The following is a 72,089-nucleotide window of genomic DNA, read 5'->3' as shown; positions in this document are numbered from 1 at the left end:
GCTTTTCCTCTTCTTTTGATTTCTTGAGGATGCCACCAAAGCCCTGTCACAGTGACACAGTCCCAGCCTCGACTTAATAACAGCATTCTCACCTGGCCAATTCATAACTTACATTAAAACTTCTGAATCTAAACCCTGAGAGTGTGCATGCAAATTATTCAAGTTAAAAGAAACCCAGCAGGGAAACGCAGAGCCTCAAATCCCCTTACTAATTTTAACTTCGTATAGCTCACGATTTTGAAATAATAGAAAGATCTCAAGAGAAATCAGAATATACAGCAACCAGTGAATCTGGACTAATGGTGAGAGCCTCTTTGTTCTTTAGTTTAAATTAAAGTCATTTGCAAACAAATATGGGATCGCTGTTTTAACTTCCAGGGTTTCTCTTCTCTCTGGTGCTGCACTCTGATTTAACATGTGAGACTAATAATTTGTTGCTAGTCTATGTTGTCAAATTTATACCAGGTAGTCCTCCACCATCCACAATCTTTTTGGCCATAGGAACCTAAGGGAAGACACTGGTAGCTAGCCACCTTCGTGTCTTATGGTAAGGACATACAATGCAACCGGAGTACACTAAGTCAAATGTAAGCACCAGAACCAGACTCGGCGTCCAATGCAGTCATCTGGTTCATGCCTTCATTCAGCAAGGATTTACCAAGTGTTTGCAGTGAACCAGAAACAACTCGGGACACCGAGGAAAACACAGGGAACAAGCAAGTAAGACGGCCATCATCTTTGTCTTGTTTTGATTTGAATGTTCTAGCTGGAGGTCACAGTAGCAGAAAGAAAAAGGAGAAAGTAAATAACTATAACGTTCTCTCAGACACAGCCTGCTGTGAAGGAGAGAAGGCTTGCCAGTCTCCTGGGCTAATTCACTAGGTTTGTGACCCAGAGAAAATGGTCGGCTGTCTCCAAGACACGTTAAAGTTAGGTAGGTAGTATATTACCACTTTCTAGGGGAAAATGTCAAACACAAAGAAAGGACTCAAAGTCAAAGCCATTGCTCTCGCTGCTAATTAAATTTGTTAATTAACCTTGGTGTTCATTTTCTCTGTCTCTGACTACTTACATTCATCCCTCAGATTAAAGGGCTATTTATTACTTTCTAAACTAAAACACTGTTTCAATCCGGCTGCCTGTGTAACAGAAAACAAAGATTAAGCATAATCCTGCCCTCCAGGAGTTATGATACATCCATGAGAAACCATTTTTGACTTGTCAAAACGGTTAACTGAGGAAGCTACTCAAAGTCATTTCTCACACCTCTGAGGTGGAGGGGTGACCCCCAATTCTTCTTCATAGAGGACTGAACTTATTACAGAGAAAGAAGTGAGATGCTGAGCTACATAGCAGTGACTATTCTCTGGTCAGTAGCAATAGCTTACCATCGTGATCCATGATGTGTAGTTCAACAGAACTTAAATGGGATGTTCCTCTGGGCTGCCATGGACCTCTGTACCAGGATGGGTAGGAAAAGCCTCCCCAGAAAAGGTCACATGCAGACTTTGTTATCAAGTCAAGCAACCCGTCTGACACTCACTTTGCACATCTCTGAGATAGGGACCCTTAAGCTCTTAGTTGTATGTAAACATAGAGAGCTTGTCCTGGAACTGTTAATACGATGTTAAAATAGAAGATGAGCCTGTGTTTCTCTTACTCCAATGTATCTGTCGTTTTTCTGGAAGTGAGCACATGAAAATTGTAGTACATTTCTGAAATGATCAACATTCAACATCTGAGAGAGTTATTCTGCATTTACCATCAACTGTCCCTATCAGCATATTCGGAATCTAAGCAGGCACTAGAAATACATGGGAAAAGAATTGCCTATATACTGAAAACATTGTAATTCCACAAGCAATTCAGGATCCATTTCCATAATGTTTACTTTGCATTAAGACAAAGAAGTAATCTCAGTATGATTTAGAGTCCACTGGAGGGAATGTAAAATTACATGTGGATATTACACCATTTTATGTAAAAAGATTTGAGTGAACATGGATTTTAGAATCCATTGTGTCTTAGAACCAATCTCCTGTAGATATAATTACTATGTGGTCTTAGAGTATTTTTACTATGTAATAGAGAGTCCTAAGTGCTAATACTGTTCCAGTAGGCAGTATATGTCATTCATCAATATAGATTCTAATATCTTTAAGAAAGACTATATATTTGAGAAAATGTCAACTTTTTTAAAACAAAGTTAAGACTACTAGCAATACTAATAATTACAATAAAAGACTATAATACTAATAGCCAATATTTGCAGAGATCATTCTGTACTTCAATCCCGGTTCTGAGAAATTTATGTTATTTTACTTAAGTGTATTTGAGTTATGAGGCTAAGGTCACGGTGTGCCACTGTCTGGGTTAACAGCACAGTTGGACTGGCATTGGTCATTCTCAACAGAATGCTCGTAGTGAGCCCAGTGTTTGTCAGATTTCCTTTTGTAAAGTGAAGTCTTCCATTGTCCTTACACCTCAGTCATCTTGGTTCTATAAAGACCAGTATTCCATAATGTATATGTGCCACATTCTATATATCCATTCATCAGTTGAAGGACATTTAATTTATTTCTGTTTCAATTTGGAGTTTGTATCATTTAATCAAAGTAAATTATGTTTTGCTAATAAATTATGTAACTTCATCCTATACAAGCCCAATTTATATGTGTTTATTTATATTGAGGTACCTAATTGTATGATAGCCATTAACTTCCTTTATCTTTTTAAAAAAATTATTAAGATCAAGAGTTATATGTAATTGTACAGTCAGAACAAAGCCAATAAACTTATTAGAAACAGAAAATACTCTACATCCCCATAGGTAAAATCATTATGATGAATATTATTTATGGAACATTTTTTCTTTAACTAAAATAAATTTTCTTTAAAAATAAATCAATAAACATTAAAAGATTAACAAAATCAAGTCAGATTTGGGGATCATTGGAAGAACAAATGATCAGAACATGCGTCCTGGTTTTCAGATAGGTGATATAAGCAACAAAATACATGGGAAGTAGGAAAAGACAAGATCTGAGTCAATTGGAAGCATGGGGACCATGGGAGAGGGTTGAAGGGGAGGGGAGAGGAAGGAAGGGGAGCAGAGAAAAATGTACAGCTCAATAAAATTTAAAAAAAAATATTGAGATGATTTACTTATAAGTTGTTACTTCCTTACCGGCACTCACTTGGGTTTGAATTCTCCCTCTCCCGTCAGTCATATCTCTCCACACTGATGGGAAACAGACTCAGAGTCCCCAGTGCAGAGCTGATGACCACCCCTTGGGGGCCTTTCTTTGCCACAACTCTTTCTGAGCATCTAAAGATTTTAAAAAGAGGAGAAGGGGGAGGAGAAAATGGAGGAGAAAACAAAGGAGGAAGAGGGAAGGAAGGGAAGGGAAGAAGAGGGGAAGGAGGAAAGGAAAGAGAAGGAAGGGGAGGAGGAGAAGGAGAGGAAAGAGAAAGAAAGAAAAAAAAACATACATGACCAGGACCTGCAGAAAAAACAATCTAGAACTTTTATTTAGCAAGTTTAATTTCTGAGCTTTAAATGTGCTTCTCACTCCTGGTTTTGACTTCAATAATTTTACTAGACACTTATGGGAAAAGTTGTGATTTGTGGAGCAGTGATATTTGCTATAGGCCATGCTACCATGGAGTATAAAAATATGACAAGCTATATGAACTGGAAGCTATGGAAACACTTTTATTTTTATAAATCTATAGAGAAAGTCTGCTTGATTTACCAATATGCCTGTGTGGGGCTTAGTAAATAAATGGCAAAAGCAATTGAGAAGCTTTGGCTAACTCAGGTAAGTTTCAAGCACTTAGTTACAAGCAAGTCACCAGTCTGGGATGACACTAAGAGTTCCGATAAACAAGTAACAGAATGCGATTGTGTGCTTAAAGACAGTTCCATCATGCCCTTGCCAGTAGACAGAGGGCAACAAGGCTGTTAGTCTGGCAACTGTGGACATGTAAGTGAGCAGGACATTTGTAGTTCTTTTATTCAGGATCTAGAGAAGTCTCCAAATCTGTACTATAGCAATGACTGATACTTGCTTCAGCTGTCCCTGATTTGCAAATTAAATAATAAAATTTTAACACCAATTTTGTCATGCCTACATCCCCCCTGGTGACTGTAATCCCCAAATATTTCCATTGATATCCACAAATTGGCTCCATAGTGGTTGTTTTCCTCCTTGGGGGGGTGGGTGTTGTGAATGACTGTGCATATTTCTTACATATTTTGAGGCTCACAGCTCTGATATACTATTGGCAGAGATGAGCAGTTTTTAAAAACTGGTGGCCTTCACCCAACTTCCTACTTGTGTTTTTTCTGGGTAGATGACAACTGTTAGTTTACATCTTTGGATTTTCTGGTTGCTTATTTGGGTGACTGCAACTTGGAATGCCCATCTTCCTGTAAAATTCTTAGATCGTCTGCCAATCGTTCCTCAGCTAAGGTGGGACTTCGTGCCTACCTCCCTTCTCCAAGCTGGCTTGTGGTTTCACAGGTCTTAACCTATGCTGCTATATCTTCTGTGCGCACCTCTGCACAACTTCCCTGTTGTGTGTACAAAACGCTGGTCTCTGCAGTCATCCGCCAATAGTGACAGATGAGGATGTATGATATAGATATGCCATTTAGAGTTGAATACTCACTAGCCACTTATGTCCTAAGGTCTGTTCATCTACTGCAAAGGGAAGCTTCTCAGGAAAGGGTTAAGAGCTGCATTAATCTATGAGTGCAAGTCATTAGGCGTCAGTTTAATACTCGCTCGTTCTCTCATTAGAAGAGTAATAGTAATAACTTCTCCCCTAGGACCTAGGACCTGTCTGGCCACAGGATCTTGATCCCAATAACTGTTCTAGATTTGGCTTCTATCTTGTGGATTGGGCCTAAGAACCCATTCGAAAAGTGGCTGGCTACTCTCATGACATTTTTTGCTACTATTGAATCATGGGGTATCTGATAAGATAAGTTGATGCTTGCTAGGTTCATAGCTACATAAGATGGGTAGTTTCTTTTCTCCTATGGTACCATGCTGCACGGTGAAACCTAAACAGTATAGGTGAAACTTCCAGAACAATCCCAACTTGATTTCTCCATGTATGTCACATTATGTGATGTCTTCAGCAGCAGGATCTTACTGTCAAGCTCAAGAGGGTAACCAAGAGCAAGAGCCTGTGTTTTGGGAGGGGAAAACTCTGGGGCTTCACTGGCCAACAGAGGTAACCCAATTCTGTTCCAAAAGAGGGAACCAAATTCTGCCATTGGACTTTTTGCTAGCCTGTAGTATCTAGATTATGGAGCCCTACATTATAGGCTAACTTCATTTAACACACACACACACACACACACACACATTCTTCAGTTGTTCCTCATAGGATGTTTTCAGAAGGTCTTTAGTGTTAGTTATTTACCTGGATATTCTCTCCTCCACCTGCCCCACACAGCCCTATCCCATTTAACCCTTCCTCTTCTGTTATTCACTTTATATCCCTGCATTGCATCTTCCCTTCCTGGACACCACCCCTTCCCTGTGACTCCTTACTACCTTCCTGACCGCCATAGATATTCTAAACAAGACATGTTTATCTAAAGATTCAAAGCTAACTTCCACAAATGAAAGAAAATACAGTACATTTGTCTTTTTTGACTTGAGGTTCCCTCATTCACAATGGTTGTTTCTACTCCAACCATTGACAGGAGAATTTCACAATTTCATTTTTTAACTGCTGGATAATATCCTATTGTGCAAGCATATAAGATTTTTATTACCCATTAATTCATTCATGGATATCTAGGTTGTTTTCATTTCCTGGCTATTTTGAGAATAGATAGATCATGTGGCAAATAAATTTCTGGCTTTTTGAGGAAGCTCCTCTCTGACTTCTATAGCAACAGCGCTATTTTTCTCTCCAACTAGCAATGAATAGTTCTTTCCCCTATTGCAGGCTCTGTGCTTATCACAAGTTTGGAGAAGGCTATAAAGAACAACATCCCCTCTCACACAAAATCTAGCACAATATACTCATAAAATTGACACCTGAAATTATCTTGATGTGTTTTTGTATTTCCTTACTTCACATAATTAATAAAAAAGGACACAAAAATATGTTTGTTGACTCTCTTGGGCTTTATTATTAATATCATTATATGACTTTGGTAATCTATAACTTGATTCCCTGGCTTGAATTTATGTTTGTTTTGTTTGTTTGCTTACTTATTGTGTGTTCATGTGAAGGGCCACTCACATGCCATAGGACCCTGCAGTGGTCAGAAGACAAACTTGGGAATTAATTCTTGCCTTCCACCTTGTGAGAGGATTTCTCTTGCTGTCCCCTGCTGCACAGAGCAAGCTAGCTGGCCCAGGGCCTTTGGGGGACTCTCCTGACAGCCACCTCCATATAGGGGTTGCTGGAGTCACAGATACATGAGTTATTGCATGTGGAGATTATGTTAGGAATTTTGAACTTGAAGGCTCTAGGTACGGCTGCATGAAAGTTAATTTCTTTTTGATAAACAGGATATTTTTGTGCTAAATTAGGTCAATGGGTTCAGGGATATTTGATTGATATGAGCAACTCTTTTAATTTCTTACCTGGGATTTCTGTTTGTCTGAGTCATGACTTTAATAATAAATGGCAACTTTATCTCCTCATTACAAGGAAAAATCAAAATCTTACAAACTTTTATTGGTAGATGCTTACATTTCTTTGAAACCAAATGACTTAGAAAAAAAACATTGTTCTTGTTCAATTCAAAATCTACCAGTAAGTAGCTTCTAAAGCTACTTGTAAATCCCCAAATTATCAGCCCATGAATACTTGAGCTATATTTAGCCTAGTCTCCATAAGGGAACAGTGACAACATCATGGTATATTCAGTAGCATTAGTCTATTTATATTGTTGTAGAGTTCCAAGATTTTCTCAGGACCAAAAATGAATGCTTCACAACCATTACATTGTCACCCCCTTTCTTATTCTCCTGCCCCTATGAACCAATATCTTGCTCCCATTCTCAAGACTTTCCTAATATGGATGTTCCCTATAGAGTGTGTAACACACAGATATTCTATATAGCTTCATTCACTTAGCTTGCTTTTAAGATCCATCCACGTGACAGCAGGTATCAATATTTCATCCTTTTGGAATAATTTTCCATTGCATGTATATACTACAATTAATTTTTCCTTGGTTGACAGGCATTGAATTGCTCTCGCTACTTCACCTATGTTTAATAGTACTTTTTTTTTTTTTTTTTTTTTTTTTTTTTTTTTTTTTTTTTTTTTAAAGATTTATTTATTTATTATGTACACAGTGTTCTGTCTTCATGTATGCCTGCAGGCCAGAAGAGGGCGCCAGATATCATTACAGATGGCTATGAGCCACCATGTGGTTGCTGGGAATTGAACTCAGGACCTCTGGAAGAGCAGTCAGTGCTCTTAACCTCTGAGCCATCTCTCCAGCCCATAGTACTTTTATGGTACATCCACATAAAGCTTTTTATTTGAACATCTGTTTTTAATTATTTTAATACATATTCAGGAGTGCAATTTGGGGGTTTTAGATAATTCTAGGTTTAATTTATTGAGATACTGCCAAATGCTTGTCAACACATTCTTTTATGTGAAGTATATTTATTTTAAATATAGTCCTCAACATTCATATGTGAGGTAGACAAATTTGTTATGTCAATGACATGACTGGAGGTTTGAGGTGTTGATAACTTGTTCAAGGTCAGTATATATAGTTGTTCTCCTGAAGGTAGTCACCACCCAGAAGACTATGTCAAACAAACTAACAAAGACTTTGACAGTAAGCTACCCTTGATGGATTGATTTCTTACAATATAGAAGAATACTGCTACTATGGTGGCTTTTATTTTGCTGTTGACTGAATTAAACATTCCCAACCAACATTCTCATTTCCTCTTAGGATTAACTTGTAGTAGAAGACTGCTTGTTCACTTCCCTGCTGCTCAGACCAAAATAATCACACAGGAACTATATTAATAGCAACACTGCTTGGCCAATCACTCCGGAATATTCCTAGCTAACTCTTACACCTTAAATTAACCCATTTCTATAAATCTGTGTATTGTCACAAGGCTGTGATTTACAAGTAAAGATTCTGGCTGTGTTTGTCTCCTTTGGCAGTTACATGGAATCTCTCTGATTCTGCCTACTCTCTCTATCTCTGTTCTGATTTCCTGCCTGGCTTTACTCTGCTAATCCATTGACCCAAACAGCTTTATTCATCAACCAATAAAAACAGTACATATACAGAAAGACATCCCATATCATTATCTACTTCCTACAAACCAATCTTAACAACATGTAAAGTTGTTACATTATACAGCACCCACCCGTCCATACCGTAATCTCTGTTTAATCTAAAATGCCAAGAAGGAGAGTAGCTATCTATTATTTTGGTTTTGGGTTATTTTTTTTCTTTTTCTTTCCTTTTTTATTGCCTTGCTATAAAAGGGAATATAGCAGTTTTAGAAAGACAATATCATTAAAATTATGATTGCAGACATCAAGTGAATGGTGTCAATTCTGAACTCTCCAGGCATCAAAGTCATTTAAAGCTAAAAGTCACAGTATGCACTATTCCATAGGGATTTCTTTACAAATTTCTAGATGTCTCCGAGTATGACTTGTGGGCAATTCTTTTATCTGCACCCATTAAGCTGTAATTCCAAACATCCTTAGACACATTAATAAATTGCTTTATTTTTATTTTTATTTTGGGTATCACAGAGCTCACAAATAAAGAACAGAGAATCTCAGAGATCATTCCCCATTCTTGTAATGTAATCACACTCACAATAGCTGCTAGAGTGTAGAGCATCCTATTTTTTTCTTTTTGGATGGGAGATTTCAAGACAGGGTTTTTCTGTGTAACAGTCCTAGCTGTTCTGAAACTAGTTCTGTAGACCAGGCTGGCCTTAAGTTTACAGAGATCCACCTGCCTCTGCCTCCCATGTGCTGGGATCAAAAGAATGCACCACCACTGCACAGCATGTTGAGTAGTCTTAATAAGGAACAGTGACTGCAGAGAGTTTCTTAATGAATGATTTCAGTAACAGAAACAAGGAGTTTTGTATAGTATTATCACTGGAAGTATATAATTAATCTCTGAACATTATTTCTTGGTTTTTAGGGAAAGTTATAAGTAGGAACCTAAAAAATACAACCAGGCACTGTGCTCTACCCTAATGTGTGATTCCCCTCTGTATGCTGTGACTACCCTTGGTTAATAATGAAACTGGCTTCACCTGATAGGGTGGAGTAGAGCTAAGTGGGGAAAAACTAAACTGAATGCTGGGAGAAAGAAGGACGGAGTCAGGGAGAATCCATGTAGCCCTACCGGATTTGCTGGGACTTTACCAAGTAAACTACAGCCTCATAGCAATACACAGATTAATGGAGATGGGTTAAATTAAGATGTAAAAGTTAACCAATAAGAATCTAGAGCTAATGGGCCAAGCAGTGATTTAATTAATACCGTTTCTATGTGGTTATTTCAGATCTGAGATGCTGGGTGGTCGGGAAATGAACAAGCCCTCTTACCATACTACCCTGCCCCTACATTGTCACATTTCATATACACATACATGAGAGGCACCATCATAAAATACACATGAGTGTACATTTATATATGCATGCATCTACTCCATGGTGATATGCTGAATTTCTTAAATAAAACATAAAGAAATTTATAATGTAATGCTCTATTTTTTTGTGAAAGCAAACAAAATGAAATGCAGTCCCACTCTAGCTGAGGGTGAGGTTCACTTGGTGTGTAGTAGTCATGAATCAAAGATTTAAATGCAAGGCTTTAAGTTGGGACTTTGAAAAGTTGGCAACATAGTTTGTGGGTAGAATAACTAAAGTATTTGATGATGAACCAGGCTAAGAACACTTCTCTGAAAATATCACTGGGAGTCAATGAACACTCGACATACTGCAAAATATTTGGTAAAAAAAACAAAAGTCACTTTAACTTCCTTACAATACAGATTTAGTATGAGTTATGCCACCTGTATATGCAGTATCCTCATTAAATTCCACCTACAAACATCTTTTTAAACCTACTCTAGAGAATCACATCCATCGTTAGTGAGATTTAGGGAGAATGGCTGGAGAAAGGGCTCATAGGTTAAGAGCACCTGCTTCTTTTCACACGACACAAGCTCCATCCCCAGCACCCACAGGGCTCACAGTAGCTCAAAGACCAGAGGACAAGAGCTCACAGGACACAAGCTCCATCCCCAGCACCCACAGGGCTCACAGTAGCTCAAAGACCAGAGGACCTGATGCTTTCGTCTGCCTTATTAATCTGTGTATAGTATTGAAAATACAATCATGTAGTGCAAATAAATTTATGTAAGAGAACGTACATACAAATTGAACAAATGATTATTAAATGCAAGGGAAATTAATTTCACACTACAAGGGGATTACTTTATTCACTGTAGTTTGTTGTTGAAAGGCCATCAAGCATTTTCCCTTTTCTCTGTGTGTTTCACTAAGCTTTTTTATGATGTCATTTATTATGGAGAATGAAAAGGTTACTTGCTAAGTTGGATTTTGAAAAATCCAGGTGAGGACCAAAAAAAGGGAAGACTTAATTAACATTTCTAACCAATTCTTCTCCTGCTAGAATCACAGGAACAGGCAAACGGCACAAAACTCAAAATCTTGCAGACACCAGACACATCAGCCAAGCTTACAAACAGCCCACAAGCCTTAGCAGGATGTGCTGATTCCTCTTTAAGTGACACATTGAGGTTCGATGTAGATGAGCAGAGAGACTTTCATAGCACTGAGATGCTGAAAAGCCTAACACCTGGGCATCAATCAGTTATTTGAATTTCTTCAACATGGACATTCCAACCGCACCTTTGTTTTTATGTTAACTATACAAATTGTCATTTCATGTTGGAAATAAACAGAATGAAACGGAAATGATAAAGAAAGTGTTTGAAATACTTCTAGTGCCATCTATTGGTTGTGAAGCTTGTTATTGCAGCACTAAGCCATAATGAATTAAGTACTACTAGCTAGAAGTATTACCATGCACATTCCAGATAAACTCGCACCCAGTTGGATGCTGGAATGGATAATTACACTGTACCTGAGATTCTTACAACTGGCTAATACAACTGATATATGAAGAAACAGGCAGATGAAAACATTTTAATCTTAAATTCTAGGCTAACAAGAATTGAGTAGATTACATTGAATATCTACCATAGAATGTTTACTCATGTCACAAACAAAATAAAACTGACTCTTCTTTGTATAATGGAAAATTCTCTAAAAGCCTTGCTGATATGACAAATGCAGTATTAATCTTCCTTTGTCACCGAAAGCATAAGGGAAGCTATTTTGTATTGCAAAATTGGTTCAATTAATGGCACTTTTTCCTCATGCAAAGATCAGAAATGAACAGAGACAAGACTACGAAGAACATTTTTAAAGATGTCTTTTTCTAAAGCTTTTTTTCATGTGCATTACAATTGCCACCCAATTGGATAATTTGAGCATTCAAATTAAAGAACATGAAATTAATTAATTTTAGGTAAAATTATTTTCTTCCTCAATTTTACAAGTACAACTAATTGAATAATGAACAGTTCAGCCTAGAAAAAAAAGGAAGCAACCCTTTTAAATTTTGGCTCCCTCTGCTTCACATAATGATTGCTTTCATAGCTTTTATCATCTACAAATGATGCTCTCAATGACAGAGAGAGGGAGGAGGGAGGGAGAGGGAGAGAGAGTTCCACAGGCAGAGAGTAAGAAAACAATGATGGGACATGTTTGGTGGTCGTGATTGACTGGAAAATAATATCATTTCGCTGTTGTATAGTGATTTACTGAAATTTCTAATTATTTCCAATGCACTTCATTTTTGGTTTGTTGTTCTGTGTATAGTTTTTTACATTCTAATCTCAGTTCTTCATCCCTTCTCTCTTCCTGCTCCCCCAGCCCACCTTCCCCCCACCCCACCCCTCATCTGCTCCTCAGAGAGGGTAAGGCATCTCCTGGGAAGTCAAGTAAGTCTGTCCCATAACCTCATTGAGTATAGTTTTGAAAATTTTGTTTTTATGTACTTTATTGAGTATATTTTCTTTTATATTCCTGTCTCTTATTATATTGAAGAATACATGAATTTACAAGGAACAAAATTTTCATGGGGTTTTATAGTAAGAGACATTTATTTTTGAAATAAAATATAAGAGAGCAATTTGATGTCTGTTCTTCCAGAATATGAACTATTTTTAATTTTCGTAGTCCTTTTTGCTCGTGTGTTTCTCTGTGCAGATACTTAGTTTTATGAAAAAGATAAGGAAGTTGTTGTTTGACCCTAAATGATTGGATGGATGATATGAATTCTGTAGAGCTAAAATTAGTCAGAAATTGAGTCCCATTTTCCAATATTTCTTCTATTCAGATAGATTGTTTTCACATGTAGAAGGCATATAAGACAGAACATTCCATTGTCATTGCCACCAATTTCCTCGGGAGGGTCAGGAAGGCAATGAAACGTTCAAAATTGGCCGTAAAAGCACACAAGTAGCTGGCTCTTGTCTATCATTCAGAATGCTGCTTCTGACTCCCATTCTTTGTTTTCCTCCAGTTTCTCCATGTGAGATATTTTTGATTTCACACTGTATTCAATATTCAAAGAACATGCGAAGGAAACTGCTATTTTCTGCTTAGACGTTCAAAGAAATCAACAGCACTGCGAGCTCCCAGACAAACACACAGTTTTTCCGTAGATTGGAAATCGAAGAGACTTTTGCAATTTTAAAATATGCTTTCTTCCTCTTCATTCACTTTACTAGCCTCAGAAAGGTCATTCTTGAGAGCCTTCGGTTTACTGACTGTAAGATCACGACATCACTCACAGTGGACCTCAGACTCGGATACAGCAAATGCCTGCATTTAGATCATTAATAATTAATAAAGCTCAAAGGGCTCATCAGTACATGGCTACTTAAGTGTAAGCTGTTATTTGGAAGCCCATCTTGCCAAGAAAATATGTGTTCTAGGATCAATTTAGATTAAAAAAAAATGGAGAAAGAAAGTTCTGCAATGGAACAAAGTGAGTTGTTTTCATGGTGAATGATGTAGACCTAACTGTGTTTCATATTGACATCTGAATGCTGGTCTTTTATTACTTTTCCTGTTTTTGTGTTAAAATGCTCTTATTAAAGCAACTTAAGGTAGGAAGGTTTATTTTGGCACAAAGTTTGACTGGAGCCTGAAGCATCTTTTGATATTGAACCCGAAGTCAGAAAGAAGAAAATGATCAATTAGTGTCCTTCTTTTTATCTACTCTGGGATTCAAGACCAAGGAATGCAGCCCCCTCCTTGTGATCTCAACCTTAAATAATCTAATCAAGATAATCCCTCACAGGATGTCCAGTTGTCAACCTAATATAGATAATCCCTGGTTGGCATGTCTGATAGCTTGTTCTAGGGGCTTCCCTACCATATCAAGTGGACAACCAACACCATCCACTGAATTATGCAGTCTACTACTAATAGAGAACTATGTAGGTCCCATAAATGTTTATTCCTCTATCAATCTAAAATAATAAAGAACCTGAGCTGTGGAATAAATGTCGTGTCTCACTGACTACACTCATTTCCTTAAACTTGGGCAAGTTACATACATCTGTGGAGCCTCAGTTTCTTTATGTGCAAAAGAAAAATATGAAAATACCGCTGAACCATGGGCAAGGTAATATTTCTCATAATCCTGCTTAGAAAACCTGGCACATATTTAACAAGGTTTTATCATTATTATTTTGTAAGCTTCCAAGTTGTATTTTTCAATGATGTGTTTCATTTTGCAGAGAAAATAGTAGGATTAAGTGACTGCCTAAAAATTAAATGTAGTTTCAGTGACTTTCATTTGAAAAAGACACAGATTCCTTTATTCTGCAGCTGTCCATTGCATCTTGTTGAGGCCTATGGGACAAACCAGCTGGTATCAAATCTCTAACCCAGCGTAGAGAATAGATACTGGTTGAATGACAAAGTTTCTGTAGCAGAGAAGTCTACAGAATTTGCATTTTCTTCTTGGCATAGTCCTGGGGGCTGTTGCATATTTCTATACAGCATTAAAAAACACCCCACCCCAGAGTCTTCTAAAAGAAACCATTGTGATAATTAGCCTTTTAAAAATGTTTTATTAACTCCTAGAGAATTTCATTGAATGTATATTGGTCACAATCCTCCTTCAACTCCTCTCAGAACCACCCTTCTTCCATACCCATTCAATTTTCTGTCTCCTTTTCTGGTTTTTGTTTGTTTGTTAAATATAAAGCACAATTCATTTTGCCTATATATAGTCTTGGGTATGTGGTCTTCCATTGGAGCATGCTAAACCTAACAGAAGTAAAACCTTTAAAGAGAATGACTCTAACTCTCCCAACAGATATAATTGCAAATAGCTAAGGAGTAGACTTCATGGTCACTTCTTACCTCCATGATGGGATCTGGTCTACCTTGAGCTTACACAGGTCACAACCGTTGTGAGTTCATATGTGTAGATTTCTTGTTGTGTCCAGAAGACACAGGTAACTGTGTCATCCACCTCCTCTGGCTCTCACACTCTTTCTGTGCCCTCTGCCTCAATGATACCTGGGCCTTGGGAGCAGATGGTATACTATAAATATCCCATTTAGGAATCACAGTCTCTCATTCTCTGTACCTTGTTCAATATGGGGTTGCTGTGGCTCTGTTAATCATTTTCTACAGCAAATAGTAGCAACTTGACATTCTAATATCACCCCCCCAATATGTTTCACATATTGGGTTTCTTACAACCTGGATCATGAAGAATCAATTTTTTTCTAGAAAATCTTAAACCAAGATGGAAGTGTAAGAACTGTGTGATGAGTGTTAAGTACATGATGCAGGTCTCGGCAAGCAGAATGTCCCATCCATCATTGGACCACCAAGGAATAAGAGAAAGTGAAGCATAATCCAAGCAGAAGAGGGTGGGTTGATGAAGAAAAGCAACAAAGACAGAGAGCCCTCTGAAAAACACAGGGGGAGTTGCAGAGCCTACAGCATTATCTCCACTGAAGTCTTGCCTTTTCTCAGCCAGTTTATTCTTCCAGGCATATTTAGGTTAACGCTGTGACTCACACATTGCTGATAGTGACTGTATGAGATAAGTAATTCCTATCATCATCATGACCACTTTTCACAAAGAAGGAAACTCAGGTACATAAACACTCCCTAGCTTGAACAGCTACACACATGCTTCTCTTTGCCTTATAAGAAGTGATGTAACCACCCTTCACTCTCAGGGTATTTTATCTCATTGAAGAAGTCTCAGTTGCTTTCAGATTCTCCTTGATGATTCTATTCTAAGGGTCAAGATACTACAGGAAACTAAGTTTCTCAGTATTAGCATCCTGTATCATGACTATTGGTGATCAGGTATCACCTTGCATATTCTAAGGTAAACCATCTAAAATCCAAGTTTTCCCAATATAATGGTGGGTAAATATGGAATGTCTGAAAGGAGACGGGGCCATAAGGACTATGTTCTGGGGAATAGTAATTTGCAAATAGCCCAAACACAGCACAACTGTTTCTTTTGAAATAGTCCTTGCACATCCATGACTTTGGGATTCAGCAAGAAGCACAGTCAGAATGGTGGATGGATTTTAATCTTAGATCTCTCAGGCTCAAGAACTTCTAAATTAAATCTTATTATTTTTTTAAGAACGTGATTTGTGGTATGTTGTAAAAGGAAAAATCTAAAGAACTCTTACATATATAAAATAATGGGCTGGGGATGTAGCTTTGTTGGTAGAGCACTTGCCTAGCATGTACAGAGCCCTGACTCTCGGTCACAGTACTCCAAAGATGCAGGTGGAGTGATGCATGCCCGTCAACCCGTGGAAGCTACAGACAGGAGAATTGATGTGCAAAGCCATCTTTGTCCACATAGGAAGTTCAAGACCAGGTTGGGCCTAGTGTGAAATTCTGTCTCACAAGGTGAAGTAAGAGGGTGTGACCCACTGAATAGCTAAAATAAAATTAACTTGATTCTGTTCCAAGAAGATGATAGGAAGTGGTGTGCAAATGACGAGAAGCTTGTCAAAAAAAAAAAAAGAAAGAAAGAAAAAAAGAAAGAAAGAAAAGAGAAAAAAGGAAGAAAAGAAATGAAAAGAAAAAGCCTACTTTTTAAGGGATTTAAAAAAATGAGCCCTTTCCTCATTTTTGGTCTAATACTTTAATCCTTCTTTTATTTTTGAGGACTCACTCTCTGTGACTAAGTAAAATGTTATCCCTGCCATTAGCAACTTCTGCCAACAGGAAGCATAGGCCAAGTAAGTTCAGAAACACCAACAAGTTACCAAACTCTCAGGAAGAGAAATTCTTAGCCTTCCCATGCTTTCTTCCACCCATTACTAAAAGTGCTCATTGGGATCATCTTCATCTTCAATTATTTCACTGTGCTAGTTTTACACACACACACACACACCCAAACTGCCCCCCAATTTCAGGCATTTCTCCTGGTACTCTCTCTATCCTATCTTCCTCCTCCACCTGATCCTGCTCACTTCCATCTCTAACTACCCCCCAGTACACCCATAAAATCTATTCTATTTCCCCTTCTCAGAGATTTATGAATCCCCCCCATACCTCTTCTCATTATCTAACCTCTCTGGGTATATGAATTGTAGTCTATCATTTACTTAATGGCTAATATCTATTTGAAAGTGAATACATACTATATTTCTCTTTCTGGGTCTGGGTTATTTCATGCAGGATGATTTTTTTTCTAGTTCCAACTATTTGTCTGCAAATTTCATGATGCCAATTATTTAATAATAGAGTAATATATTTTCCTTATCCATTCATTTGTTGAAGAACATCTAGTTTTCTCCAGCTTCTGGCTTTTTATGAATAAAGCTGCAATGAACATAACTGAGCACATGCCCTTGGGGTAGAATGGAGCTTCCTTTGAGTATATGACCAGAGTGGTATTGTTGGGTCTTGTGGTAAACAGATTCTCAACTTTCTAAGTGCCATATTGATTTCCATTGATTGACTTCCACAGGGACTGTTAAAGTTTGCCCTCCTACCAGCAATGGAGGAGTGGTCCCCTTACTCCACTTTCTCACCAGCATGAGCGGTCACTTATGTTTTTGAATAGGTATAAGATGGAATCTCAAAATCCATCTTAGTGTTGATTTGCATTTCACTGATGAACATTTAAGTGTTTCTCAATCATTTGAGATTCCTTTATTGAGGAATTTCTATTTGGATTTGTACTCTATTTTTTGATGGGATTATTTGGTTTTTTAATATCTGGTTTCTTGAGTTCTTTTCCTATTTTGGATATTAGCCCTCTAACAGATGCGGGGTTGGTGAAGACTTTTTCCCATTCTGTGGCTGCTATTTTGTCCTATTGACAAGGTCCTTTGTCTTAAAAAAGCTTTTCAGTTTCATGAGGTCCCATTTATTAATTGTTGATTTTAGTGCCTGTGTTTTTAGTGTTCTGTTCGGAGAATTGTCTCCTGGGCCAACGCATTCAAGTGGCTCTGGTTTTAAGTTGAGGTCTTTGATTGGTTTTGTTCATGGTGACAGATATGGATCTATTCGCATTTTCTGTTTGCTGACATCCAGTTAGAACAAAAGCATTTGTTGAAAATACTGTCCTTTTTAGAGTATGTATTTTTGACTTCTTTATCAAATATTAGATCTATGGGTGTTTAGATTTCTGTCTAGGTCTTCAGTTCAATTTCACTGGTCAATGTGTCTATTTTATGCCAATCCCATATAATTTTTCTTACTATAGCTCTGTTGTACAACTTGAAATCAGGGATGGTGATACCATCAAAAGTTCTTTCATTGTTCAGATTGTTTTAGCTATTCTGGGTTTTTTTCCCATATGATGTTGGGGATTGTCTTTTAAAGGTCTGTAAAGATTGTGTTTAAATTTTTATGGAGATTGCACTGAATCCATAGAATGCTTTTAGTAAAAGAGCTATTTTTACTGTATTAATCCTACCAATTCTTGAGCATGGGGGAATCTTTCCATCTTTTGATGTCTTCTTCAAATTCTTTCTTTAAAGATTTGATGTCTTTAATCATGCAAATATTTCACGAGCTTGGTTAGAATTACCCCCAGGTATTTTATATTATTTAAGAATATTTGGAAAGATATTGTTTTCCTGATTTCTTTCTCAGCCCATTTGTCATTTGTATATAGGAGAGCTACTTTTTATTTGTTTGGTTGGTTTGGTTTTGTTTTTGGTTTTTGGTGAGTTTACTTTTTTTCATTAATCTTGTACCTGTCCCTTTGCTGAACATGTTTATCAGCTGTAGGAGTCCCCTGGTGAAAATTTTAGGGTCACATATGAATCATATAATCTGCAAATGATAATTTGACTCAATTGACTGCTGTAGAGAAAACAGGTTTGGAAGATCCTCTGATTATAATTAGATGGCAACTGAATGGTTATGCCATATCTTATAGTTTAAAATTGGCCATATCAAAAGACAAGGAAATAAGTAAATTAAATTCCATGCTTTAAGCTCTTGACTAGAGAGTATATTGTCAATTTGAAAATATGTTTTTTTAATGGAATGTAAGTTTTAGGAAAGTTTCTCAGGAGATGAGAATGGACTAAAATGGAATGAAAAACTTCACTGTATTAATTCCCTTGAATTTAGCTTTCAGTCTGTGAAGATGAAGCAAGATTACAAGCCATACTTAGAGGTACACATAATATATGCTTAACCTGATAAAGTTGTGATTAATAATAGAAAAGTAAAGCATGAGGTAGAAGATGACATAGAAAAAGTAGAGGAAGAAGAGGGAAAAAAGAACTGATTAATCAGAGGATGGGGAAGAAGAAGGAGGAAGAATTACTGGTAAGTTACTATCAGGCTATTGAAACAGTATACTCCAAAGGACTTGACTTTCTCCAGGATCCCATTCTGAGGAAAGCAAACGCTATCCCCCCACACACACCCACACACCCACATTGACACCAGCCTGGCTTTTAGGAATAGCCTTCTTAGAGGTCACATGAATTAAGATGTGCATAATCCTTGACATAATGAATTGACATGTGCAGAATTCCTCTTCTTCAACAAGGTTGCCCCACAAGCATAGAGAATCTGGGAGTCTGGGAGTCTTCCTTCAGTTTCTATAAGTAAATCTGCTTTCCTGTATTCAGTCTGTCTCTCAATTGCTTTTGAGCAGTGACAGGTTTATCGATGTCAAGTGTTTTCTGTAACATTACCTCACAAACATCGTGCCAGGGAAGATGGCTCAGTATTTGCCGTACAAGCATGACGACCTGAGTTCAGATCAGAGAAGTTCGTCTATGACCATAGGTGGTAGGTGCGGTCGAGGTAGAAACAGACAGATGCCAGGGGCCCAACCGCCAAAATAGCAAGTTCTAGGTTCAGTGAGAGACCCTCTCTGTAATAAAGAAATAAATAACACATCAACAAATAAATATATAGAAAAATAAAGGAAGTTACCAGTTCTTAGCCTGTAATATTGACCCTTGGCCTCCGAGTTCACACCTGATGGGTAGGAGGAACTGGGAAGGTTGGAGATTGACGGAAGTAGTGGTGGATGGGTATAATCAATACACATTATACAAAAGCATAAAACTTTCAAAAATATTTCTTCAAAAACTGAAACCCAATATTTATATTAGTGTCCCAAAGGATTATAAATATAATTTGAAGAATATGACATCAATATCAGAGCATAGCAGATCCCGAACATCTCTTTAAGATATTCCTTGTGCGTGCACATTCGCTAAATCAATTCTGCATCAATGAATAATCATTTTGCCATATGTTCCCCAAATTGAAATAAAAATAATGCCCATTCTAACAACTCATGCTTTATAACCGTTTTTGTAACATTTAGAAAGTTTAACTGGAAATCTTTCTCTTGGGCTGTATGCAAATGATTTATGCTAATGTCCTTAGGAAAAAGCCTCATCGTTATTGTGATGAATCTCTTCTGGTGACAGCATGATCGCACAACTAAATCATCATTCTAGAAAGAAACAAAATCAGAATCTCCATTTAGCGGATTTGGTGGGGATGCTTACTCAAGTATTGGAGAAATTCATATTAAGTTACATCCATATGACATTAAACACCGCTCCGCCTGCTGAAGACCTCAGCCTAACATTGGGAGTTGTTTTCTTTTTCCTGTTGCATCTGTTTGGATTAATCACTTGTTGAGATAAAACTGCCTTTTGAGGGTGAAGGCACACTTCATGAAAACATTCTTTCTCTGTGACTTTTAAGTGAGTAATTAATTTCTTATTGGGAAATTTATGTTTCAGTATACATGGTTTTATAATATTTTCCAGAACTCCTAACCTTTGTTCAAAGATGGATGGAATTGCTAAATTGAATGTTCTATTGCTAATACTAATATATTGCATACTTGAAAGCTTGGTTATAGAGCATGATTCCTGTTACTTTGATGTACAAACCAAGTTGGAGTCTGATAAAGTACTGAATTCTTAAGTTTAAAGAGGATCCCCAAATGGCTTTATTCCAAATAAAAATGTGGTGCATTTCCCCATCTTCATATGTTTTCTGTCCTATGAATATTAGTCCTCCCTCCCAATAGCACTGACATTTATTTCTCCTATCCTTTTAATGTGACACAAAGCTATGTATGTTCACTGTCCTTATTGGAAGAAAAGCTCACTGAAGACAGACCTAGCTACCACCTACATCATAACTGGGAAATGAATAACAGTCAAGAATGGTTTAGAAGGACTAATGACTACAATGAATAATAAATACAGTGATTATTACTCTACTCCTTTCATTAATCTGTAAAAATAACAAAAATGAGTCTCTAATTTTCTTTAAAAATGTGAATATTCAAACTAAAATGATTCAACCACAACTCACTACACCTTAGGACCTGGTAAGTCAGAATTCTCTACTGAGTAGACTCAGCACCAGCAGGCATGATCCCACAATTCTGTCTTACTAGAGAGGGCTTTGAAATCAAAGAATAAATGCCTTTAATTACCAAGACCTTTAGGCTTTTATCAGTTACATCTGATATGAGGTCAGGCTTCTACCTAATCTTTTATTTATCATGGCTGTGTGTTTGTTTCTTTTCTGTTAATGAGAGCCTAAACGACAGTAACCCAGAAGGCTTTGATATCTGTGTTGTGTGACCTTCTGGAGAGACGTGAACAAAAAGTCTTTATCCAAGATTCAATACTGATGCAACATTAGAGGAACAATACCTTCCAACTCTAGCTAGATGAACCAGAGAGTGCACTGCGGTTACTACAGGACATGGGTGACATAAGGTGACTGTGTCACCTCAAAGCTCACCCTGGCATGGGTGATGACCACAGAGGCTGCATTCATGGAGTTGCCCGCCCAACTTACAGGTTTAATGGAGTCTTCTCCTCCCCAGCAATTGCATACTGCTTACATAACCTTGTGGAGAGGCCTCATGAACCTTGCCAGTTTTCTGTGCTTCTGGATCTTTCAAGTGCTATGGGCTTGTTCTGCTAGCTTCCTGCAACTAATCAGCCTCCCTTCTCCTTTTAGGGGGCCACATCTCAACCTAAAGGAAGCAGCTGTCACAAACGCATGGCATCTATGTTCCTCTCTTCCGTCAGTTGAAGTGGTATCTGCATGCCAGTGTCCATAGTGCACTATCAACAGTAGCTAAGGTGTGAAATCAACTTAACTTCCTATCAAACAATGAGCGGACAACAAAAATAATGTATTCAACCTTTGCAAAAGATTTTGGTCCTGTCTTCTGAAACGACAGAGATGAACAGGGAGAACGTTATCGAAATGAAACAAGCCAACATAGAAAAACAAGCATCTCATTGTCTCACCTGTTTGGAGAATCTGCACTAGTCAAACTCAAAACGGGACATTGCAGTGGTAGAAACCAGTGGGTGCAGCAGGATGGAAAGATGCTAGTCAAAGAACACAGTTTCAGTTAGAAGGGTAGGAAAGTTCTATTGTACATCACTGTGACAATAGCAATAAAATATGAAATTATTGAAAGAGAGCATTTACTTAAGAGTTTTGATAAAATAACACACTGAAGTATGGTATATCTTAATTTTAGAATGTACCCGCTATAAAAGCATAAATATTTGAAAACACCATGTTGTAATTTATACATACATATGATTTTATTGGTCCAAGTGAGTAATAGAAATAATGAACATTTTTAGACTTGTTTTCTCTTCTCTAGGTTAAGGCTTGTTTTCATGCAACCAGGCTCTCCTGAATGTGAGACTTCAGAAAACGTGAGTTTCTGACTTACTGCTGGTATTGGTATTGGATCATAGTTCTCTAAAAACAATTCAATGTGACTAGTTCAGAGGAGAAATGTTCACAATAGTGACAACTGCAGACAGTCCGTCAATCTGTGGGGACTGGTGAATGATCTCTGAAAGTCTTGAATTGAGAACTCTTTTTATGTTCAGTCCCAAACAGATTTTAAATAATTGCATTGGTACTTTGCCTAAGCAACACCCATGTTCTCTTAAAAATGGAGGCTAAAGAATGAAAAGCAGAAAATCAAAAAGGATCTGAAGTTTAATCTGGTCTTTTTGAAGGACTCAAAGATTACCATGCAAAAGTATAGGTAGCCACATGTTTTAATGATTATCATATTAACTAATCTGGATCTTCAAAATCAGTAAGATAATTATTATCTGGTTGACATGCATTTACCTCAGTTACTGACTGAAGTGAGGTTTATTCGCAGAAGCATTATTTTCATTTGATCCCAAGGCTCTCTTCTCTACTGCAAAATGCCTACTGATGTGAGAGCAATATATCACAATAAAACTAGGGGAAAATAGGCATTAAATTCTTGACAAGACATAAAATACAATGTTTTGGAATGCTGCCTGATCTACTTTTTGTTTTGCTATTTTCCAACTTCAAAGTACTTTTTAAAATAACAAGAAACTCTCTAGCTTGCAGACAAAAAAGGAGAAAAACAGGGAACTGTGCAGTTCGATACTCTCGGGGCTCACAAACTGACCTTGGTTAAAGTTGCTTACCCACAGCAGTGATGATATTTCTGTTTCTGAACCAGTGCCAACTCGGAAACCCATCTACCCTTTCTTTACGACTCCAGGAAATATCCTAACTGCTGGTAGGTGCCCAGCTCTTTATAGAACCAATCCTGGACTACCTCCCACAGAGAACAAAAGCAATTTCTGCAATAATGTCTACATAGTTGTTCACGCTGTCCCCTTTGCTGGAGTCCTCCTCAGCCTGCATAACCATGGACAGACTGCATGTCCACCAGCTGAAGAGACTCTCATTAGGCCAACAGCTAGAGCAAGACACAAACTTGGGCCAGAAGTACAGTGGTTTAAGCTCGGTAGTAATGTGCTTGCTTAGCATGTATAAGAGTCTTGGTTCGATTCTCAGCATCGTCAAAACACAAGCAAAGAGTTCTAAATGCCCACAGCATCATTAACTTCAGTGCCAGGCAGCCAAACTAGACTCACTCTAGTTCTATACCCGGATGCCAGGATTTTCCCAGTTCCGCTGAAACATATAGACTTGCAAAATAACTTCTGATCCCCCAAACTAATAAATAAATAAAAAGTAGTTAAAAAAAACTTCCCATATAAGATTTTTTAAGAAAAAAATCAAATTAGAACATCACATCTGAGATATAAAAACCATTATCTCCTGACGCACGTTGGCAAATACTGAAAAGAGTTAATTTTAGAATAAGTTCAAAGTAAGTAAATGAAATCATTTCTGAGTAAATACACTTGCCTATATTTACAAAAGCAGACAGACTACAGGGTAAATTTATTTAATGTGAAAATGTGATTTTAAGTGAAATGACGCCTTCTCTCTTGCCTGGAGTTATTTCCAAACACGCAGGTCCTCTGCGCAGCCAGGGGTCTTCTCACGGTGGCCGCTACGGTGTTGTTGAAGCGGCAGGATGTTCTTCGGGTGGGTGTAGACTTCAGAGATGCTTTGCTCACACTTTATTTAATTGACTGTCCACTTTCTTCCCAGGAAAGGTGACAAAACTGGATCCTGGATACCAGACTGAGCTTTCAAAAACACCAGGGCACCCTTGTTCCCTGTAACACTGGAGTAACGGAGAGCGACAGGTGAGAACTGTTAGTGACCGCCCCTCCTCTCCAGTGTCACCACAGCTGTGTTCAGCCTGGCTGAATTTTACACGGGCAAGAGTAACGTGGTGAGCAGTGTTTCAGGGTTACAGCTTTTCTTTCCACTCACTGTGTGGTCTTAGACACATTTTAAATTCTCTAAACTTCAGTAGCTTCCTAGGAAGAGCAGGCACAACAGACGCTCTGCCTGCAGAAAGCAGTTTTGAGATGTCATGCAATAAGGACTTTGGAGCAGATAGCAGTTCCAGGTGCATCTTAATCTGTTTGCCTTTAGGTATTGTTCTAGTTCAATCTCAATGTCCTGCAAAGGCTCATTGCCAAGTCCTTCTATTGCCTGGGTTCCAGAACCTCAACTAGGGAGATAATAATGAAGAAAGGAAAAACACAGGGACACTTGGACACAGGGAAACTGAGATGGATAGGCTAAGGTCTTAGATGGAGAAGTCACAGCACGCAGGAAGTTTGGCGTGTTTATTATATACAGATTAATCAGGAAGCAAGGCTAATACATTCAGCTGAACAATGAGGTAGTTTTAACTAATATTGATAGTAGTAGTCTGTAACTATGTTCAGATTATAAACATTCAGGGGGGAGAAAACTATGATAGACCTTTCCAGAACACACCACCAGTATCCACACATGGACCAAAAAAAGACTTTGCCAGCCCTCTGGGGCTTACCCCAGAAATGCTTTGCCACTTCCATGTAGCTGAGGCATTGGGGTCCTTAACATGGGGTTGCCCTAGAGATCTGGTGTTGAATTGGTCCCAAGCTGATGGGAGCTAGGAATAACTTAGGAAGCAAAATATAGCTGATGTAGGGTAGATTATAGGGGGGAGAGTGGCCTTCAAAGGGATACTGGAACCCTGATTCCTATTTCCTCTCTTTCTTTTCTTTTTTTTTTTTTTTTATGCCAATACCAAGCTGTTTTCAATACTGTAGCTCTGTAATGGAGTTTGAAGTCAGGGATGGTAATGCCTCCAGAAGTTCCTTTATTGTATAAGATTGTTTTGGCTATCCTGGGTTTTTTGTTTTTCCATATAAAGTTGATTATTGTCCTCTCAAGATCTGTGAAGAATTTTGATGGGACCTTGATGGGGATTGCATTGAATCTATAAATTACCCTTGGTAGAATTGCCATTTTTACTATGTTGATCCTCCCAATCCAAGAGCAAGGGAGATCCTTCCATTTACTGGTATCCTCCTCAATTTCTCTCTTCAAAGACTTAAAGTTCTTGTCAAATAGATCCTTCACTTCCTTGGTTAGAGTTACCCCAAGATATTTTATGCTATTTGTGGCTATCATGAAAGGTGATGCTTCTCTGATTTCCCTCTCTGCTTCCTTACCCTTTGTATATAGGAGGGCAACTGATTTTTTGGAGCTGATCTTGTATCCTTTCACGCTACTAAAGGTGTTTATCAGCTGTAGGAGTTATTTGGTGGAGTTTTGGGGGTCGCTTATGTACACTATCATATCATCTGCAAATAACGAAAGTTTAACTTCTTCCTTTCCAATTCGAATCCCTTTGATCCCCTTATGTTGTCTTACTGCTATTGCTAGAACTTCAAGCACTATATTGAAGAGGTATGGAGAGAGTGGACAGCCTTGTCGTGTTCCTGATTTTAGTGGGATGGCTTTGAGTTTCTCTCTGTTTAATTTGATGTTAGCTGTCGGCTTGCTGTAAATAGCTTTTATTATATTTAGGTATGACCCTTTTATCCCTAATCTCTCCAAGACCTTTATCATAAAGGGATGTTGAATTTTGTCAAATGCTTTTTCAGCATCTAATGAAATGATCATATGTTTTTTTTTCTTTCAGTTTATTTATATGATGGATTACATTGATAGATTTTCGTATGTTGAACCAGCCCTGCATCCCTGGGATGAAGCCTACTTGATCATAATGAATAATTTTTCTAATGTGTTCTTGGATTTGGTTTGCCAGTATTTTATTGAGGATTTTCACATCGATGTTCATGAGTGAGATTGGCCTGTAATTCTCTTTCTTGGTTGAGTCTTTGTGTGGTTTTGGTGTCAGGGTAACTATAGCTTCATAAAAGGAATTTGGTGTAACTATCAATTCAATATAACCTAGAGTTTTTTCAGAAGAGAATATCAGTTGAGGAATTGCCTAGGACACAATGGTCTGTGGATTTGTTTGCAGGAGATCTTTTTATTTTTAACTGGTGGAGAAGGACCAGCCCACTGCTGGTGGAACCATTCCCTATCAGGCAGTCCTGCATTTTATGAGAAAACTGAATGAGTGTAGTCCAGCTTAGAGGGTAGCAAGCAGCATCATTTATGGTTCCTGTCACACTTCTCTGGATGCTAAGCAAGTTCTTCTGTCAGATAGGACGCTGTGTGGGATAGCAAGCAAGCCTGCTTTCAAGTTGCTGCCTTCAATTCATACTCTGACCTCCTGAAATGATGAACTCCAATCTGGAATTGCAAGCCAGATGAACCCTCCCCTCCCTCAAGCTGATTTTGGTCAGACTATTTTATCAGAGCCACTAAAAGATACCAGAACACAAACTGTACCATGATCAGTCGAAAAACAAAAACAAAGATAAAAATAAGAAATAAAGGAACCAGCATGGAAGGCTCTTACAATAGTTGACAAAGATTCTTGCCATAGAGGAACTGTAGGGTGACTTGTAATATTTGAATTCGTGATTTTAGGATGACCATCATTTTGATGGGGAAAATATCAGATCACAAAAAGAACTGACTGTATATTCTTGCCTACAATAATCCTGTTTCTCCAATTCCAAGAGAGGGAAAAAAGAAAAAATAGTGAATGTTCCACCTATACAAAAAGAAGAAGGAGGAGGAGGAGAAGGAGGAGGAGGAGGAGGAGGAGGAGGAGAAGAAGAAGAAGAAGAAGAAGAAGAAGAAGAAGAAGAAGAAGAAGAAGAAGAAGAAGAAGAAGAAGGAAAAAGAAAAGGGGGAAATTACATAGTTTTATACACTCAAAAATTACAAAAATTAAAACAATAAAAATATATGTAGATATCAAAAGTTCTAATAATAAAGGAACCTCAAAGAACAAGAAAAAGATTTACTGCATATAAAAATATTATAATGATAAATCAGTTCATATCAGGGGTATTGATTCATACCAGCATAGTGCTTTGACTCTAGAGGAGTAGTCAAGAGGAACAGAAGTTCGTCCTCAGCCACAAAACAAGTTCAAGGTAAACCATGTCTACATTGTATTCCCTGTCTCAAAAACCTAACAGAAAAACACAAAAGAAGATTCTGATTTCTATAATCATAGCCACTGTGAGGCAAACAAAAGAGGAGTGTAAGTTCAAGGCTAAGTATGGGCTACATGATGTATTCACGCCATCCTGGACTGCATAGTGAAATCATATCTCAATTAAAAAGTGAAATGAAAATAGAAAATATGAAAAATAATTAGGAGACTATTCTTGAGAAGTCAGAAACATATTATTATCGCCTTCTTCTGTACAAAGATGCTAATTCTCTCTATACACAAGTCATGTTAAAACAGACATCCTTCTTAGCTGCTTTATATTTCTACTTCCTTCAAAGATGCTTTTTCATTCTTGGGCCAGCTCTTGCAATGTATCCTAGGAACTCCTGGTACTTATTATGCCCATTTCTATGTTGTTAATATTCAAGAATATCATGGACAAAAAATACCCACACAAAACATGTTTTTAAAAAATTTTCTACAGTCAGATGACCATGTCACAAGATCACTTTGGAAGGTCATGTCAATTCTGCGATTAGCTCTGACTACTGATCTTTGCATTAATAATAGTCAATTCTTGATAACAAAATACTAAGAGGAAATAATCTATAAATATTTGTTTATAAATAAGTCATTCAATTTGGAGTTAAGTAGCTGTTATTTAAATCCATTATAAAAAGGCATTGATGTATTTCATCTTTAAATAGATTCCAAGTTACAATGCATTTTCTCTCTGTAGCCAACATGGGTTGTGTCCCAGAACCCTGGATTACAGTCTCATACTGTAAACATCTGGAAGGAGGAAGCTGAAGGTGTTAGTATTTGCACACACCAATCAATTGTTAAATACTCACAGAAAATATAGATTCTGAGCAAAGCTTTGCCATTCCTCTTGAGCCTGAACTATATGGGTAATGGCTTTGCCAATTGCTCCATGGTTCAAAGGTCTTGGAAATCCTTGACAGGGCCATGACCATGTCCAAATATACATTCACTTGGACTTCAGTCATCCGGGGCTTCCTTCCTACACTTTCTGTGGGTTTACAAAATGGGACAGCAGACTACTTAGCCTGTCAACGCTGAAACCACACAAAGCTGTCTTAGCAAATGTCTAATGGGTTACATGACCATAATAAGAGAAATATACCAGAGAAATGTTTTAGCTTTTATGAAGAATGTTTTGGGAGACTATGTTTAGAAATAAATCAGTCTTAACTGCCCCTTTAAATTTTTAATCTAACTTACAATGTTTTGTGAAAAATTTAGAGCCAAGAGGTGTGATAATTTGAACAGCTCTCTTCTGGATCCCACAATAAATATTTCTTTTGAGGAGTTATTTTCTGTGTCTGAAGAAATAGATATAGAAAGGAAGGAAATACTGATTCTAAGGGAGCTGGAGTCAACGAATGATCAATGATAGAATTAGATAACCCTCATCTGTATAGGCTGTGAGTTTCAGAAGGACTCCCGTCTGCAAACAGTCAGAATGCTTGTTTCTGGTTGTGCTGATTTGTTTCCCTCGTGAAGCACAGGTTCAGCTATCACTGCCTTTGCTCCTTTAGCTGTGCATACCAGTGTATCTGAACCACTGAGGATGTTAATTTACAAAAGCCCCTAGTGTAAGCAACAGGAATTATGGCTGAAAATCACTATTATCAAGTCTGCAGACAACTGAGTGTCACTGAAGACCTTCAGGTGACTGACTTCATCATACTGAAGCAAGAGAGACTATCTGTCCTACCAACTCCCAGGAAATTCATCCATGACAAAACAAATTACTAGCTTATATAAATAGATTTGGAAACTGAACCTATGACATTTGGGAAAGATGAGGCTTCACACAAAAATTGCCACACTATGTTTTGTTGGTGGAGGGGGAAACTCACAGGAAGTACCAGGTGAAAGAGTATGGGCAAAGATTATGCTTAAAGTTAAATAAAAGCCAGGAATGGTGGTTAAGAACGTCAGCAACAGGATATAGCAGCAAAGAGTGCCCAAGGATGGCACGGGCAGGGCCCTCACAAGAGCTCTTGTGTAGTTGTTTCTTTCTCTTCATGCTACAAAACACCTCAAGCACATTATAACATGCAAGTCCTCTCCTTTGCCAGAGCCCTGCATCAGGATACCAAAGAAAAGATGAAAGCATTCTGAGAAGCTATTTTGAAATTTCTGTTAGTCTTTTGTTGTAGGAAGGCGATTAAAGTTCCTTCAGGTTCTTGGGTGTGAATGACCTTGCTTCCTGGATTTAAATACCTGACGTGATTGCAAAGCATTGGCACTGCTGACCTTTAGGATGAGATAGCCCGGTCTTGGGCAGATATCCTATGCACCGGAGGGTGTTTAGCCAGCCCCATTGCTTTCTACCTCATTGATGCCAGCAGCCCTTCCCACCTACAATTGTAAACACTGACACATCCGCAAATGTCACCAGATGCCCCACAGGGAGCAAAGCTGTTCTGACTTGAGAACCATACTTCTGATAGATTAGAAGCATGGGGTTAATAAGGCAAGAGAATGAAACAGCTGTTTTAGTTCCAGTGAATTCCTATATAAGAAAAGGATCTACATTACATAAGAATAATTTGAAATCATTGTTTAACACATCTCCTTTCCATCTCAACAGAATATTGTCAATACTTTGACATTAAAATGCAAGGACATTCTGGTACTCATTGTAATTTTGAGGCCAGTGGACTTGCTTGGCATATGTTGAAAGAATCCATCTATTCTTTTTGTGTTAGGTCCCTCTGCACTGTGCAGTTCATGTTGGCACAAGTTCTTCCCTGAAGGAGAGACTGGATTCTCTCCTTGTTAGTTGTTCTCATAGGTATGAAGGACAGCAAATTCAAGACATCATATCAGGCTATGGTGACATCATACAAGACTCATGTTGTATATTATGAGTCACATGATTTTCTTCCGTTTCATGAAACCAGAACAGATACTGTCTCAGTTTCTTTCAAGTTAATCGTAAAAGGCAGATGTACCTTGGAAAATAGCATGAAGTTTGTAAAAACTATTTCGATTGAAATAGAAACTCAGTGAAGAGAATTGAGTATGAGATTCATATATTTAGATATTTGACAGAATATTTGAAAGGATTAGTAACTTAGGAGAAATAAATGCTAATTAAGAAGATTTCAGTTGAAAGAGGCTTTTTTGACCTTTGAAAAAATATCTGAACTCGGAGGAAAAACAGAATGTCAACATGACCCTAACAGAAATGTGGCAATACAGAGAATGACAGGAAAGAGGAATCCAGACTCCAGACATCATCTGGATGATGGAAAGTGAACGTCGACAATGAGTTGGTCTAATGGAGAATGCAATGGGAATACACAGTTTGGAAGCTTTCTCCTTGAGAACATTTTCCATTGCATGTATGCCCCAAGCACACACACATAGCAAAGCTGTCAGGGTAAAAAGTCAAGCTAACCATCTCCACATTATTTATCTTGCTCCTTTTACAGTGAATTTACAACCCTTTACTCTTGCTTTTCATTACACTTGAGGAAAACTTGCCCATGAAGCACACATCTTCTAAGTCTTTATAAATTTTATGCGCCCTTAAATGCAATGTCCTTATAGTTTTAAAGAAGTTTTCAGGTTAATTAGAGGCCTAGATTGCCAATTTTTATTTTATTACTGTTCAGAACCAAGACTGGAACATTGTGGATGTTTGATAAAGAGCCAAAGAGACACAACTGTTTCAGGTTTGGGGTTGAAATATTATAAGCCCCAAAGAGAAAATTATTTAGCTTTGCAAATTAGGACACATATCGAACTTGCTTCCTGATTCAGAGAACAAAGTCAGAACACATCAGTAAAGGAAGTCAGGACAATTCCTTGGCCAAGGCTCCCAGTGCAGATGGTTTTAGTTTGCTGCTGTGTGAAGCCCCTCCCCAAATGTGGGTTGCACGGGCGGTGGTGGCGCATGCCTTTAATCCCAGCACTCGGGAGGCAGAGGCAGGCGGATCTCTGGGAGTTCGAGGCCAGCCTGGTCTACAAGAGCTAGTTCCAGGACAGGCTCCAAAACCACAGAGAAACCCTGTCTCGAAAAAACAAAAAAAACAAAAAAAAAAAAGAAAAGAAAGAAACAGTCCAGATGGAAAGGGCTTGACAGCCAAGAGGAATATTCACCTTCTTGCTTGTTCTGTCTTCCTTCTAGCCAGCAATTTATTCTATCCTGCCGCTGTTGCTGCAGATTCCTTCTCTGATGTCAGAACACAGTTCTCCCATCTCCATCTCTGGCTCAGGACCAGGAATTCTCCATGTCTTCGTACCGGTCTGGGACTGCAGAGGCCCCAACCACAGGGTCCAAACAACATCAGTTCTCGGTTGTGCAACAGCTGTTGCCACTATTTCAACATGTGTGTGGCTTTCCTTTGGATTGTATTCATCCTGTTCCGCTTACATGCCCTAAGGCTTCCCAGGCATCGTATGTTCTCCTTCCTATCTGTAGTCTCCGGTAGTCCCGATTGGTCGTTCACCTTTACCTGAATGTCTGGCCAGAAGGAAGCTCGGGCATTCAAACAGGGATGCCACTTTCGGGGGCTAGATCCTCACAGCGAGGATGCCTTCACAGTCACCCTCATCAGCACTCTCTGCCTGCCCCTCCCTCCGGAGAGCACCAGGGCAGGAAAACTCAAGTGTCTGGGGATGCCCCCAGCCTCTGGCTGCACTGTATCAATGCCTTGGCACGTGACCTGCCTTCTACTAACACTCAAGCAAAATTTCTGGCTCCCCAAAAAAGGCAAGCACAGTTCCTAGAGGGGCATAAACATAAACCTGCTACTTACAGATGTTGAAACTACGGAGTTGGCTTGTGAACAAGAGATACAGTGATCACCTCCTTGCCTATGAGACCCTAATGGATGCCTGAAACCGCAGACAATGACAAGCCTGTATCTGTATATTTTTTCTTAAACTATTCATACATACCTATGATAAAGCTTAATTTACAAATTAACAATGATAAGGGATTTAACGTAACTACTAATAAAACAAAGCAGTTATAATGACGCACCATACAATTATGTGAAAGCGATCTCTCCCTGCAATAGCCTGCTGAGTGGACACACCCTCTTCTGATGATGTAAGATGATGAGGAGCCTATGAAATGAGGCAAGATGAGGCTCTCAACAGAAGCATAGCGATGTGACGTTAAGCTATTAAGTGAAGGACTATGGTAACTATTTCCTGAAAATGCAAACCGTACCATTTTATTTCTTGGCTCGCTCCTGCACATGTGACTTACTCAACTTTAGCACATACCCTTCCACGCATGCTAGGCAACCCGACAGTCCCTAGGGTTTCTAAGTAGCTAGTGGGGTAGATAGATTCCATGGGTGTACAGAGTCATGCATAATTTCAAAATGGTTGTTTTTCAATGAACTATCACAGTTAATATTTTAGACTGTCACTTAAATAATGCTCTTAAAGATTCTTCAAAGATTACTAGGTTTGGTTATGAACAGCAGAGCAGTATGATGGAAATCACCGTACTCTGCTGAGTGCATATTCAGAGGTCAGGGAGAAAGAGGCTTCTCAAGACACAAGGCAGAGGATTACAAAGACGTGTGGAGACAACCACCCTTGTCTGCATGGGTCAACAGCAGAGTGCCATCAGCCAACAACTAGAGAGCAGCTAGTTGGCCATCATCCTTACAGTAGCCTCTGCTGTGTGACATTGAAGTGGACTTGGTACAAAGTTGTGGGTCTGTCTTCGTCTTTGTGAATATCTCTTGCAGTGAGGTGCATGAGGGAAACTCCTTCACAAACATCCCAGCTTGTATAAGTGTTTGTTTATCCATCATGTCAGGGCATGGCCAGAGGGCCTGCATGTTGATAGAGACAGAGACGGCACTAACGAAACTGCAGGGAACTGAATCCAATTAAATGCATAGAGAGTAAAAGCATGCAGGAAGGCACTGCTTCAGACAGCCCTCACACACACATGCAGGAGGGCACTACTGCAGACAGCCCTCACACACACATGCAGGAGGACCCTGCTGCAGACAGCCCTCACACACACACATGCAGGAGGGCACAGCTGCAGACAGCCCTCACACACACATGCAGGAGGGCACAGCTGCAGACAGCCCTCACACACACATGCAGGAGGGCACTACTGCAGACAGCCCTCACACACACATGCAGGAGGACCCTGCTGCAGACAGCCCTCACACACACACATGCAGGAGGGCACAGCTGCAGACAGCCCTCACACACACACATGCAGGAGGGCACAGCTGCAGAAAGCCCTCACACACACATGCAGGAGGACCCTGCCGCAGACAGCACCCCCACACACACATGCAGGACGGCCCTGTTGCAGACAGCCCTCACACATACCAAGCTTTCTTTTCTTCAATCACTGGAGGGGTGTGGATTCTTCTTAGAAGCTTGTGCTGCTTAAATGTCAATTAAATGAATCATACAAGTGAGCCATTATCCTTTAGTGATAAGATCACGGGTTCAGAAATAATTATGAGTTATTCAAAATAAAAATAAGCATATCTGTGAAATGACTTATTCTTTAAGCCATTATAAATGCAGTTGAGATAATTTTAGGTTTAATTTTAATTGCAAAGAAATTGCTAATTATATTTAATAACTTCATTTTCTTTGATTCAAGAAAATATTGTTCTATGTACTTCATAAATTGTCCTATAATGGTACACATCATTTTTATATTATATATCTGTTTCATAAGAATGAGTTCTAGTGAAACATCTCTATTAAAATTAAAAGTAATAATGAATTCTCTCAACAAATTCAAAGATAGCTATGATGAAACTCTTTATATTTTACCCTTTATATTTGACCTTTTCTCCCTTAGATAGGTGTTTGTATGTCCAGTGAGATTCAAAAATGTCAACTTACCACTTATTTGGAAGAGTAAATATTACATCCTAATACTGCAATGGAATTTCATCACCCCATTGAAAAACAAAGACAAAGAACGCACAGTACAAATGGTAGCTCTTTTGTGTATGATGAGAAAGTGGTATTTGATAGTGTCCATTAATACTGTCCTTGACTGGCACAAGTTATTAATTTTAAAATACAACCTCCTAATAAACACTAATCTAGCTACAATGTATGCATGTTTTCTTATGTATATGTAGATAAAGGGGAACCCCAAGTCTAAGAAACTCCCATCATAGTAAAGCAATGGGTTTCCTTTACGAACTTCATTCTTCAACCAAAGATGACTTTTGTCTCCATATTTTGGCATTGCCACCACATTACCACTACCCTAGTCACTATCATGCTTAAACACAGGACATTATGTATAAGATGCACATATATTTTTCCATATTTAATTAAAATATCATTGTATTACTTTCCCCTTCCCTCTCCCTCTTCCAGCCTCTCCCAAATTCCTCCCTTCAACTCTTCCTAAACATTATAATCACATATGTATGTATATGTATGAAAAATACATAAATACAAACTATTCGTTTCATTTTTGCTATTTATGTGTTTCAGGGCTGATCACTTTACACTGGACAATCAAGTATGGACTCATTCCTGGAAGAAGCAACGCTCCTTCTCCTGGCAGTCATCCATTGCCTGCATTTCCTTGCACAGGGGTGTGACCCCATGAGATCTTTCTCCTTCCTTATTAGCATGCCTATTGATATTGCCATTGTTCGGTCTTGTTTATGCAGATCTGTTTCTATGAAAGACCATTTCACAGGAGACTTTCTGGTTTTCTGACTCTAATAATTTTCCAGGCCCTCCTTCCATATTTTTGAACCATAAATGTAGGCGCTATTATGTAGATACATCAACTGGGGCTGGGTCTTCATGATCTATTGATCTCTCCATTGTGTCCAGTTAGGGTTTTTTTGTTTTTTTTTTTTTTTTTGTGTGTGTGTGTGTCTATGATATCCCTATTTGCTGTAAAGAGATGCTTCTTTGAAGATGGGTGGTAGCTATATGCAAAGAAATGTGGGGATAAGACAAAGATTTAAAATGTAATTAGGAATGATGGTGGTCTAGCAAAACGGCAGTAGCTGAATTCTCCCCTAAGAGCCATGATTTCACCAGCCAAAGGAAGTTGGCCTAGGTTCCTAGTACCAAGCATGATTTCATTCCTGCTGGGAGGGTCTTAAGTTCAATTAAAAAGCTGTCAGTTACCACAACATGAGTGCCAGCTACTGCCACCTTTACACACAGCGTGCCATGCTGGTCATTGTGACTCATAAGTGTTTCCTCTGGGTAGGACTGCTAATTGCTTCCCTCCCTCAGCAGCTTGCCACATTCTCTGGTACCTTGAAAGCTAGATAGCATGAAGGATGCTTTCAGCTTAGATTCAGCTCACATGTGCAATGTCTTCAGCAACAGGGGCTCACCTTAGACTTCTGAAGAGCAAAAGAGGACAACAGGTGCAGTCTTAGTGTTTGGAGGAATCACTTGGACTGCCTTAACCAAACACTCTCAAGAAAATGGCTATTGACTGGTATTGAGATGTTTGTACAACTATGTTCCTGTGAAAAGTATTATCAACCCCGGTGAGGCTTTAAGGTTATACATATATGTGCATTATGTACATATATACTTTTAAATTATATACACACTTATATATACTTAAATGTAATTATATAATTAAGTTATATACAACACATATGTGTGTATGCATATATAGTATGATTTAAGGTAAATATAAAATATTAAGCTTCCTTGAGGTGTCATCAAACAACCTTGGTGTTTTTTGTTCCTTCGCCATCCTTCTCCTGTATTAACCTCCCACCCTCCTCCGCAATCGGACCTTCCTCCTGTTTTTATTAATATACAGATTCATAATAACTGCATTCTACGAATCCCCCTCTCAAGTTACCACTTATTTATGTTTTCCTAATTTCTGTGTCTACACTGAAGATGTGGAATAAGGAACTGCAGATGAAAGAGAAAACAGGGCTTTCGTCTTTCTGCATCTGGGTTACTTAGCTCAGTGTATTTTCTATGTCCATCCATTTATCTGCAATTTTTATTTTATTTTTCTTTACAAATGAATAGAATTCCACAGTGTATCGTGGTGTTTTTGGAGGACATTTAGGTTGTTTTTATTTCCCAGCTATTATGAAGAGAGAAGCAATGAATGTGGCTGAGCAATGCTATGGAGTAGAATATCCAGTTCATTGGGCGTATGCCAAGTCATGGAATAGCTGGGTCATATGGTAAATGCTTTTTTTCTCCATACTGACTTTCAAAGTAGCTGTACCAGCTTGCACTCCAACCTACAGTGAGTGAGTGTTTCTCTTCCCTATGACATCAGCAGTGTCTGTTGTCAGGATTGTTCTTGATGATGATCTAGTCATTCTTACTGGGGTAAGATGAAATCTCAAAGTTGTTCTAATTGTCATTTTCCTAATTCCTAACAGTGATGACCACTTTTTGAGTTATTTCTTAGCTGTTTTTACGTCTTCTGTTGAAAACATTCTGTTTAGATCCCTACTCCATTTTTTAAAATGGGTCATTTGTTTCCCATACTTTTTTCTTAATTCTTTTTATATTCTGGATATTAGTATCTTCTCTGATGTATAGCTAGTATATTCTCTCCCATTCTGTGGGTTCTTCTTCGCTCAACTGATATTCCTTAGCTGTATAGAAGCTTTTTAGTTTTATGAGGTCCCATTTGTTAAATATTTGTGTTAATTGCTCGGCAAATGGAGTTCTATTCAGAAGAGCTTTCCTACACCTACATCTGGTAGGATCCTGCAGATGTTTTCTTCCTGCAGTTTTAGTGCTTCAGGTATCACATTATGCCTTTGATCCACTTACAGCTAATTTTTGTGCAGGAGGATAGATACAGGTGTAATCTCATTCTTCTTCATGTGGACATCGTTATCCCAGGATCACTTATGGAAAATGTGCCTTTTCCCCAGTGTAGGACTTGGCCTCTTTGTCAAACATCAGCTGTTTATTGTTACATTCGAGTACTCACATTTGGGTCTTATATTTTGTTCCGTTGTCCTATGTGTCTGTTTTTGTAATAGTACCGTATCATTTTATATAACTTTATAATACATAAATACTTATATATCAACTTCTAAATTAATTTCACAATGATTGTAATTTTTGTATTTTGTGGAAGATATCGTCATATATCCAATTCGGCTCCAGTTGAAGTGTTGAGTTCACAGGGAAATTCTTTGAAAAATTTCCATAGCTTGCTACTTTATGTTGACATAAACTCAGTAGTCCCATAGAGACCTAAGATTCTTAGCTGGATCAAAGGAAGTTACTACAACAATAATAAAAAATTATTTAAGTCTATTAGTTACTTTCTTTGTTGATATGACCAAAGAACTGACAAAACAGCTTAAAGGAAGGGGGATCGATCATGGCTTACTGTTCTAGGGTACATTTAATTATCACTATTAACCATAACACTAACCTTTAATATTCCAGATATGCATTCCTCGATACTTTATTCAGTCACTATTTGGAATAAACCTGTTGTCGGGTTCAGTGTGTTTTCTTCTTTTCTTTCTTTGGTCTTACCTTGAAAGCACTATCGGAAGGTCAAACCTCACCAGTCAATTTCATATCCTTCTCTAGCAACTGGAATCCTGTACTGAATCTCTTACATACAGAAAAAAGGTCAATTTCACTGTAAATATCATGTCTGTCATTGAAACAAGACATTGCTTAGCTACTGGCAGGTGTAGTTATTCAACGATCGGATTACCTGGGGTCATTTGTAGCCTTAAATCCTAGCTGTCTTCATGACCTAGCGACAGATTTGTGTGCCTAAGAAACAAGTCTTTGCTAGCAAGAAGCTGTGTGGCCATCAGCAAAGAATTTGGCATCTCTGAACTCCTGTTGCCCTATATACATGGCGAGAATTGAAAGTGATTGGGAGAATCACATGAGATTGTGTATACAAATTATACACACACAGTAGATGACTTTCCCTGACTGATCTGCCATTTCTGTACTAGTTCCTTCAATTTTTCTTATGTCATCACCTACAGAAGAGAAAAAAAAAAGGAAATCTTACCTCTCATACAGTTCTTCTCAAATCCAACATTTCTTTGAATTTTTCAAATGTTTTAAGATTGGTTTGCCTATCCTCAGAAGTGTTTCAATACCTTCTGCAAGTCAAAGCAATGAAGTGAAAATGTCTGTTGCTTTAGAGTATATGCATGCATTATTTAGTTCAGCATGTGCTTGGTTGATAAAACTCTTACTAGTTCATTCGTCAGCAGTGGGAAACCAGAGGGCAGTGTTCGGCACTTGGGATACAGTTCACACAGGATTTACTTAGTCAATTTGTGTTTGAGAACAACAGTGGAGATGTGAATGGACATGGGAATAAGAGAACTCTCATTGGGGAACCTCAGCAAGTGCTGGGGTTTTGGAAATTCTTCCAGTTTGGATCAGGGTGAGATGTCTCAGTGTCAGGCTGTTGTTCAGCCAGACCTCGGTCCCTCTGGTCCAGCAGTAGGAAGGTGACCCCCACAGGCATAGGTAGGTCTCTGCTTCCAACTGTATTAATATGATTTTTTCTCCAGTGGTACAGTATATTTCCCACACGTAGAATCTTAACCCACATATGTAGCTCATTTAGTTCAAAGAAGTAAGCCTGAAAATGTATTTGAAATGGGCAGGAAATAAAAGACTGGTTTTGTTTGGATATATTACTACTAGCATGACTTAATCTTCAGAACCATGGCTCTAACAGGTCATAAGGGAAACACTGTAAATGGCTTTCACTGTGAGTCCTTATGCAGCTTTGAGTAACATAAAAGAGGGCTCTAGTTTGGGCAGTTGCCACACTGCACATATTAAGAATTATTTTAAAGACATGCTTCTTGTCAGTAAAAGAGGGGGGGGGAAAGTAATTCTTGGTATCTATTCACTTTTATTACAGACCTGAGGATAGAGTTTCTCAGACTATAAAAAGCATGCTTTTGATCCGAACAATTACACAGTGGCTTTCACCCTCGTATTTTGTCTGTCTAGACACACGTTTCTTTTTTAGAAGGCATGCTTGCTTTGCTCAAATAATGTTCTAAACAATTGCTTCTTTCCTTAAAGTAAATCCAAACTTTGTGCAAAACTTCATTTGTTAATGAAACTTTCAGATGAACCCCCTTGAACAAATGTTTAAAAGGCTGTGGGATAACGTTCTATGTAGTAGCTATTGGTCAAGGAAGTCCTGGGGTCTGGAAAAAAGCGCGGGTTATCGCCATTGCACTTGGCCATCCACAGTAACCAAATGGTAAATCGTAATGCTGAAGACAACACACACTTGTTGGACATAGAGAAACTAACTCTGAACTGACCAGGCAACTCCTTCCTGCCTGGAGCTCATGGTGCTGGAAGGTGCTAGGTAGGTTGTTGGAAAGGAAAAGATATAAAGTAGTTGGCCCACCACTAGATCCTGGGTGCCGTAATACCAGCTGGCCAGACAAGATGGATCACAGGTGCAACAGTGACTGTTTGCGGTAACTTACTGTCTTGATATTAGATATGAGATTTATTCCACAATAGAGAATTCATGCTATTCCTGCTGCTACTGTAGACCCTGTAAAAAGTCCACGGCTTGGGAGGTCATTGTCCTCAGGCTGGGGGAAACCAGCTGCTGTTATTTTGCTAAATGATCATGCTGTCAAACTGCCTTCTAACTATTTACGTTTATAGCCATAGATATGGGCATCTCCCAGCTGTTCTCAGAGAAGCTTCTTGTATTGGGCAGCAGCTAATACAGACCCACAATTTGTCAATGTGTATAGAATAAGAGGCCGTGGAGTACACAGCTCTAAATGGGCCAACTATATTGCATCTCTTTTCCAATGGACTGAAGAATCATCCAGGAATAGGTCGCAGACAAAGAATGAAGAGCCGAGGTAATGTACCCTGCATCAAAACAGGGTTGTTGTCCACATGAGCTCTCAGCCACTGTTACCAGATGCTGAAGACTTGCACAGAACAAATCAACTGAAACCCCAGCATATATGGAAAGGGACTCATGCAGTCCTACCCCTAACTGATGAGCTATCTGCAGTTGATGGATGCTGAGGGATTACATGATCCAGTACTATACCCATGGCTCTGTACCTGTGCACATGCAGAATCATTAAGTGGACTCAGTGGGTAAACAAATAAAGTACATGATACCGGGAGAGGACAGTAGTGGGTGGATAGGGTAGGAACCAGCAGGGAGTTGGGGTGGGTGTGATCAACACACACTAAGTATGGGCATAACCTTCTGGAAACAACAGAATGTTGTTTTTACATTTCTGAGTGGATAGATGAGACTTTCATTCACCCCTAACTGAAGAGCTAAGATAGCTTATGGCAACTGGGAGAGGGATATGATTTTTCTCTATGGCCAGTAATAAGTTGACTATGTACTAGTGAATGGTCCCATACCTGTGGAAATACAGGAATTGATAACTGGATGTATTGTGGTTAAAAAAAAATACAGTTTGGGAGGAGATCACGCTGGAGGTCTGAAGCTGTGAGGAAAGGGGGGATGTGATTGTGATACTTTGTACTCATGTATGGATTTTTCAAAGAATAACTTTTAAAAATGTTTGTAAATTGAAGAAGAGAATGCAGTTGATGTGCAAAGGCCTAGGGAAAGGCCAAGGGTTGTACATTTGGTAGGTTCTAGAACTAGGCGCGTATCTCACCCAGTACCAGATAACACAGAAAGTGTTTTAAGACACATGCCAGAAAAATGAAATAGAATTGCCTTTCCTTGAATGCTTTTCCATTCAAGAGTACCAACAAACAATGCATAGAAATTTCTTTCCTATTTTTATCTGGGAACCATAGAGGAGACTTCGTTAACTTAGAACAGGCCTAATGCTTGCGCCCCAGAGGAAACCAGGTCTTAGTCTCAGACACTCATGTGAGAGAAGTTTCCAAATGTGTTTCCTGCAGTGTGTAAGATTGACATAAAGATGTTTTTAAAATGTCCTATATCCCAGGAGCATTTTCTTTTTCACTTCCATGTCCTTTATTTTTCAAGAAAATCTGTTCACTGTTGGGGAGAGGAGTGTGAGGGGAGTTCAGACAGAGCCACAAAGTGCAGGAGTGAGAGGGATGGAAGTGAGTTATCCAGATGGAGGAGGATCTGGGAGCTGCGAAGGACAAGTGTATGTTTCTGGAACATGGAACTCTGAGACTCTTCAGGAGTCTGGGTCTCCTAAGAAGTCAGTAGGCAAACCAATTTGTTAGTAGAGAAAAGTTAACCTTAGTTTCACTCCTGTTGAAGGGATTTATCTTTTCACAGAACTTTTGCCCAGAAAACATATATTTCAAATATAAAATTATTTCCATTTTCAAGAAATCTCTGGAAGGATGTTCACAATTAGAGCGTCAACGGCAAGTGGTCATTCAGACTTAAGCAATACTGCCCTCTGGCGGAACTGGAGATGCTGCAGGTGTTCAACACTCCGTACATATTGGGAAAAATAGACTTGTCCGTATGTGAGTTCTGCCCTAGTGTGAGTGAGTATGCCACAGCCATAGCTTTGACTTTCATCATGAACAGATCTATTTATGGTGCTATGTGTTCAAGAGATTTCCAACAGGTGTGAAAAAAAAGGAACTGATGCCTGGGGTTCCGGACAGTTGGCTGACATTTCTGCCTTTAAGCACCAAAGTGACCCAGGGGTCAATTGCTTTCTCACCTGAGGCCTGAAAAGTAGGTGTTAAAAAAAAAAAAAAAGCAATATCAGTCAACGCTCTAAAACATTGACAGACTCCACAGATCTCCTGTGGGAGTATTTTCTAAGCCATTGGTTCTATAAAAACAAAAAGAAAGACAGAGCAGTGTAGTGTAGCGCCCCAGAAACTGAGCAAAGGGGTGGGAGCTGTCCTCTAATTGCCTAGCTCAGAAGTCAGAGAGCCGCTGTGCACAGAGTGTAGTACTACAGTACTATAGCACACAATAGCATGGCAGAATACAAAAGAGAAGCATGGAGACAAGAAAGGTGGCTTTCAGAGCAGCTCAACTGCAGCAGCTTTCACCATCACCTTAGGGACTTCTCAAGGCCACATTTAGAAATATTTGAATTGACCATTTTCTTTTGTTTGTTGTTTTTATTTATCTTCCTAAGTCATTGATTAGGTTTGCCCTTGATATGGGAGTATTCCTTCTTCCATTGTTGGCAAAGAGTCAGAGGTTTTGCTATTCCTGATGAAATTTACCAAGTATGGTAATATCTTAGCTGGTGCTCTGTTGCTGTGAAGAGACACCATGACCACAGCGACTGTTTTAAGGCAACGTATTTAATTGAGTCTGGCTTACAGTTTCAGGAACTTAGCTCATTATCAGCATGGAGGGAACCATGGCAGCATACAGACCAACATGGATTAGGGAAGGGTTCTACATCCAGATCTGAAGGCAGCAGGAAAAGAGGCCACTGGGCCTGGCTTTGGCATCTGAAAGCTGCTAAGCCTACCCACAGTAACACACTTCCAACTCCAGCAAGGTGAAATGCCCTAATCCTTCCAAACAGTGTGGCTATTTTTGAGCCTATGGTGGCCATTTTCACTAAAGATACCACTACCAGTACCTAAGCTTGCATTGTCATTGTGAGAATATTTTAAATTACTCATCCAATGAGGTTTTTATGTTTGTTTTTAACTTATTTATATTTTATTGTTTATATATAAAATATAAAATATTTTATATTTTATTGTTTCCTTGATTCAATTTTGATAAGTGCATATTTCCAGAAATTTGCCCTTTGCTTCAAAGTTGTCTAATAACACACAATTTTTTTATGCTTCCTTTTAATCCCTTTTCTTTCTGTGGCATCAGTACTGGTATTTTATTTCTAATTTGCTATCTTTTCCTTCTTTTGTTTTTTATTTGTTTTTTTTTTGTTGTTTTACTTTTCTAGGAAAGGACGTTTATTTTGAGCTACATTTTTTATAAGTCCAACATGACCCATTTTATCTGGTTAAGGGAAAACATCCGGATATACAGTACAGGATGGTGACTAAGATAACACTGGATATCAAATAGGATCAAAGGAGTAATGGAAAAGGCTTTGCTCTGCCTTGGCATGGTGTAGCCGAAAATGGGTGACCAAAAGAAAATTAAAATTAAAAATAAGTAAAAGAGAAAGTATAATAGCTGCCCTGAGCAAACAGGTGCATCTCCTTTTCCTGTGATCTGAATGCAGACTTTCCGAAGCAGTCTCTGCCATCACTGACTAGCTGCTCATTACTTAGAATATGAGTCCTACACAGGAAGACTGGAAAGAGAATGCAGAGACATTGCGGTTTAACTCCTCCCTGTTGTGCCCAAAGTGAAAACAGAGAGGGTCAGGATGGTGCTAAGGGAAGCCGTTTTACTTGTGTATGGGTGACTTCACATAACCCGGCCAGTTTTCTCTCTCAGCAACACTGCCCTCAGGCATTATATGACAGCAGCATCACCTTTTGTGTGTAATGGTGATGATACCTTTGTGTCAAGTCCCGTCTCCCTAGCACAGAATGAAATGTGGATGGCTTAGAACTGGTCACTGAGAGTTTCAGCAATGATGGAAGATTTCGTTTACGTCACCTGGTAGCATAACTGTCACACATAGGTGTCACACATAGGTGCCTCCTAAGCACACCAGATGCCATCAGTTTGAAACAATGGACTAGTGGCTTCATAATTGGACAGCATGGTCTTGACTTTCTGAAATATTTGCAGCCGGGCGGTGGTGGCACACGCCTTTAATCTCAGCACTTGGGAGGCAGAGGCAGGCGGATCTCTGTGAGTTCGAGACCAGCCTGGTCTACAAGAGCTAGTTCCAGGACAGGCTCCAAAACTACAGAGAAACCCTGTCTCGAAAAACCAGAAAAAAAAAAAAGAAATATTTGCTTAATAAACCCACAACTAATGAAAAGATTCTGTAACTAACTCCTTGACTTTGTTGTTGCTTTTCTATGTCTGCATTTGTTGACATATTTTAAAACTTCATACCTTGACTTCAGGAAAAAAGAAATCACAAGAAGACATTGTTTCCCCTCTGCTTTTTCTGCAAACCCCATATTCAATAAATTTATTCAATGCAGATAATGTTTGAACCTGAATCATCCTACTCCACAATGCAGGATAATCATTTTAACCACTTCTCTTTCCACCAAGTGATAAAGTAGGGGAGAATTACAAGAATGGGTTGTATCAAAAGATCCATTTCTGACATGGTGAAAGTCTGCATTCTTAAATCTTCGTGATCTTCTGAAAATCAATTCTGTGCTTTATAAACTTGACCTCTGAGGTATCAGCCTTCAAAACAGAGCTTTCTGCTGGTATTTGCACACCCAGGCTAGTGGGTTTTTAAAATTATTTCATTTATTTTTTTCAGTTGTTTGTTTTTAAGCATGAAAGATCAGTGCCCTGGGACAAGCTTTTTTATCGTGTGTGTGTGTGTGCACGCACGCGCGCCCTCAATGTTTAGGTTCTAATAACTAGCTTTCAGAAAGATAGTTATTAATTCTATACCAGAAAGAAACTAATGGAGAGCCCTTTCTGGTGTGGATACAGAAAACACCTGGCATTTGTTCCCTGGCCTGCTTTCACATTTACTGAATTCTAAAGAGAAGGGAATAAATGAGGACAAGGGGAAGTCAAGAGACTGTTACTCCTGTCCCTATCTGAGCTCTGAAAAGAAAAAAAAACTTACCTTGTAAATTTGAGTGGGAAGACTATAATTCCAGGCTCATGTGCAGTTCTATTGGATAAAATTCATGTGAGTTGATTTATGTTTCCATAATCCTGAATGCTTTGAAACATATCAATTAACAAATATGTCTGAAAGAATTGCTATTAGTTAATGTACTAAAGCGCATTATTAAAAATAAACTATATTTCTAATTCTGGTCAGGATGCAAGTTGATAAGATTTTTCACTCCCTGATAATAGAAGAAATATTGATCAAACTTGTTTTTTGTTTGTTTGATTGTGTGCATGTGTGTGTGTGTGTGTGCTTGCATGTACCAATGCATTTTATTGGGGTTACTCACGGGAATATAAGTGAAGGGTTACTTGCAGGAGCAGAAACGACACAAGGGCGGCTGTACCACCCAGCACTGGTGGCAGCTCATGGAAGCATGGAGCTTACTGCATAGCCTACAGGAAACTCAAAGGGTTGGAAGGCATCTCCTGGGTGGCTCAGCTAATGTGAGTTTCTTCTACACTAGTCTGAGGGTGATTCTAAGCACTCTTTTTCTGTTTATATACTCTTGGGAAAGGAGGGAACTAGTGAATCTGCTCAGTTTCATAAACTTCCTGAAGCTATTTTTGAGAGAAAATTAAAAAAAAACTCAATGTTTTATGGAAGTGGTTCTCAACCTTCCTAATGCTTCCCTTTAAAATGGTTCCTCATGTTGTGGTGACCCCCCTACCATAAAACTATTTTTGTTGCTACTTCATAACTGCAATTTTGCTACTGTTATGAATGGCTAATATCTTATATTCAAATCTGTTATAAATGTAAACTTCTGATATATAGAATATCTGCAATGAAACCCCTGTGAATAGGTCATTTGACCCCATCCTCCCAAAGGGACTACAATCCACAGTTAAAAACCAGTGTTATATGGGAATAGTGAAAGTGGTAGATACGAACAAACCTGAATAAACTCCAAGAGAAACAAGCTGTCTCAGGAAAGGAGATTGCTGTGAACACAGGCAATGCATGAGGGTGGATGCTCAGTCTGAATGAGCATGAAGTAACAGGATCACATGTTAAAAATGATTGAGAACCAGCCAGGCCTTGGTTTATAACTGAGCTGATGGAGTTAATTGTGATCTAGGAAAGATCCAGGTGGACAAGCAAAGTACTCAGCAATTGCTCAGATCACAATGAAGTGCATTGCATTTGCTGTCTCTAAAGTAGAGAGTACACAGTGTACACACAATTATTGTAGACACTGGAGAGTGAAGATGATCAACAGAGAAGGGAAGTGAATGAATGAGCACAAAAACACATATTTACCTGCCGGGGAGAATATCCCAGATGGTGGTCTAATAGGACCCCAAGCAATTGGAGGAATGCTGCTAAATTAATAAGATAGGCTTGCTTGCAGAGTAAGGAGGTAGAGGAAGATGGAATTTTTAAGGGAGAGAGAAAGAAGAGAGAGAGATAGAAAGAGAGAGAGAGAGAGAGAGAGAGAGAGAGAATGAGAGAATGAGAGAAAAACAGTCAGTTCAAAAATTTCCAGAAATTTACACAGGCATTTCCTACGATGTGTTACTAAACATAAGGTGAATGTCTGTGAAGTGAACTCAAGCAGGAGAAACTGACCAAAAAGAATCTTAGAGCTAGTACAGTGTGAGAATATTCCAACTCTGGTTAACAGAATTGAGAATTCTCATCAGTGCTGGGACATTCAGGAAATCCTCTAGATATGCAATGCCCTCATAGCACAGGTATAAGCAAGCTAGCTGTAAACAAGTGATGCATTACAATCCACATAAAAATGATTTGAAATAAGCCTGGCACTAAAAATCAGTATTATTCTTTGAATGACTGCACCACTTTCTGGCAAGTGCTGCAAAATCTTGAGGAAGAAGCATAAATTGAGTACTGAACCATATCCAGCACTCTATTGAAAATATAAAAAAATGTGTGACAGCAGAAAAAAAAATCTCATTTACCAGGGGAAAGTAATTACTAGAAAGAGAAGACAAAGAAATAATAGAGTTAGGACAAAGACCATATTATGACTCTGTAAAACATGATTGAAGATGTAAAGAAAAACACGTACATAATTAAAGAATCAAAGATGTGCATTTTTAAAGACAAAAGTAAATCATACCTAAATTTAAAATGCTGGGTGGATTTAGCAGCCGATTGCTAAGTGCAGCAATGATGGAAGTTCAATGAGCTCTGTGATAAAATTACAAAGCCAAGAGACATAGAGGGGAAAATTTAGAAGAATATTTAGAAGTGAAGGGCCTGATAGACCAAAATCAAGTAGTCCCGTTGTTACTTAGAGTACCAGACCAGTAGAACCAACAAAATGAGAAAAATAGTCCAAATTTTATAAAAGCTAGACTCACAGAAACAGGAAGATGAACACAGTGCAGACTTGAATACAAAGGGCATCTTATAGCAAAGCTGCTTAAAACAAAAAACAAAACAAAAAAACACTGAAGATGGAAGTTTCTTTTTTTTTGAAGTATTAAAGGGACTATTTATTAAAAAAAAATCATTCATGATACATTTAAAGGAAACCAAAGAGCTAAATACTCTAAAATAGCTTTTACTATATCTGTATAGTAAATATATACATATCCAGGAAAACTGAAGACTCCAAGATCCCACATCTCTTTTGGTGAAGTTCTGAAAGGCTTTGCTTGTTCTACTATCAATATTGTGAAGAGAAGGAAAAGACCACAGTAAAGACATTTCCCTCAGGATTGCCTTACCTGTTGGAAGTCATAAGTCAGGACCAACACAGCACCAACTACAGCACTGTGATGATCTGAACTATTGGAACAAGCAGAGACCAGTGAAGACTCCTTTTCTTCTACTGGAAGATGGAAGTTTCTGTCCCACTTGGTCCTGTAGCCATTCAGTCCCAAAGAAATACACAGACATTTATATTAATTATAAACTCTTCAGTCTATTAGCTCAGACTTATTATTAACTAGCTCTTACAACTGAAACCAACTCATAATTCTTATCTATGTTTAACCATGTGGCTTGGTACCTTTTTTCAGTAAGGCATCCTCATCTTGCTTCCTCTGTGTCAAGCTGGTAACTGTGTCTCTACTTTTCCTCTTCCCAGAATTCTCTTAGTCTGATTGCCCCATCTATACTTCCTGCCTGGCTACTGGCCAATCAGCATTTTATTAAACTAATATGAGTGACAGATCTTTACATTGTATAAGTGCACTTGAAATAGGAACACACAAAGGAGAGAAATGTTCTGAGCAGCATCCTGGTAGTGCAAGCACACAGAGACAAAACAAGGAAAATCATAAACTTCTTATACAAAACATACAAGACAGAAAAGAACACAACACAACATTTAATACTTAAAAACAAAAAGACCGAGATTGTACATTCTTTATCCAAAATAAAAAAGGCCTTTTAAAATGGAAAAAGATTTCCAGCCTCTACTTGGGTATATAAAGTTGGCAAGAGCTTAAGCTTAAACCAACAGCAAGAAAAATCCAGGTAATCTTTGAAACCATAACTTTAAAAAGTTCATTGAAAAGCAAAGAACACAGGCGAATGAGTAAGCCTGAAATCTAAAACAAACAGTCAGACATCTACACCAATTGCTGGCTTCCTGAGGCAGAACATGGAAGAAGACAGCTCACTATATAACCTGGACAGAAAGATTCAGCCTCAATGTTTACTCACCGGTGAAGGGCTTATAGAGTAGTGTTAGATGCTGCAGTCATGCAAAAGCTGTTCTGTGTGGGCCTCATCAGATGTCTATGAAATACATGGAGAATGGGAAAATCATCTTCAGGTGCAGGTATGAGGGGGAGATGGTGTGTGTATGTGTGTTTGTGTATGTGTGAGTGTGTGTGTGTGTGTCCACATATGCCAACTCTAAGAAGAGGAGAAAACACATTTTGCTAGAAATGAAAAGAGAAATTTTCTTTACTTTGGTTCGAAACTAAATCTTTTCCTCTGACCACTAACATCTTATTCCTTTATAAACATTAAGATCATTGAAAGAAACACCATCCTCTTATACAGAGATGTGGAACTTAGTTAAAAGAGGTTGAACTGCAACAATAGAAAGCATGTACTCCTTTGTACATAATCAAGATACAGAAACAAGAAACAGCAGTGTACCAAGGGGGGCTAGACAGAAGAGAAAAAATCTGTTTAGAGGCACATGCTACTAAAACACACTTCAAACTGAAGATAGAAGAGGAACATTGAGAAAGTGCTCTAAACATATCTCTGTACTAAGCATAAGAGCCACTAGAAGAATTCTGAGCATGTGGTGTACTGGTGATAACAATAATAAAAACCTTCAGATGAAATGAAACAATAAAATCTAAGCAGCTAAACTGAACGAGAGATGAAATCAGCACACTTAAGATACAGTAGAGAGAGAAGGAGGCCAGCTTTGTGGGGAAAACATTATATGCTTTAGTCAGTTCTAAATATTAAGAAATATATAAAAGGAGGAAGAAAGAAGAACTGACAATCGAGAAACAAGGAAAATATAAACATTATTGGAAACCAACATAAGCAATAAAATCAAGTAGAAAATTGTAAGCAGATTGCACTTTTGTTTCCCGGCCGCCCAGACCCAGCTAATCACGCAGAAACTACATTAATTACAACACTGTTTGGCCAAAGAATTAGGCATATTCCTAGCTAGCTCTAACATCTTAAATCAGCCCATTTCTATTAATCTATGTATCACCACAAGGCTGTGGCTTATTGGTAATGTTTTGGCATATTTCTTTTTTGGAGGCCACATGGTATCTTCTTCAACTTAGCCTAGCCCCCCACTCTCTCTCTGTTCAGATTTCCTGCCTGGCTTTACTTTGCTAAGCCATTGGCCAAAACAGCTTTATTTATTAACCAATAAAAGCAACATATATGCAGAAGGACATCCCACATCATCTCCTTTTTTTCTGTCTAAAGAAAAATGAAAGTTTTAACTTTAACATAGTAAAATTACATATAACGAAATTATTATCAAGCAAGAATTACAGTTACAAAATTTAGTCTGTATTAGGCAAAAATTAAAGAAAATATTCTATCTTTATCAATTTTAAAATATTTTATCTTTCTGAGTCTAAAGTTTTGCATATAATTTATCTTTCATTATAACTAAGGAAAACTATAACTCTGTTTTCAACTCCATCAAAGACTCTAGAAGGTTATAATATTACCTAAGTAAGCAGAAAGTGCATTGTAAGCAACTTCCAAAGTTTTAGAAATGACAGAGACATCTCGCTGCCTGGACAGTCACCCAAAGTTGTCTTTTCTTTTTTCTTTTTTTTTTTTTTTTACATTGGAGCATCCATTTTCAGCCTATTGGACCATAATATCTGGCAGACTTTTCAGTGAAGCAGAAATTTGAAGATCTGTTTTTCCTGGTACTGGCAAAGTTTATTAGTTGTTTTCTATATATTGCCACGAAGTTGTGGCTTTCTGGTCATGCTCTGGCTTTTTTCTTCTTTGGAGGCTGCATGGCATCACCTTTGTCTCTGCCGGTCTCTTCTTTCCTTCTTCTTTGCCGATTTCCTTCCCTCTCTCTAACTCTGTTCGGATTTCCCACCTGGCTTTACTCTGCTAAGCCACTGGCCAAAACAGCTTTATTCATTAACCAATAAAAGCAACACATACAGAGAAGGACATCCCACATCAGGAAATTTAAAATGATTTATGATGAACAAGATAAAGGTCCTAGTGGGAAATTCTGGCAGCATTTATGAGCAGAGGGGACTCTGAGAATGGGTGAAATGGAAATGCTAGATGAAATAATGATACACTTGATAATAAACTTATAAGTGGTTAGGAGATAGGAATCTGTGACTGTAATAAGAGCAACTAATAGAGAAGATATGTGGCTTAACACAAAAGTGTGTGTGTGTGTGTGTCTGTGTCTGTGTGTCTCTGTGTGTGTGTATGTAAGAGGGAGAGAGAGAAGAAGATTTCTTTCTATGGGGTATTATAAAATACAGTAACAGACATGTATAGTTAGAATTTCAGGTACCTATCTTAAGACACAGGAAAGAACATATAAAGAATTACTGATGGAGTTTTTTTTTTTTTAATCTATGGATGTGTACATCCACGGAATTCAGTGAAACCAAAAAATATATTAAAAAAATTAAAATCCTGACCAAGGTGGGGGGGGAACAACACCAAAATTTAACTCTCTCTGTCACTCTCTCTCTCTCTCTCTCTCTCTCTCTCTCTCTCACACACACACACACACACACACACACACACCACACCACACCACACCACACAAAACAACAACAAAAAAAAAGCTTTATTAGTCAACTACTCTGAACATGAGCCTGTCTTGGAGTGGTTGATATACCCAGTGTCACTCTATTGGGAAGAACTGATTTTCCCTCTCCCAGCAGGTATAAGAAACATTTAAGTTGCCAATCTTTACCTTTTGCTTTCTTGGATTTTATTCAGGGGAGGGGTGGGGTAAGGGTTGTTGTTATTTGGGGTTTTTGTTTAGTTGTGTAGTTAGGAAGGGGGAGAAGATCAGGAAGAACTTAGGAAAGAGGAAGAATATGATCTAAAATATATTTAAATTACAAATTATTCTAAATAATAATAATATAATTTAATAAAAAGGAAAAAATAAAACAAAGATATAAAATGCACATCTAAACTCATTTTATGAAAATTTCTGGAAAATGGTGTTAAAAATATTAAAGGTTCACAGAGGGATAAAATAATTTGTGGCTAGACAAATGAAATAAGGATACAGAAGGGGTCTTATCAGACATATATATGTCAGGAATTACACAATCATCTCAATAGATGTTGACATGGCCTTTGATAAAATTTGAAACACCTTCATGATTAAAAGCTTAGAAGAAGCCGGGCGGTGGTGGCGCACGCCTTTAATCCCAGCACTTGGGAGGCAGAGGCAGGAGGATCTCTGTGAGTTCGAGACCAGCCTGGTCTACAAGAGCTAGTTCCAGGACAGGCTCCAAAACCACAGAGAAACCCTGTCTCGGAAAAAAACAAAAAAACAAACAAACAAAAAAACAAAAAAAAACAAAAAAAAAACAAAAAAAAACAAAAAAAAAAGCTTAGAAGAAACTAGGAGTAGAAATAATACACCACAAAGTAATCATGGATGAGGTGATGTTATTAAAAGGAGACCAGATGATGAGGTTTTTTGCCTTCATAAAATGTATGCGTCTCTTGATAGATCACTAGCATGATGATGCTGTTAGGAATTAGCAGCAAGTAGAACTTTAGACCTACCCGGAGAAGGTAAATCACTGGGAATGTGACCCAGAAAGAGAAGCCATGTCTCTAGGTACCTTCTTTTTTTCTCTGCTTCCTGGATGCCACAAAGTGCACATCTTCACTCCACAGAACACTTCTCTGTGGTGTTCTGTTTTACGATGCATGGTTCAGTCAGAACCAATGGAGTCAGATGGCTAGGGACTGGAAACTCTGAAAACACAATATCGTTGAAATTGTTTCTCACGTAGGTATTTTGGGCAGCAACAAAATCTAACAGCAGTAACTATCTGATGAAAAGATAATCGACAGGACTTTGTAGCCCATTTAAAAATAAGACATATGTCTACAATAGCTTGTGGAATAGCTAAGAAAAATTGAGAGTATATGGGGCTGAAGAGAGAAAGCAAGACTTTTACTGAAATTATAAATACAAAATTAAAATAAAATAGTATCGTGCCTATCAGCTTGAGCAAATACCCAAAATCATTAGTTGAACAAATTAATCCGTACACGAACGAATCCATAGCATGTGAGTCCAGTTGTAATAAATGCCCTTTATAATTATAGAAATATATAAAGCTTGTGTCAGGAACAGTGCTATTTGCATAAATATGGGAATTTTCTGTATTTTTATAGCCATAAACAGATCTACTAACATCTCATAGTTATCAAACTATTCATTTAATAGCTTTCTCAGTGTATTAATAGCATTTAACTTAATAAAAAAGCATAAACAATATGCTGTCTATAAAATGAGTCATTTATATCTGGTTTATAATAACATTTTATTAAGAATTTTATGTATTCACTGGGCATTGGTGGTACATGCCTTTAATTTCAGCACTTGGGAGGCAGAGACAGGCAGATCTCTGTGAGTTTGAGGCCAGACTGGTCTACAGAACAAGTTCCAGGACAGTCTTGAAAAAAAAGAATTTTATGTGTTTATCTGAGTCAAACAAGCATATTTAGCACAGAAATATTATTTAAAGGCAAACGTTCCTACAGAGTGAATATTTTAGAATAAGTCTAAAATTATATCTTTCAGTTGACCAGAGTAAACTACAGGAAAAATAATTTGTTTCCTCACTATATTTTATTCAAAGTTTGTATCCCTTTTCTCAATAAGACAACAATTTGATTTAAATTTACTCTCAAGCATAAATGCATTATGCAAACAAAGTCAGTGAGTATCTGGGTAATAGAAAATACCTTTATATCACATTGTCACTTCTTGGCAAAATCATTGAGCAAAGAACTTATAGGGTGATAACTGTCAAAGACAATAAACTGTCATGAAATCATAGAGTCCTTTCCTGGTGTAGCCTTTGAATGAATAGTTACAGAACCAGAGAACTGTGAATATAGAATTTGGTCCTTCTCAAAGCCATAGAACTCAGGGTACATTCTGAGTACTACCTTAATGGGAAATACCTCACTATAAGAAAAAAAAAATACTGTGACTTTTCTTCTGTTTATATTTTTCTCAGTAAAATATAAAATTTAAGCTCTTTCAAAACCATGAACTACTGCATTCATGATTTCAGCAAGTGACTTGCCTTAAGGAAATAGAATAAGCAAGCACCAATTATTCCTTTGTTATTTCAAAATATTAAAGAGAATACCAGGAAATTGGGGACAGACTGACACCAGTGCATTTCAGTGTTACTCTCTTTCAAATCAGTTCATCTATTTATAAACAGCAAGTTTCTCAATTTTTGTGGTCCCTGGAGGTTTGCTTTGCAATGTAAGAGTGAAGTGGGAAACCCTGCAGGATGCTTGAGGACTTAGCTTCTGTGTTCAAAGCAACCTGCAATCTGATGGCATGCCAATCATTGAGAAAATAAAGCATTTCTCTTACAAAAGGCTCTCCTTTGTGGGTAAAAAAGAAAAAAAAAACACTACATCTGTATCAGGTAGGGTTTATATGAAGAAAGCAGAGTGCATAGGTAATATTAAGTGTAAGCACGCCAGTGAAGGGTTGGAATGGGTAAATTTCACAAAATCATCTTAAGCCATCTCATGTGAAACTATGCTAGGCATGATACAGGGGGCAGAATTACTTCTGTAACCATTGGTATATGCACTGGAACGGTATAGCTGTCCTGCTCTCAAGGGCCAAGTGCCGACTGGATAGTGCAAAATCAAAAAAGACATAGTAAAAGTCCTTTTTCCTGCTTTCCAAGTCTCCCAGGAGCTCTGGTCCCTGGAAAAAGTCAGATTTCACCATAACTTTGGCTATAAAAGAAGAAAGGGACAAGGATGATGACAGATGCCAAGTCCAATAAGCAGTAGCTGATTCAGGTGTCATTTCTTTAGCTTTGTTTATTCTGTGTTTCTATGGGCAAGGAACTCTTCATTCTTATGCATCTGTTTGAAAATGACAACAAAGCAACAAAAGCAGAAGCATTCACTACTATTTCTCCTCACAGATGATTTATAAGAATAAATGTCTACAAATTAAATATTAATTTATTAATATTAATCATTGTTAAATGTTAAAACAGAGAAAATATAATTGTGCATATTTGAGATGTCTTCCTTTGGAAGTGACAGGTCTACTTAGTAAATTTAGAATGCTTTCAAATCACCACTTTCAAAGAAACAATAAAATGAAAATCTTTCATTTGATTTTGCAGGGGGATGAGTATAAGATAGGTTCCTAGGAACCCATTTTATACTGAAATCAAGGGTTAAGAATCCGTGCTTTCGACAAAAAGCAATCATGGATTGCCAGCAGCTACTCAAGAACAATCAAAGATATAAGCAAACTGAGGATAGTGAAATTTAGTCCAATGGAGAGAAAATAACTTTGTGGCCATAAGGTCATGCACAGGCTTTCTGCATTACTAATTAAGGTGAAACAAGTGTAAAAGGCTAATGTTTCTGCAATTTAAAGGTAAAAAAAGAGACCCAGGCTAGCATTTGTCAGAATAAAATTTCCTGCTTAACTATTCATTTTCTTCCAGGCAGATGGCATGTCAAAACCACATCTATTGTGTAGGTCTTTCCTACTTCACCCTACCTAGGAAAACCCACTGAAATCAAGGCAGCAGAACTCCCTCTCCTGAGTTGTAGTGAGAGAATGATTTAACCCTAAGGAAACACATTTCACTCACTTCCAAGAGGTAAAATTTCTCTACGGCGGTGGTTCTCAACCTTCCTTATGCTGGGACTCTTTAATACAGTTTCTCATGTTGTGATGACCCCAAGCCATAAAATTATGTCTGGCCGGGCGGTGTTGGCGCACGCCTTTAATCTCAGCACTCGGGAGGCAGAGGCAGGTGGATCTCTGGGAGTTCGAGGCCAGCCTGATCTACAAGACAAGAGCTAGTTCCAGGACAGGCACCAAAGCTACAGAGAAACCCTGTCTCAAAAAACCAAAAAAAAAATTATGTCTGTTGCTACTTCATAACTGTAATTTTGCTACTGTTATGAACCGCATGTAAATATCTGTTTTCCAATGGTCTTAGGTGACCCCTGTAAAAGGATTGCTTGACTCCCCCAAAAGGGTGGCGACCCACAGGTTGAGAACCAATGCTCTACAGGCTCCTGTAGCTTCAGTTTATTGAAGAGAACAACTGTACCATGTTAGCTGCTACCTCCACATTTTCGTTAACAACCAGATTATTTCTAATCCAATTTAGCGTCCACCTCTCCTTCGGTTTGCTGAAGGAAATATCAGAATATCTTAAACACTTGACACTCATTAATGAGCGAGATTGGAGGGATATCGATTTAAGAAAAATGAGAATGTTGTATGAGGAGTAAGCTAGCCAATTCCCTGAGAAGGGGGAATTTTGTATAGAAACAGGAATAGAAGAAAGAAGTAAATGATAAAACAAAAGCAGAGTAAAAACTCTTTTCCCCAAGAAGCAGCAGCATATGGAAAGGGCCTGAGGTTACTAAGGGCTCATCCAGCTATGGGAGCATTGGAGAGCAAATGGCTGGAGGAAAACAAGTGTGGGGACAGAAGTGGAAAAATGAGAGCATCAAAGATATAAGGAAGAGCTGAATTGAAATGTGAGGCTAAACCACTGGAGGATTTTGAGCAATGGAGTGCTGTGGACCAATTTATATTAAACAAACATATACATAACACCGCATTCTGACCAGAGGAAAAACTCTAGGGCCTCAGTAGAAACAGTAAAATCATCTATCAAGTCTTATTCCCCAAACAGGTCCAAAGCCTAGAGCGGTGAAAAGGAAACCATGATGAATTCAGTCTTTGTGGACAGAGAACTTATTAAAAGAATGGGTGGTCAGTGGAGACATTAGATGAAATAGAAAAAGCACAGAAGAACATGGACCTGAGAGAAATGCAGAGGAGGGCAGCATGGAGCAAGTTAGACAATGGACTTGGGCAATAGTGAAAGATGAAGCGGCATAGGTAGGTATAATATAGACTCTATATTTATATGAAGTGGTTAGCCAGATAGGAGCCAGGTTATATAGTATCTGGTATGATGTGTTCTAGAGTTTTTGTATTATTCCTGTACCAATGAAGCCTAATTTAAACAATGGGTTACATTTTCTTTCTTTCCCAACATTTTCAAAGTTCCTCAGGTTACTTGGTAACCTACACTTAGCAGTAAATAAGGCAGGGTTGTAAATATCGCTTCCCTCTGCAAAATCTTTTCTTCTTAAAAAGTCTCAAACTTTTCATGCACATCACAAGAACCTGATTAGCACTTAATATTTTTAACTGATATTTGAGTTAGTGTAACAGTTATTAGGCTTTTGTTATTAGACTTTGTAGACACATACAGTTAATTGTCAGTCACCTAGCTAAGGGCCATGTACATAAACTGTATAGGAAAAAATCAAACAAACTTGGTAACAAAATAATGGAAAGACATGATAACTGGTTCTATTTTATGATGCCTGGAGCTCTTATCTGTCATTAGCAGTTTTTTTTAATACAGTAGGATTCATTGGTTCTTTGACAGATCATTCTCTGTTTCTGGTCACCTGAGTTGCAGATCTGTCACCTGCAGATTGTTCTCCATTGTCAGACATCCCTTTGGTTCAACTGGCCTTAGATATTTAACTTTTTATTAAAGAACTGCTAAGTATCATAGTTATAAAGATTAAGACAATCCTGCATTTGAACAACTTACATGTGAAAATCACTTAAATCCATTAATATATTTTTCCTGACTGTAGAGTTCAGGGAAGTAAAAATGATGTGTCTCAGACACCTTTGCATATGTTAAGTAGATCTTCAGATTTGACACATAGGTTTACAAAATGATGCGCACTGCTATTGAAGAGCTAAGAAACAACATACTGATACAAAATGTTAATAATCTGATAACTCAGCACTTTTCCCCCCAAATTTACTTATTTATGTATTTATTTAATTATTTTGCATATATATGTTTATGCCTTAGTAAACGTATGTGCACCAAATGGGTGCAGTACTAGGGAGACCAGAAGTGGGAGACAGATCCCCAGAACGAGAATTACAGGCATGGAAGGCACCTCAGTGCTAGGAACCAAACCCAGGTCCCCTGCAAGAGCAGCAAGTGCTGTTAACTGCTAACCATTTCTCCAGCCCTTTCCAATGCAGACTGCTTTTAATTGGCAGTTTATTTTTCAGAAATGCAACTCTGATTAGGACATATTTCTTGCAAAAGTTCAACAGTGGTGTAATTTTTCTATTAGTAAAACTTAAATCCTGGAACTAGAGTAATTCCTCAGCAGTTAAGAGGACCCAAATTCGGTTCACATCCCTATATAGTAACCAATGATTGTCTGTACCTTCAGCTCCAGGAGATTCTAACACATTCTTTTCTGAACTCTGAGGGTACTGAATATGCCTGGTATACAGTCATACCTGCAATTTAAACACCCATACACATAAAATAAAAATAAATTAATTAGTTACGGGGTTGGTGAAGATCTTCTCCCAGTCAGTGGGTTGCCTTTCTGTCTTAGTGACAGTGTCCTTTGCTTTAAAGAAGCTTCTCAGTCTCAGGAGGTCCCATTTATTCAATGATGTCCTTAGTGTTTGTGCTGCTGGGGTTATACGTAGGAAGTGTTCTCCTGTGCCCATGTATTGTAGAGTACTTCCCACTTTCTCTTCTATCAGGTTCAGTGTGTTTGGACTGATATTGAGGTCTTTAATCCATTTGGACTTGAGTTTTGTGCATAGTGATAGAGAACTCACCAAGGCCAGCTGGCCGGGGTCTGAAAAAGCATGGGACAAAACCGGTCTCGCTGAACATAACGGACAATGAGGACTACTGAGAACTGAAGAACAATGGCAATGGGTTATTGATCCTATTTCACGTAATGGCTTTGTGGGAGCCTAGGTAGTTTGGATGCTCACCTTAATAGACCTGGATGGAGGTGGGTGGTCCTTGGACCTCCCACAGGGCAGGGAAACCTGCTTGCTCTTTGGGCTGAGGAGGGAGGAAGACTTGATTGGGGGGGATGGGAGGTGGTGGCGGGGAAGAGGCAGAAATCTTTAATAATTTAATTAATTAATTAATTAATTAAACAAATCCTTCTGGTTTAACATAGTAGACACATAGTCATCCAGGCTCGAGACTAGTTTTCTGTATTGCTCTCCTCATCTGCATTTAAAGATGTTGTGCTTCTGGCAGACAAACTCTGTATGTAGCTGCTTTGGTTCTCAGTTCTCTCTCACTCCAGACAGAATGGCAGGCATCACAAAAACAAATAGCCACACACTCTGGAAAGGATGCCAACAGAAGGGAGTAACAAGAATGCAAATGAACCCAGTCAATGTGGAAATGAGTGTTGAGGCACCTAATAAAACAGAAAATAGATCAGCGTATGACCTTTGCATACCACATCAAGACATTACAGGTAAAGGCGGACATTGGCATTTATTGCAACATCCTAACAGCCTGATTATGGAGCAGACCACATGTCCAACAAGAGAGATGGATAAAAAGGATGCATACACACAGGGAAAATTTCAAGAAAAAGAATGAAATTATTTCAGTTGCAGAAAAGTACATATAACAGGAGATCACCATGTTAAGTAAAGTAAGTCATTCTTAGACAGACAAGAAATTTTTCCACTTGTGGGGACCAGACAGTGCATAAACATAATTCTATATATGTTCTCATGACATAAAAGTAGAAGTGAATCTGTACATGATCAAAGGGGGCTAATGGGAGTGGGAAGGCAGATGGAAGTAGAAAATGTGGGTTCTACTTAAAATACATTACGTACTTGAGTGAAAATGTGTAGCACAATTAATAAAAACCCAGAAACAGATATTGTGATTCAACTTGAAGGTCAGAAAAGCAGAACAGCTAACCACTGGCTCTTACATCTACCTCAGTCAGAAATAGTGATCCTGCCTTCAGGAATTTCAGAATGAGACTGTGCTTGAGAACTGTCTCCCCCCACCATCTTATATTCCTCTCTAAGGCTGGTATTAAAGGCATACACCACTACTTTCCAGTTTCTATAGAAAACTAGTGTGGCTATTGCTCTGTAAGGCTGACCAGTGGGATCAAAGATCCTGAGATCTTTGGGAAAGCTTTATTTATTAAAATATAAATGAAATATTGCTGAATTTCCCCTTTTAGTCTATAATAAAAAATAAAAAAGAAGGCTATAACTAATATAAGAAAAACTATATACAATAAGTTCAATGACTATATACAATGTATACAGGCAATAGATCCATCAACAATGTATAGGTCATTTGCATTTGACAAATTCAGAGAAAATAATCCACATCTATCATATCTTGGTGAGTCTAAAGTCTTAAGCCTAATTTTCTTTCTATCATAACTTGCTTTCTGCATTAAGTAAACAGGGAAAAAACTATAATTATAATGTCAACTTTCTCAGAAACTCAAGAAGGAAATAATATTAACTAAGTAAGCAGGATGTGTAAGCAAGCAACTTCCAAATTTATGAGAAATGATAGAAAAAGCTGGCTGCCTGGACAGTCACCCAAAATTCCTTTGCAACATTGGGACATCCATCTTTGGCCTACAGGCCTAGCATATACAACAGACTTTTCTGTGAAGCAGGATATTCTGAAGGGCTGTCCCTCCTTGTCTTGACAATATTTGGCAGTCACTTTCTTTTGTATCACTTCACACTGGATGTGATACAATTATAGTATTTTAAACATGCCTTCCTCCTGTCATGTCTTCTTTCCTCATTTATTTATTTTTCAATCATTATCATGGTAAGATTAAAAACTGCATTTACCTTTTGAAATGTTATCTGTATAACTATAGAGGTGGTCTGCACACTGGATTGGCTCCACAATGGATACAGCAGTAGCAATATTCCTGGGGGAAAATGTCACAAAATTACACGCTGATGTCATCAGCCCCATAGTTACACCCTGATGTCATCAGCCACAAAACTACACCCTAATGTTATCACTCACAACGTTACATGCTGATGTCATTAGCCCCATAGTTACACTCTGATGTCATCAGCCACAAAACTACATGCTGATATCATCAGCCACAGAGTTCCACACTGGAATTAGATGATGTCAATAGATCCACAAGTAGAGACAGCTCAGCTTCACTAGCTTCAACACAGTGGAAACTAATTTTCAGTTAAAAAAAATTACGTCTTATCTGTGAACTCCATGAGATATCGAGAATGTAAATGCTAATTCACCTTTGTGATAACAAGAAAACCTCTTTTTTCCCTGAACTGTGAATTTCTTGTACAAAAAGAAGGCTTTCTTTTTCTTTAAATTTACATCAGCTCTAAAGTGTGTCTGCCTCTAGCAGCTAGTATATTAAAGGGCTTTTATGATATCCTGGCATCTTCACTAACTCAATGTGTCTCTCATTAGAGCATTTAAATTTTAGTAAGATTTTATAGATTTTTGCTTACATTCAGGGTACTAGGTTTGCAATAATGCTGGCTGAAACAGAAAGTTATAAATTCTTTAACCGTATGGTTCCCCCATGCACAGCACTTAATACAAAACAAAAAGTAAACATTTCAAAAGTATTTTTAGCATCATTACCAAATGTTGATGCTACATTTTAAAGGCTGTGTGACAACATTCCAATTCTTAAGCATTCTTTAATTGAGAAGCGTTTTCATAATAAAAAGGGAAAAAAAGTTGTCAAAAAAAGAACATACTTAGTCATTTCTAACTCCCTCTTTAGTGAACTAATGTTAGGTGTGGCCACTTTAAGTTGAAGAAGCCATGGAATTAATGTGGCATTTCATTTGTATTTTCATAAATAAAGCTTGCCTGAAGATCAGAAAGAAAAACAACCCTACTGGTCAGCCTTACAGACCAGAGAGTGGTAACTTTAATCCCAGGAGTCATGCTAGTTGCCATAGAAACTGGGTGGTACATGCCTGTAATCCCAGCCCTAGAGAGGATTACAAACAGGAGTCTCAATCTCATTCTGAGATTCCTAGACTCAAGAGGTAAGAGCCAGTGTCTGGCTGTTTCGCTTTTCGGGCTTTCAGGTCGAACCAACTTCTGTCTCTGAGATTTTATTAATCGTGCTTCACTCGGTGCCCAACTTTTAGGGCATGAATTTATGAAAAAGCCATTTGCCTGAGACTTTTCAGCCATCAGCCCAGGTCAGAGCTGGGACTGGAATTCCATCTCTAGGAATTGGAACCCAAACCTAGCCACTTGGGTTTTGAAGAAGCAATAGCGCTCCCAGCTCCCACCTGCCCCAGCTTAGTTAGCTTTCTCTCCTGCTGTGCCAGTCCTTGCTGCCACCCATGGGGCATCCACACCACTTCCCATGGGACCCCGCAGCTTCTTATATCTCCAGTGGTCTCAGGGCTTGTCACCAGCCCCTGCATGCGAGCGGCTCCCACACGGCTACCAGAGCACATTAAGCCTTGGGACCAGGAGGAAATGATCATTTCATGCAAAACAACAAAGAGATCTTTTCATTATAAATCTAAAAGTGATTGTGGTTAGGACATAAAGAGCTCATTCTATAATATTAAGCTCTTACCAAATTATTGGCTGCTTCAAGGATTTTCTACATACCTAAATTTCTTCCATAAGTTTAAATGCTCATTGGACGCTCTACGTTGGCAACTGCAGTATGTTACATAGCTAATTGCCATACGGGAAGCACAGCATCAGGAGTAATGAATGCATCTTTAACTGTCAGAGTAGAAACTGGACCTTCTCAGCCTTCATTGTTTGGGGAAATGACCAATATGTTTACTGTGATATGGATTTTTGTTAGGTTCAATATATATATATATATATATATATATATATATATATATATATATAATGTGTGTATATATGTAAAAAAAATCTAAGGATCCAATTAGAGGGATTTGAGAAAAAAAGAACACATGCTTCCAGTAGCTGCTGCCACCGCACGCATGCCTGAGAACACATCAACACCCTAAAAACAACCCCGCATATGCTTGCAGTGTGGTCTTCTGGTTTCAGCTCCTGAAAACCACTCATCTTTTCTTCATTGCATTTTTGCTGTTCCTACAATATTCCTTATGAATAGAATTTTATTTTTATTTATTTATTTTTTTTTTGGTTTTTCGAGACAGGGTTTCTCTGTGGTTTTGGAGCCTGTCCTGGAACTAGCTCTTGTAGACCAGGCTGGTCTCGAACTCACAGAGATCCGCCTGCCTCTGCCTCCCAAGTGCTGGGATTAAAGGCGTGTGCCACCACCGCCTGGCATGAATAGAATTTTAAAATATCAGTTACTTGTCTTTGTAGATTTCACCTTGACGCTGGCTTTGGGAGTTCATATATGTTGTTGCACGTATTGATAATCTTTTACTTGACTGAGTGGCATTTCCTTTTGTGAATATACCACAGTTGTCTGCACACTCAAGTTGATAGGCATTTGGGCATTTTTTTTTTCAGTTTATGGCTTGGTTATGTCCTCAAAGGTATTTCACAAATTTATCTATAAATCTTATATGATCTTTATCAAAATTGAACATTTTTTTAGAAGCCTTGAAAAGATAATTCAAAAGTATATGTGAAATACAGAGGCCATAGAGGAACCCATCCAACTTTGAAAATGTTAAAAGAGGGGACACTGAACCTGATTCTAAGTGTTAAAAGGCTCTGGCTAACAAAATCCCAGTGCGGGGAGGTAGACTCTTAGATGAGTCGAAGTGGACAGGATCCCAAAGCAGAGCCACAAAAATGTGCTCACCTTAATTTGGCAAATGTTACAAGGGAATTCAAAAAGATTAATTTAACTGTTTAACAATAAATTATATATTATTATTCATATGCAAAACCTAAATGAATATCTATTTTGATTACACTCAATTTAAATAGAAATATCACTATAAATCATAGATATGATAGAAGAAGCCAGCCTCTGAAACATCTTGAGTAGAATAGGGGAAAATTAAGAAGACAAACACTGTTTACATTACATAACACAAGCAAAAGCACTTTAAAATGTCAGCAACCTTCACCAAACTTCAATTTTATTCAAAATATACTGTACCAAAATTAGATTGAAGCCACCAATTTGGGGTTGTGAAATATTTATTCAATAGTGGGTGTGTATTTTGAATTTGTTAACAAGTCTTAACATTCAGTTATAAGAAAACAACTAAATTAACAATGGGGAAAAGTATTTAAGAAATATACAGAAAGAGGAGACATATTTGCCAAGGAAGTACATGAAGAGATGTTCAAAATCATTAGTTACTGGGAAGCTACATAAAAGTTATGAAACATTACATAACTTAGCAGCTGGAGAATGGCAAATAGTTCAGAGGCTGAATCATATGTCATGGTCCAACTATAAATAAACACCATCCAAGAGACACCCAAGAGAAGTGGGAACAAGTGCCAGTTTAAGAAGAGAAGAGCTTGCATTCAGATTTTCCTAGAAATTTTAAAATAACAAAAATATCCAATATATGAATGTACAAAAGATATAACCAAATAACAAATTAGTATTCAGCCGCAAAATTAATTAACAATATAACAATACCCTAAGAAAAAGGGGAAGGAAGATAGTTTAGATGAAAGAGGTCCTGCTTTAGAGATTCATTTTTGATACTCCTCTAGAAAGATATGGCATATGGCTGCAGAAGGTAGATCAGTGGTTGAAGTGAGAGATACCGAGGGCATTCCAAGAACTATGAGTTAGCGTTTGAGGGTTGATAGATGTGTTTACTATCTTGTATGTCTTAATGTCCAAAGTTAGCAAAATATTCTTCAAACATGTGCAGATTAATGAATGTCAATTTTATTTCAATAAAAATTAAATTATCTTTAAAAATTCTTCACCTGAATTTTTAAGATTACAGTAGAATATACTTTATAATTGAGGTTAAAAATCTCAACAAAGATATTTTAGTACTTTAAATGATGGTGGATATGTATATATAAATTTGCATCTGATTTGTTAAACTGTTCAGTACATAAGTACCTTACTCAATTTGTCTGTATACTTGATATTGTTTTTTTTGAACAGATATCTTCCAAAGAAGACAGGCATCTCTTTGCTCCCCTAAAACTGGGAGTAAGAAGATGGAACAAGGGGCAGGAGAGATGACTCAACAGATAAGACAGCTGGCTGCTTTTCCAGGGGACTTGGGTTCAGTTCTCTGAATCTACTTGGTGGCTCACAGCATCTATAACCTTGGTTCCAGGAGAAGCTGACACCTTCCTTCTGGTCTCCACCAGTACTGCACACATGTACAGACACATATGCAGGCAAAACGTTCATATATATAAAATAAAAACAGGAAAAAAAAGAAGCAATAGGGGGAGTATGAGGGGAAGAAAGAAGAAGGAGAAAGAGGAGGAAGGAGAAGAGGAGGAGGAGACGGGACATATTGCCTCTTGTACCAGACAGTTGATGAGCACCAAGATAACTTAAAGTCAATGAGACACACATGCAATCCATGGCAACAATTATTTACTTTTCCATGCCTCCTTCTGTAGTAGGAAGGCCTCTTATTTGTTCCCTTTGTAGTAGGAAGCCTCTTGTTTGTTTCCCAGCCATCCACACTTTTGAAACAATCACACAAAACTATTTTATTTTAAATCACTGCTTGACCGATCACTTAAGTGTATTGCTAGCTAGCTCTTACATCTAGAATTAACTTATTTCCATTATTTTATATTTTACCATGGGGCTTGTGGCCTACCGGCAAGGTTTCAGCTGGCAGCTCTGAGTCTTTCCCCTCTGGCAGCTACACGGCATCTCCTGATTCCACCTTCTTTCTCCCAGCATTCAGTTTAGTTTTCCCTATATAGCTTTACTCTATCCTATCACAGGCCAATGCAGATTTTGTATTCATTAACCAATAAAAGCAACACATATATAGAAGACCTTCCTACATCATCCTTTCTCTAAGGTATTTCCAAAACTGTGGTCATGCTATAAACTTTCTCCACTGCATAAACTATCTTGATTTGTTTGGCAGTTTTAAACCACACAATTTCTTTAACATAAAACTAATTATGGAATTATAGTAAGCAGATTATTAATGCAAATTCTACATGTTAACTTTTCCTACTGATTTGCATTTTATTTAGGAAATCAGGTTTGGAGTTATCCAGCCTTATTGAGAGGTACTGGTGGAATTAATAAATCTCCCAATATCCCCTGCAGCATCTGCTCTCCTTTGAAATAATGAGCATATGGTTTCATCATATTTTATTGATTTGATCCCCTTCAGCTAGAAAAATATTTCAGTGAAATGCAAACAGCACTCACAATTTCTGTATATTTCTCAAGCTTTTATTTTCTTGGCCAAACAGGAAGCTGATGGGCATGCAAATGAAAAACCAAAGGCAGTGTTTGGATTTTTTTAACCATGAACAAGAAAAGGGGGAGACAGGAGACCCATAAACACATTTTTATATCTGAATATTAATCGGATTTTAAAAGTGAAGTGTAGTGGACTAATTGATGGCATAAAAGAGACTCCACATTTTGCACAGATTCTCAGTAATGTTGGGGTTTGAACTAAGGATTCTTACTCCTGGAAAAATGAATATTTTTAGCCAAACATGGCCAGTTTTGTTTCAAGTAAATGGTTCCAAACAATGTAAGGATTCTTGGAGAACTGTGCTGAGGGGGTAGGAAGGTGCTCATTAGGGGGGAAAAAGCATCTACAAAGACAAAATAAAAAGGGAGCATAGAGCACAGAAGACCAACGTGAACTGATGAGTCAAAAATCCAGTAGAGAGCAGGAATGAACAAAGAATTAGATCCACACAGTGGACACCAGACAAATTTCCTGAGGAAGCCATCTCTGAGCTACCTGAGATTCATAGATGAGGTTGTCAGCCACATGCTTACACACCCCCTGACCAATGCCCTCTTTTAGGATAGGCTAACCAACTAAGTTTGTATTACTTTAGGGAACAGGGTCCTCCTGTGTTGGCATTTGTTGCCAGACTTTTCCCCTTGGAGACATGAACAAATGTCTACCACCCCCTTTCAGGGCACCAGTGACAGGAAGTAGAACTCTGCAAAGTCCAGGCTGGGAGACCAATGATTTTATTGGGCTTACTTACAGAGCATGGGTGAGAAGTTAACTACAAGAACATAGGAGACCCCAAAGCAGCTGCAGCAACAAGAAAGTCTCAGTCCCGCCTAGATGATGACTTCTTGATAGCTACATGGATGCAGTTCCCAGATAATTAAACCTCCCATAGTCATTGAATTCCACCATCTTCCAAAGCAAAAAGGGTACTCACAAGTGGGGAAAGAATTACATACAGTGTGTTGGAAGACACAAGTAAAAGCAGCTGGAATCTCAGGCAAGGGTCCAATGACACTCACCACCCCTTCTGTGAGGGAATATTAATCACTAGTGGGCCTGGTCTTAAAGGTCTTCTGCAAGAAGTCACATGTTCTCTGACTAAAACAATTGCCATTAACGTCCAGATAAGAGAGTGCTGTAATAAAATTCATTCAGAACGAACTCTCCTGTATTTTACCCACTAAGTTGTTGATTTGAAATATAGATTACTAGGTCTGACATCAAAGAATAAAATGAACTAGATAAGGGGCTGAGTTACCTTCATATTATTTTAATTACTGTATATTAATTGTGCAAGTAGTGGGCTCAGTTATGGCATTTTCATGCATGCACAGGATATACCATAGTCACTTTTGCCAAATACTATTTTAACATTCCTCTCTTTCTCCCTCTCCTGCATTTTTCCTTTTCATATGCCTGGTAGTCTCCCTTTTAGATTATTATTCTAGGTGCCACATATGAGAGACTTATGCTTGTGGGTCTGGTATATTTCACTGAGAAGATGATTCTGGTTTCTAGTTGAGCTGTATGATGTTAAGGCAGTGTCCAAAGCAGTCTCAACCAGCAACCTTCCTTCTTCCCCCTGCTGTGCATGTCTCTAGAAAACCCAAGTTCACCAGGAGACCCGTTGTGACTATGACAGAACAATTAACAAAAAACATAGCAAAATCGCCGTGGAAATTAATTATGCCCGTGTGCACAGTGTCAGAAGAAGCAGGGAGTCTAGCTTAATTTATTATTATTATGGGGTATGACACTGAAGAATTTAGTGTAAAATTACTTTAACATAGGACTACAAAAGAATACTGTTAAAGGCCATGTTCTTCAGCTACAGAATTCCATCAATCCCAGCTTAGCAAGCATCATTTCTACAGGGCTTTCTAGATCTTTCTTTGCAATATTGCAGAAGAAAGTTTGTAGGCCAACATTTCTAAAACAATTTTATAATGGTAGTCCCCACAAGAAGCCCATCAATATCCTTTTTTAATGTTAATACTACCAGAACAGACTATCAAAAATGCAGTTTTACTGACTTAAATCTGTGTACATTTTTACAAAAGAAATTGTCGAAGAGCAATTACATGCAAAGACACCCCTACCAACTTATCACAGGAGCTGGAATGAGAACAAGGTCAAGTCTTATCAACTGATTGACATCTCAAGCAAGGTTTCTAATCCACAGTGCTACTGTAGTAGGTTCCTAACCCATGCATTTGTAGAAGGATCGTGGTGTTAGTGACCTGGGAAGTAAATTGATTACCATGATGTGTAAGTTGAGCTGGAGTGGAAATGGAGAAATCAACCAGAAAAAGAAAAGGGTATCATGGAAGCTAGAACAAACCTCTGTCCATGTCCACAAATGTTGCCTGTAATTGCCTTGGGAGGAGCATGAGGACCACATATATCAGAGATTATGCTATTAGACACATTTATTCTCCATGTAACTTCTATTTGGTTTTCTTTCAAGTTATTTTTTCACCAGGTTATTAAGGAAAACTTGCATTCTCTAAATATTCTATCATTTATCCAGTGCTTTTTATGCTATATACTTTTTATACTATCCTTGCAATGCAATGCAATAGGTCGTAAATTTTCTAAGGCAGTTCTGACAAGCTTTTTGTAATAGATAAATAACTTAAAAAATATGGATGCTACAATGGTGATAGGAAATCTTTACTAAATTGTTACCACTTTAGTCAACAAAGATCTCATTCATATATTCTCTCTCTCTTTCCACACCTGTCCTGGAACTAGCTCTTGAGGACCAGGCTGGCCTTGAACTTACAGAGATCCACTTGCCTCTGCCTCCCAAGTGCTGGGATTAAAGGTCTGTGCCATCACCACCTGGCATTCCATGGTATTTCCAACTGTCCACGAGGACTTGCTCATTCGCCATTGTTGATGTGGCCTGCTCAACTGCCACCTGCACACCCTCCTGATTGTTATTCTGGGCTTGCTGTCCCCCATCTTCCCATTCCTTTGCTGAACTTGGCCCTGTTCTTTTGCTTTGCATCTGGATTCAACTCTGTAGCTTATGCTGACAATATGGGGATGCATATATCCTGAAATCATTTCCTAACTGAATTCCCAGGGTTCTTTGAAAATCCTTGCATCTTTAACCCTTTGTAGTCACTTTGCAACTTAAACACACACACACACACACACACACACACACAGAGGAATTTATTTACTGTATGTTGTGTAACATATTATCCAAGAATTAGTATTAATAATTAAAATATTAAAATAGAGGCACCCATGTTTGACTTGGCAAGGATTACCAAGAAAAGCAGAAATATCTGACAAATTGCTACCATTGAAAGTGCAGCTCAGTTATGATGCACAAGGATCTGGTTCTGTGTCTTTCCACAATCTCAAAATTTATATAATAGCAGAATCATAACGTAAGCTTCATTAGCAGTGTCCTGTCAGGTGGTCCCAGCTTCACTGATAGCCAACCTAGGCAACCAAAGATTTTCCTACTCCAATCTTAAGTACTAATGTTAACTCTCTGGTCACACATAAAACAGTACACAGTAACTCTGTGTTTGTGTGTGTGTGTATAGTTGTATGTGTATATATGAGTAGGTGTAGGTACATGTGTGTTACTGAATGGTTGGTTACACATGATTAAAGAAGCCTTCACAGAGTTCAGGGACTTTTGAAGAGTCCTGAGAAGCAGAAACTAGGAAGTGAGTAGAGTCATAAAGAGCAAGGGTCTCTGCAGGGGACAGGTAACTCACTTGGCTGGCAGTCTTCTGGAGACTTAGCTGTAGGGGCAGGACACTACAGCAAGTCACAGGTCTACTGCTGGGTTACAGGTTTGAGCCAGCTGAGACCCAGCATTGAGTTGAGCTGCAGAGAAGCAAGGTAGAGATTGGTGGGCAGGTGGATGTAATTTGGGCCAGATAGTCAACTGTGAGAACTGAGCAGAGTTGAAACCCACTAAGTCAGTCCATAGCTCTTTGCCTATTGATTGGTTCTGCACACCACCAGTCAGAGGACAAATCTGCAGGGCTTTTTACCATTGCAAGGTTAGGGACTGTCCTCTTTAGGGAGTCAGGTGAGAGAGCTGAACATGTCTCTTAGTCTCCTGTGTCAGCTTTCAGGCTTGGTTTCCTTGCAATAATGTAATAATATTCCCGCGTTCCTATTGTCTCAATTTACTGCAATCAATTTGCAGGGTGGCACCCTGTCTACTCTCAGGCATGACTTGCTTGTCTGTCTGTGACTTATGGCTGATGTCAGGAGTTCACTAAAATGCAGAGTCATTGTGCTCCTGCGTTTGCACTCAAAATGTAGTCTGTCAAAGCAAACTACAGGCTGGAAAACAGCCACCATTTTACACAATAAAGAGTAAGTCAGGGCAGGACACAGCTGAACTTAATGCTCGGATTCAATTAGGAGCACAGCAATCTTTAAAAATAAATTGTTTAAATTACACACATCATGAATAAATTGCTCATAATGATATCCATTAAATGGGAAAATGAAAGATCCATTTGTTATTTTAATATCAAGTATAATTTTTTATTATCTTTTATTGGTAGAAAAGAAACTGATACCTGGCTATGCCTGTTGTTTTGTTCAAACACATATTAAAGTCAATAAAACAATGAATCAGATTAGCAAGGAAGTATTTTGTCCGCACATTTTCCTGTTCTGATGGCCCTAGAAAACATGGCCAACTTGACAGTTTAACTCTCATTATACAGTTTATTATTTCCCCTACTAAGAGGAACAGCACTAAATATTGCTACAAACAGGATTTCCAAGCACTGTGATGGCACACATCTTTGATCCCAGCACTCAGGAGGCAGAGGCAAACGGATCTTTGTGAATTCGCACCAGCCAGGTCTACAGAGTGAGTTCCAGGACAACCAGGACTACACAGAGAAATCCTGTCTCAAAAAAACAAAGAGGAAAAAAAGAAAACTTAAAAGGAAATATGGTAATCAACTTATAAACTTGAACTCTACGGTAAATATAATCAAGTTGATTCAATTAAATCATATATATGTATATATTATAGCAACATAATTATTATGGCTTCAAAAGAGTAAAGAATGGGATTTTGGTTGTTCATTAAATTATTTAATTATTTGATTTATATATTTCAGTTATTATGAATATTTATATGTTAGCGTCTATTTTAAATATCTTGTTACGTAAATATCATTTAATCATTCCTGTTTATGAGTGTTTATCAGTTGAAGAGGTATTTTATGCAAGGCCCCATCTTTAAATTGGGATGAGATCAGACTCATTATAGGCCCAGTTATATTATCATGAGTCAATGTGCAGTTGTTAGCTACTGCAACCTTTGTCACTCTTCCTTGGCTTCTGAACCTTTTCCTGCACAGGTCTGGTTGTCATTGGGCCTGACTTTGCAGACTCAAAACATGCCCCTAAATGTGAGGTCTCCAGATACCCCACAGTGTAAAGAAGATCCCACCAGCTTTGACATAGGGGCTGCTGGATCTACCCACAACAGTCACCTCCCCGGGAGTCTTCCCAGGTTGCTGAGGCTCATATCTTACCATCCTTGTGAATGAGCCAAGCACCATTGTTTCTCTTCCTATCCCGCTGTGTCTACCAAGTGTTAGGGAAATGAACCCCCTCCAAGATTGATGGAATTCAGTGCTCCTCCCCTTCCACATGCTGCCCACTTTTTTTTTTTTTTTTTTTTGGTTTTTCGAGACAGGGTTTCTCTGTGGTTTTGGAGTCTATCCTGGAACTAGCTCTTGCAGACCAGGCTGGTCTCGAACTCACAGAGATCCTCCTGCCTCGTGCTGGGATTAAAGGCGTGTGCCACCACCGCCCGGCCATGCTGCCCACTTTTATGCAATCTTACTCTTTCTCGTATCTGGTGGAGAAATAATTGCTTGGATTGAGAATTCTTTTGAAGTTCCCTGTACCTCCCACCTGTGGTTGGTTCACTCATCTTCCTTGGATTTCATGGCTCATCATTTCACCCGCTCCCTGCCGAACTGAATTTGGTCTTAATTTTTAATTG

This window comes from Chionomys nivalis, chromosome 25, assembly GCF_950005125.1.
Source record: "Chionomys nivalis chromosome 25, mChiNiv1.1, whole genome shotgun sequence".
Lineage (NCBI taxonomy): Eukaryota > Metazoa > Chordata > Mammalia > Rodentia > Cricetidae > Chionomys > Chionomys nivalis.
This window is presented reverse-complemented; position numbering follows the sequence as displayed.